Below are 72,089 nucleotides of genomic sequence, written 5' to 3'. Positions count from 1 at the left end.
GGGATACGACTTGGGGACATTTGTTCACAATTATACTATCATCTCTCTAGTGTTAGACAAGTCTACGCTAGAATCATATTAATTTGACAGCAAAACGACGGCTATCAAATTTGGCGCCGTTGCCGGGGATTCCAATTTGATTTTGGTTATCAGGTTTTTCTTTCTTATCTGCATAATTTTTTTTTTCCTAATTTTTTTTTCCGCATATTTAACCTGTGTTTTCTTTCTATTAGTTTTTATTTATTTAATATAGTAATAAAAAAAACGAAAATAAAAAATAAAAAATCTAATATTTAGGATATCTGTTATTTTATTTTATTTTGATTTGTTTTTATTTTCTTTCTTTATATCTTTTATCTTTATTTTGTTTTTATTTTATTTTATCTCATATATCTTTTATCTTTATTTTTGTTTTGTTTTTTATTTTATTCCTTTATATCTTTTATCTTTATCTTATTTTGCCTTTATTTTATATATTTTCTGTTTTTAGTTATTTCTTTTGTTTTGTTTTTAGACGATCTATCATCCATCAGACAGTCTTGTGACACGAGAGTCTATATATTTTGATGATAACAAACACTATAAGGTGTTAAGATGTGTAATGACACTACTAAGTGTGCAAATTTAGTTGAATACTCATCAAACAATTCTAAGTAGCTTAAGCTTATAAAACGATCAAGCTTTGTAGCAAGTGTTTGACGATACTATTAAATGAGATACGGTCTGTCAAGACTCATCAAATAGGTCAACATTGAAAAGCCTCAATAAAACGATCTTAATAAAAGATGAGCAAAAGTAGACGATCTAATGAGGTACATGCTCACTGTAAAGACCATAACGATCTAATCTTGATCTCAATATTAGACAAATCTCTAAGAGCTTACAAAGAAGAAACATTTTCCAAACAAGACAAAACTCATAAGAAGCTCACAACGGGTGATAGGTTAGAGGATACAACTAAAACAATTATATTAGATGATCCTAGTGCTCACAAACTCATCAAATGATCTCGCCAGACGAACCACTGTGTCAGGGAAGTGTCCATACTGAATTTTTACATTCTTGAGATTATTTATGACATTGAGTTTATGTTTTCAAATCTTATTTGACATTTCTAATCATAGAAAACATGAGTAGGCTAGAAAAATGTAACACTTTTGTACTTTGCTATTTATAAATGCATGTTTCTTTAAGTTCCTTGATTTGAATTTGCACTTAAAGCTTGATAGACGAGGAATCATTATTATTGATCTCAGAAGTTGAATGATATTAAGAAATACTTTCATACTTTGAACTAAATCAATCATCCATGTAGCTTAATATCTGGGAACAAAATTGAGTGTTTGACTTGAACTACTTTAGTTAGAATGTAGAAACAAACTATTGTAAGTCAATGAATTGATTATGGTAATTTGATTAAGGAGTAGTGAACTTGAAATTTATGTTATTTATAGCTAGTTGAGTATAATAGATTTACAAAGTTTGTTCAATCCCAACACTTTCATAAATCTAAAAATAACTTTTTACTCTACACCAAGCTTTAACCTCATTAGCTTTAGCTTTCTACTTGAATTACCATTAGTTAAACAACTTATCATGAATACTTGCACCCTTGTGAAGGATACACCTATTGCATACTACTAGTATCTATGGATACGACAACCACTTATCAATTATACTATAGTTGATTCGGTTCACTAGTCGAGCTTTAAAACAAAACAACCATCAAATTTTTTGGTGCCATTGTCAGGAACTAGTTTGAGAAATCAGGAGTTGTGTCAATCATTTTAAAGGAGTATATATTGTAATTGAGTGAATATTAATATACTAACTATAGAATATGTTTTTTTCGAATTATTTAGTCTTATTAGTTTAATATTTCTATTGTAATTTTGATTTATGCTAACTAAAGGTAAAACCTCCACAAAAGATTTGTTTTTTAAGCAGGACATACAAAGGATTTTAAGAAAAGATAGGAACAAGCTCAAGCAAAACAAGAAAGAAGAAGAGCAACGGGAATAAAGTTCATCATCTTCATAAGTTCAAACTGTTGGGTTTAATAGTGCCAAAGTTCAAGAGGGGGGGTGAATTGACCTTTTAAAACTTCTTCGCAGAAACAATGTTTAACCCAGTTTTATAGAAAATAAATCGATTTATGTGAAAATGAACAGATTTATTTCAGCACTGTTTTTCTGTTTGAAACGCTTTTAATACAGCAAAGCTAATCACAAGACTATGCAGTGAGGATTTCCAGCAGCACACACAAATATCAGATTTGAAAAACAGTGAAACACAAAAACAGCAAGCCTCAATTTCAAGCAAGTGATTAAGGTTCAATTGATAGCATACTAGTTAATTGAGTGACCTTTGCAAACAAGCTGTTCCTGTGACTTTTAACAGACTATGAGTGTTCTTCTTGATGTCAAGAAATTTTCCAGAAATTAAGAACAATGAATCACAACACAGCAAGCTTCAACTTTAAGCAATTTGTTTAAGGTTCAATTAATAGCATTGACAGTTTCTTGAACAGCCTATCACAGTCAATCTGTTCCAATGGTTTTAGCAGATTATGTATGTTCTTATCAGATTCAAACACCTTTTTCAGAAATCAAGAACAGTATGCACAGTGCCCAGAAAGAACAGATTTATTTTCAATTGAACAGATTTATTTCTTTGCTGTTTTATCAATTATGCAGAAACGAAATTGCAGAGTGAGGGAGAGAATGAACACAAACAATTATACTGGTTCACTCAACCTGAGCTACATCCAGTCTTCACCAACAACAGGTGGAATTCACTAACACACTGTACAACCCAGTACAATTCCCACTGTTCTTGAAACCTACAAGAACTTAGGTACTCTTGCTGAAAAAACCTATTTCAGCATACACACACCCACTCTTCAAGAACACCTATCAAGAAGAGTGTTCAACCAAACTTTTACAAGATAGAGATGTGAAACGACTACACCTGATTGAGGGTACACAGATCTGCCTTAAACCAGTAGGCAAGATTGCTAGAACAGTAGCTGCACCTCACACCAAGCTATTGGAACCAAACCAAGAACAAGCACTTTGTGATTTTTGAAATCTTTGAAGAACAAATGCTAATCCTTGAAAACACTTAACTCTCTGCTGTCAAAACTTGTTTTTTGCAAATGTATGAACTGTTTGAATTGTTATTTAACTCAGAAACAAGTTTGCATTTTATAGAAAGTCAGCTTATAACAGAATTTTGAAAAACAGTTAAGGCTGTTATAAAATGAACAGATTGAAAATAAAATGAACTGATTTATTTTCAAAAGCAGTTAGAGAATCTGTTAAGTGAGGAGACTTAGTCAACCATTCTGGTGCTGAGATAAAACTGAAAAACGTTTAAGTATGATATGGCACCAGAGGCAAAAAAGAATCTATTCATTTACAGATGAACAGATTTATTTTTCAAAACGAAAACAGAGGAAGTTTAACTATTTGAAACTCAGTCGTTTTGAAAAGAAGAAGACTTAGTCAAAATACCTGATGCACAAAATCTAGTTTTTGCAAGACTTTAGCCAAGGCATCAGTGAAAAAATGAATCTGTTTATTTAGAAAAAAACAGATTTATTTTTATGCAGTAAACGTGTTTTTGTGTAAAGCATGTGAAAAACAGTTTAAGAAAACTTATGCTTGTTCTTATCACATGGCCAGTGGTTATGAGGTGAGTTACCCTACAAAAAGCCACTCTTAGACAACCTCTAAGCACTAACTAAGACACACTTAAAGCAAAGCAAAAATACATGAAAAGAACATACAAGTCTTCATCAAACACTACATATAAGTCTTCATCAAACACAATCTTGAAGGGGGCAGCAACCATCTTCAACAATCTCCCCCTGTTTGATGGAGACAAAACTCCATAGCTAACCTCATAGCATTGTTGCTTTAAGTACCTGCACTGCACCAGACCAGAAAATAGCAATATTGCATAACATGCAGAATTTGTTTAAAGGTGCAGAATCAACTCCCTGTTTCAGCTAGCATCACCTAGCATGGTGAGCTATTTTTCTCCCCCTTTGGATTCATCAAACAGCATATAAGCATAGGGAATACAGGGGTATAAAGCAGAAATTATAACCATAATAGTTCAGAACTAGAAAACCAAATTGTTCAACATTACATAAACTTGAAAACTGATAAGGAAAGCATTAAAAACAGAAAACTACTGATCCTTGTAGTAAAGCTCTGCAAGCTGTGCCTGAACTCCTTCAATCTGATGATCAAGGTGTTGGAACCTTGCATGAGTAGTCTCAAAGTGTGCCCTTTGTTCTGCAGACATGACATCAAGACGATACAGCACTTGCCTCTCAAACATAGACATTGGTTCTCCACGGTATTCTGGACTTTGATAGGCAACTATGGCATTTGCAGCAACTTCCTCATGTTCAGATTGGGCAGCAGGTGAGTCATCATCCATAGGAACAGCTTCATCCTCATCCTCATGTTCTGCTTGAGTGTCCTTCTCCTTGAGGACCACCCACTTGTTTTCAATTTTGTGAAAACCCATTTTGGTGAGAGTTGAAGTATCAATCTCACTTACAGCTTTGATAGGGTCATTTCTCTCATTTGTAACATCAATACCAAAGTAATCAATTAATTTGGAAACAAGAATAGCATAGGGAAATCTGTAATCAGCCAACCTTTTTGACTTGAGCATGTGTTCATTGACAATGAACACCCAGTTTACCTTAATCTGGTTCATGATGCAATATAGGAGAATGAGATCCTCTTCATGTAGGACAGCATGGTTTGTCCCTCTAGGAATCAGTTGCCAAGCTATGATGTATGCAACTAGACGTGGAGTGAGGTTCAAATGCCCTGCATGGAACCTGTTTATGCTTTCTGTAGGATTTCTCATGCAACTTTTGTAATATTGCAGCTTGTTGAATTCTGAAATTCCACTGGTATTTCCTTTCCCTACTTTCAGTCCAGCATATTTTATTCCAGCCACAGAATTCCACACCTCACTTGTGATCTTCATCTTTGTCCCTTTCACATAAGAGACAATATTCTTCCCATCCAATGTGAGGTTAGTATAAAACACCTTAACCAAGTCAGGATAAACATTACCCGTTAATTCCAGCATCTTTTTCAGTTTCTGGTGCTTCAACACAGTCCTTGTTTCTACCAGTTTTTCAGATTTCAGCCAGTTGAAATCCAGCACCTTGGGTATGTTGATCTGCTTCCTGCTTGTTTCATGAATGTAGGCATTGATGCCTTCTTCATTTCCAGTGAACCATCCTTCTAACACACCTTGAGAAGTGGTTTGTTTTCCCTTGCCTTTCTGTTTTTGTCTTGAAGACGAAGCCATGGTAACCTGAATTCTTTTCTTGATTTCAAATGGTGAGAATAGAAAGAGAATGGCCAATGTGGGTAGCAAGTATTCACACAGATTTATAGCAGAATAAATGGATTGATATGGCAGTTATGAGTGGATATGCATGAAGATTTTATGCTTCTGAATTTGTGCAGAGAATCTTTGAAAATATGCACCAAATCTTTAGGGTCACGATGCATACACTCAAATTCTTATTGAGCACCCAAACCATCAAATCGGTTACATAACCATGACCAAAACCGTCAAAGGTACAGAGGTTAATGCCCACTAAGTCAGTCAAGCAGTCAAAGATCAGAATTTCTCTTTCCTAGTCATCAATGCATATCAGTGCAGAAAATAAACACATTTAATTGCGAATAAACAGATTTAATTTTTCACTGCTAGGTACAATTGACATTTATAATACCCAATTCATTAAGCAGAAAATTAAACCTATCTTTGGCTAATGGTTTTGTGAACAAATCAGCAAGTTGTAAATCAGTACCAATGAACTTAATATCACATGCTCCATTAGATATGTGTTCCCTTAGAAAATGATGCCTTATTTCAATGTGTTTGGTTCTTGAATGCATGACAGGATTTTTGGTTAAGTTGATTGCACTTGTATTATCACACAGCAGAGGTATATGGTTAAGTAAGATACCAAAATCATTCAATTGTTGTCTTAGCCATATAGTTTGAGCACAGCAACTCCCTGCTGCAATGTATTCTGCTTCAGCAGTGGAAAGAGCTACACAAGCCTGCTTTTTGCATTGCCATGAGATCAAGCTTGATCCAAGCAAATGACAGGTTCCACTTGTGCTCTTCCTATCAATTTTGCAACCTGCAAAATCTGAATCAGAATACCCAGTTAAGCTTAATGAAATGTTACCTGGATACCACAAGCCAACTTCTTTAGTTCCTTGCAAATACTTCAAAATCCTTTTGACAGCATTGTAGTGTGATTCTTTAGGAGCAACCTGAAACCTTGCACACATGCACACTGCAAACATTATATCTGGCCTGCTGGCAGTAAGATACAGCAGTGATCCTATGAGTCCTCTGTATTTGGTTTCATCAACAGAAATTCCAGCTTCATCATGATCCAAATGACAGCTTGTTGAGAAGGGTGTGCTGATTGGTTTACACTTGTCCATTTCAAATTTCTTCAGCAAATCCTTGCAATACTTTGCTTGACTCAAGAAAATGCCATCCTTGAGTTGTTTGACCTGCAAGCCTAGAAAATAGTTCAACTCACCCATCATTGACATTTCAAACTCACTCTTCATGACTTTCACGAAAGCTTCACACAATTCTCCATTGTTTGATCCAAAAATGATGTCATCCACATATACTTGGACTAGAATTGAGTCATCTCCTTTCTTCTTTATGAACAAGGTCTTATCTGATGTGCCTCTGTCATAGCCTTGTGAGGTGAGAAAGTCACTTAGCCTCTCATACCATTGCCTAGGAGCTTGCTTGAGTCCATAGAGAGCCTTTTGGAGTTTGAACACATATTCTGGATGTTGATGGTCTTCAAAACCTGGTGGTTGTGAGACAAATACCTCTTCATTTATATAGCCATTTAGAAAGGCACTCTTAACGTCCATTTGAAATAGCTTGAACCCTTTGATGCATGAAAAGGCAAGCAGCAGTCTAACAGCTTCTAACCGAGCCACTGGTGCATATGTCTCATCATAGTCTATTCCTTCTTCTTGATTGTACCCCTTAGCTACAAGCCTAGCCTTGTTTTTGGTGATCACTCCATGCTCATCCATCTTGTTTCTAAATACCCATTTTGTTCCAATTACATTGATCTCTGGTATTCTAGGAACAAGAGTCCAGACCTCATTGAGAGCAAACTGATTCAGTTCCTCTTGCATAGCTGAAATCCAATTGCTGTCCTTGAGAGCTTCCTTCAAATTCTTGGGTTCAACTTGAGATACAAAGGCCATTGCTTCACAGAAATTGTTCAAGGATTTTCTAGTTGACACTCCTTTCTCAATGTTCCCAATGACATTATCAAGGGTTAAGTCTCTTGGGGTTTTCCACTCTTTTGGCAAACCTGCAGCTGCAGTAGATTCTTGTATAGCATGTGTATCAGCAATATCAAAATGAATCGATTCATTTTGATTTAAAACAGATTTAAATTCATTACTGTCAGGTTCATCAGCAGTTTTAGATAGGCTATGATCAGTTTCATCAAAAACAACATGCATTGATTCTTCTACTATAAGCAGCCTTTTATTGAAGACTCTATATGCATGACCATTCAAAGCATAACCAATGTGCACACCTTCATCAGATTTAGCATCAAACTTACCAAGATTTTCTTTGCCATTATTCAATACAAAACATTTACACCCAAATACTCTAAGGTGACTTACACTAGGTTTTCTGCCCTTATACAATTCATATGGGGTTTTCTTAAGAATTGGTCTTATTAAGGTCCTATTTAAGACATAACCTGCAGTATAAACAGCATCAGCCCAAAAATACTTAGGAAGCTTAGATTCATTTAACATTGTTCTAGCAAGTTCCTCTAGTGATCTATTTTTCCTTTCAACTACACCATTTTGTTGGGGTGTCCTAGGAGCTGAAAAGGTATGAGCTATCCCATGCTTCTCACAGAACCTCTCAAACTTAGCATTTTGAAACTCTCCCCCATGATCACTTCGAATTGATTTAATGCAGCAACCATTTTCATTTTGCAGAATTTTTGCTAGTCTCTTAAAGGCAGAATAAGCATCATGTTTATGTGCAAGAAATAAAGTCCATGTAAATCTAGAGTAATCATCCACAACAACTAAAGCATACAAATTTCCAGCCAAGCTAGCAACTCTAGATGGACCAAATAAGTCCATATGTAACACATCCAATGGATTTTTTGTAGAGACAATATCCTTTAACTTGAAAGAGGATTTGATTTGTTTACCTTTCACACAAGCATCACAAAGCCTGTTATCCTGAAATTTAATGTTAGGTAAACCAGAAACTAAATCTTTAGATTTCAATTTATTCAAGTGATTTGTGTGTATGTGAGCTAACCTCCTGTGCCACAACCAAGACTCATCACTTCTGGACAGCAAACACTCATTTGAAGAGTTAGTTTCCATGATATTCAACAAGTAAATGTTATTCACTCTCTTACCAGTAAACAGTGCCTTACTAGATGAATTACTTGAGATTGTGCAGCCACTTGACTCAAAATTCACTTTGTATCCTTTGTCACAAAGCTGACTTATGCTGAGAGACTATGCTTAAGTCCTTCTACATACAACACATTCTCAATGGTTGTTGAATTCCCTGTTCCAACAGTTCCTCTGCCCAAAATTCTCCCTCGGTTATTGTCACCATAGGTCACATGTCCTTCTGCTTTGAGCTTTAAGCTGGTGAACTTTGTAAGATCTCCAGTCATATGCTTGGAATAGCCACTGTCCAAGTACCACTGGTTTTTCTTGCTTCCAATCTGCAAAACAGAATAAAAAAATTTACAAATGGTACCCTTTTCAGTATAGGGTCCAGCACAGATTAACACCTTCTCTTTGGTAGCCATTTAGCTAAGTTCTTAGGCACAAGATGTCTTCTAGCAATGCAAGACCTAGATGTATGACCATATTTCATGCAGTAAAAACAAGTTACATGAGATGCCTTTTTGCCACTGTTAAAAGCTGAAAAAACTGATTTTGCTGGAACAAAAAAACTTGAAAGCTTTTTGACATTGGTTGTATTTCCAGGGGTATAACCAAGTCCATTCTTATTGAAAACAGCATTCTGTGATCCAAGGAGAGACTCAAGGTTTTCTCTTCCCTTGGTGAAATTGGAAAGGGTTTTCAGCAAATATTCCACTTGTTTTTCCAATCTTTTGCAGTTTTCACAGTTTTTAATAGAGGCATGCAAGCAAGTCAGTTCAAGGCTTACCAAATCTGTTTTGGCCTTATGCAATTCTTCCTCAAGTGTTTTTACTTTAGGTGCAAGCACATTATTTACCTTTTGCAGCTTATTGCATATTACAGCTAGCCTATTGGCTTCCTCATGTGTTTCCTTGAAGGCAGCAAGCAAATCATCATAGTTATCAGAATCAGCAGAAAAATTACTTACTGATTCAGAGCTTGACTCCTCATCCTTCATCATGAAGCACAAATTATTCTCCTCATCTTCTGTTGAAGAACTGCTAGTTGAGGATACTTCATTTTCCTCCCATGAGATGTAGGCTCTTCTTCCTTTATTCCTTTCAAATTTCTTGCTGGCAGATTTGTCCCTTGTTTGATTGTCTGGACAATCTGTTTTGATATGCCCTGTTTTGCCACATCCAAAGCAAGTATATTTAGAGGAATTTGAATCATTGGGTTTAGGATACCTTCTTTTCTGCTGGTTCCTGTTTTTGCTTTTCTTCCTCAGGAATTTGCTGAATCTTTTTGTAAGAAGGCTGATTGTATCATCATCTTCAACATCTTCTTTTTCTTCCTTGATCTCATCCAATTCAGTTGCTTTCAGTGCAAGCCCTTTGGGTTTTCTCTCTGTTGTTTCCTGCTCTTTAAGTCTTTTAAGCTCTAGCTCATGCTCCATCAGCTTTCCAAACAGTGCAGCAGTTTCCAATTTTGACAGATCACGGCTTTCAGAGATAGCTGTCACCTTTGGTTGCCAGCTTCTGTCGAGGCACTTCAATATCTTTGTGTTGAGCTCCTCTCTGTCAAATTCTTTTCCCAAGCCGGTGAGGTGATTCACAATGTGGGTGAATCTCTTCTGCACATCAGCAATGCTCTCCTCGGGTTGCATTCTGAACAGCTCATATTCTTGGATGAGTGCATGTTTCCTTGACCTTTTCACATCTTCAGTACCTTCATGAGTCACTTCTAAGACTTCCCACATCTCCTTAGCTGACTTACATTGAGATATCCTGAAGAACTCATCCATTGTCAATGCAGAGGTTATGATGTTCTTGGCCACAAGATCATGTTGAGCCTTCCTCCTTTCGGTCTCATTCCATTCTGATCTTGGCTTTTCCACTTGTTCATCCTTGACAACCTGCATTGGCACATAAGGTCCATTGACCACAGCTTCCCAAATTAATGCATCAATGGATTCCATAAAAATTCTCATTCTAACTTTCCAAAATGCATAATTCATTCCATTAAACATAGGTGGTCTATTAACAGCAGAACCTTCAGCAAAAAGCACATTGAACTCAGACATTATTACAAACAAACTTGAGTAAAATACAAGTCCTAGCTCTTGATACCAATTGTTGGGTTTAATAGTGCCAAAGTTCAAGAGGGGGGGTGAATTGACCTTTTAAAACTTCTTCGCAGAAACAATGTTTAACCCAGTTTTATAGAAAATAAATCGATTTATGTGAAAATGAACAGATTTATTTCAGCACTGTTTTTCTGTTTGAAACGCTTTTAATACAGCAAAGCTAATCACAAGACTATGCAGTGAGGATTTCCAGCAGCACACACAAATATCAGATTTGAAAAACAGTGAAACACAAAAACAGCAAGCCTCAATTTCAAGCAAGTGATTAAGGTTCAATTGATAGCATACTAGTTAATTGAGTGACCTTTGCAAACAAGCTGTTCCTGTGACTTTTAACAGACTATGAGTGTTCTTCTTGATGTCAAGAAATTTTCCAGAAATTAAGAACAATGAATCACAACACAGCAAGCTTCAACTTTAAGCAATTTGTTTAAGGTTCAATTAATAGCATTGACAGTTTCTTGAACAGCCTATCACAGTCAATCTGTTCCAATGGTTTTAGCAGATTATGTATGTTCTTATCAGATTCAAACACCTTTTTCAGAAATCAAGAACAGTATGCACAGTGCCCAGAAAGAACAGATTTATTTTCAATTGAACAGATTTATTTCTTTGCTGTTTTATCAATTATGCAGAAACGAAATTGCAGAGTGAGGGAGAGAATGAACACAAACAATTATACTGGTTCACTCAACCTGAGCTACATCCAGTCTTCACCAACAACAGGTGGAATTCACTAACACACTGTACAACCCAGTACAATTCCCACTGTTCTTGAAACCTACAAGAACTTAGGTACTCTTGCTGAAAAAACCTATTTCAGCATACACACACACCCACTCTTCAAGAACACCTATCAAGAAGAGTGTTCAACCAAACTTTTACAAGATAGAGATGTGAAACGACTACACCTGATTGAGGGTACACAGATCTGCCTTAAACCAGTAGGCAAGATTGCTAGAACAGTAGCTGCACCTCACACCAAGCTATTGGAACCAAACCAAGAACAAGCACTTTGTGATTTTTGAAATCTTTGAAGAACAAATGCTAATCCTTGAAAACACTTAACTCTCTGCTGTCAAAACTTGTTTTTTGCAAATGTATGAACTGTTTGAATTGTTATTTAACTCAGAAACAAGTTTGCATTTTATAGAAAGCCAGCTTATAACAGAATTTTGAAAAACAGTTAAGGCTGTTATAAAATGAACAGATTGAAAATAAAATGAACTGATTTATTTTCAAAAGCAGTTAGAGAATCTGTTAAGTGAGGAGACTTAGTCAACCATTCTGGTGCTGAGATAAAACTGAAAAACGTTTAAGTATGATATGGCACCAGAGGCAAAAAAGAATCTATTCATTTACAGATGAACAGATTTATTTTTCAAAACGAAAACAGAGGAAGTTTAACTATTTGAAACTCAGTCGTTTTGAAAAGAAGAAGACTTAGTCAAAATACCTGATGCACAAAATCTAGTTTTTGCAAGACTTTAGCCAAGGCATCAGTGAAAAAATGAATCTGTTTATTTAAAAAAAAACAGATTTATTTTTATGCAGTAAACGTGTTTTTGTGTAAAGCATGTGAAAAACAGTTTAAGAAAACTTATGCTTGTTCTTATCACATGGGCAGTGGTTATGAGGTGAGTTACCCAGCAAAAAGCCACTCTTAGACAACCTCTAAGCACTAACTAAGACACACTTAAAGCAAAGCAAAAATACATGAAAAGAACATACAAGTCTTCATCAAACACTACATATAAGTCTTCATCAAACACAATCTTGAAGGGGGCAGCAACCATCTTCAACACAAACGACTTAAATTAACCAAGTCTCAGAACAAATGGCTGAGCAGGTGGAAGATAGGAACAATGCTGAGGGAAGAATGAAAAATCATCAAAAAAGAACACTTGGAGATTATGCTATGCAGCAAGGTTTAAGATATATTATTAGAGATGAAGCAAACATATGCCTAGTTAGTAACCACCAATTCACATGAATGGATAATGAGGATCCATATACTCATTTATTTACTTTCTATGAATTGATAGGAACTATGGGATTTGAAGAGGGTGATATAAAGTCATATGTTTATTCCCATTTTCATTTGTAGGAAAAGCAAAAGAGTGATCGAAATCACATCCAAATCGAAGTTTAAACAACTGAAGTGATGTGCAAGAAAATTTTCTCAATAGATTCTTCCCACACTCTTTTTATTAAAGCTAGGTCAAACATCTCCACATTTAGACAATTGCCAAATGAACCATTTTGTGAAACTGATTCAAGATGATGCTTAGAAGGTGTCCAAATCAACTTATCATCTTTCATAATTGTTTAAAGCTTGATACAAAGATGATCTTAGATGCAGTAGCCGGAGGCACCATGATGGTTGTAAAAACAAACTACAAGGATTATTGATACCTTAACAAATTATCAAATACAATATGATAGCCAAGTTGTTAAGAAAAAATAAGTGTTTGATCACTACTAATGCAATTTTAGTTCAAAATAAAATTTCGACATAATAGATTGAAGAACTGACAAAACAAATGTCTAAATTGTCTCAACAACTCCATACTACCAATTTTGGTAAAGGACGAAGTTAGACCATGAAGTGTGATTTATGTGATGGTGAAAATAAGTACTATATTCATATATTAATATATATTAAAACTTGATATAAATATATTTATGTTTATATATTATATTATAAACACTTTATCCAAATAATTTTCAGATATTTTCTCTAAGTGAAACTCTAACCAAAAGAAATCTCCATTTTATTTACCATTATTATCTTAGACGATATTAATTATTTTTTTAGTTTTTTTAAACCCATGTAAATATGGATTATATAATACATATATTTTAATATATATAATTTAATATATTTTAATATTTCCCTCTATATATTCAATTGTTTTCATTACAGTAGAATGCAAATGGTCTAATTATCATATTATAAATAAAGTCACACAAATAAAAAAATAACATAGAAATACTATTTAAAAGTTGTATAAATTAAAATCAATAGCAGAATAAAAACACGAATATGTAAATGCAATAACATATGAGTTTTCATAACAAATATAAAATTTAATTATAATTCAAAACAATTTTTTTTTACTGACCAGTTTATCGAAAAGTTATTTTAAGATAATTAATGTCATTTCTAAGCAATTAAATTTAGCTTTTACATTAAAAAAATTCAAAACTAGAAGGAAAAATACTACTAAAAGATAAAGATTTATAAAAATATTTTAAAAAAAAATGTTTCTTGATAGATTTCAGATGTGACATGATCCGAGGTATAAAACTTGAAATGCTTAATGTTTAATGTTTAGAAACATGCTTTGAAATGCCAAATTCTGAACTCTTTCTTCCAATGTAACAACTCATCAGAACTGCATAGAGATGAATTGGCTTAGCCGCAGCCTTTCTAGGAGTTCAAGGAATAGCAAAACCCCAAGTACCCAAACACAGTCCAATTCCAAAGTTCAGCATCAACAACAAGAAGAAGAAAGCGTATATGGGATCACCGAGGAACTCATCAACCACGTCAAATCCTTCACCCTTGACAACTTTAAGAATTTCCCTGTCAAAGGTTTCCCTCCAATGTTTGTCCCTTAATTGAAAGAAAAATTGTGTGATTACGAATTTTTGATTTTCAATTTTCGAATTTTCATTGCCTGTTTTTCCATTCACCCCAGTTGATAGAAATTGGAATTGGAAGCTGTAGATTCTTATTCTTCGCAGGGAAACCCAATATTGTTGCAGGGTTATTCTTTACTTATCTGTTATTTTTTATTTGAAAAAAGTTTTCTTTTATTCAATTTTGTTTTTTTGGTTGCAGATGAAGATGAAGGCAGTTATTGGGAGGAAACTGAATCCTCTTCAAGCAAAGTTCGAAAGGATCTCTCCGAGTGGCAAGAGAGACATGCAATCCTCGTTCTCTCAAGAGTCAAGGTTCGTCTTCAACTATTCTTGTTTTTTGTGATGTTGAACACTTGAAGTATTAAACTGTAAAACTACTTGTGTTCGTTTATAGAAATACATGATTTTACCTTCATTTGTATCCCAAATATTGCAAGGTTGATGACACTCCTTAATCTAATGTATAAAATCATGTATTTTATTATGGGTTGCTTGCATGACATTTCTTAGTACCCATCCTGGTGATTAGCTGGTAGTCTTTTTTTTTTTTTTTTTTCTGATGATTGACCAATCAGGTTGGTATCGAACCTGTTTATTCTAACTGGAGTCAAGTGGCCCCACTTAATCTAATCATATTTATTCTTTTCACAAAGGGAAACTATATAGACAATGACAACAAAAGTTGCATTCCACGGGATGATGTAAGTGGTGGTGAGCAATCCATGTTAAGGATTTCAAGTAGTTTACATTGAGTTTCTAGCAAAACCTTCCTTTCCCTGGCTTGGAACCATCATCTATGAGACCATAGTCTTTGTACAAACATACAATTTGCCTATGTTGGCTTTAAATGATTATAGCAGTCTTAGATCCTGCCAATCACCTTAAGGCCTTTTGGTGAAATGCAAGATGTTTGTAGAGATCCTGTGTGATACCATGTTGGATTGGTTTAGAAGTTTTCCCCACAGGTGCATATCCTTGTTCTTGGAATTATCTAGTTTGTTCTTTGCTCAGTTTTCTGTGAATAAAGTAACCTCCCAAAATAGGAGACTTAATGAGAAGGTCTGTAGCAACCTCCTGGATGTGTTGCTCAGGGGGAGTTGTCTGATAAGGTATATTGCTTTTGTAGGTTCCTTTATGGCCTTAAGCAATCACCTCATGGATGGTTTGATCATATTTGGATTGTCATTAAACAACTTGGAATAATATGAAGTGAAGTTGATCATTCATTATTTTACTGTTTTGCTCTCAAAGTGACCATTTTTGGATTGTCAAGCTAAATTATTTCACTGTGATTTGTGCTAACATTGCCTTTGCAGTAAGCGTAGTCAACTTTTGAATTCTTCTCTGTCAAGACCATTGAGATGTAGTTGTACAAATACTAATATATATTACGAATGCTCTTGGCAAAGACTTTAATTATGAAGATAAGGGGAATAGTCAAATCATTGGGTATTTTGTTGTTGATTGTGCATACTCAAATAGTGATAAATGCTCTACTTTAGGGTACTTTCTTCTTATTTAGGGGGTAATTTAATATCTTGGAAAAGCAAGAAAAGAATGTTGTGGCATGATCAAGAGCAAAATACAGGGGAGTGACTTTAGTCACTTGTGAGATCATGGCTAAAGGAACTTCTCAGAGTGTAAATTTGAATATTCTCAAATGCCTCTTACATGTGACAAGTAGGCCACATTACACATCGCTTTTAATCTTATCTTTCGTGAACGAACCAATCATTTTGAGGTTTTGTTGTTGATTGTGCATACTCAAATAGTGATAAATGCTCTACTTTAGGGTACTTTCTTCTTATTTAGGGGGTAATTTAATATCTTGGAAAAGCAAGAAAAGAATGTTGTGGCATGATCAAGAGCAAAATACAGGGGAGTGACTTTAGTCACTTGTGAGATCATGGCTAAAGGAACTTCTCAGAGTGTAAATTTGAATATTCTCAAATGCCTCTTACATGTGACAAGTAGGCCACATTACACATCGCTTTTAATCTTATCTTTCGTGAACGAACCAACCATTTTGAGGTAGATTGTCATTTCATAAGGGAAAAACTAGACTCTAGAGGTATCACTACTAGATTAGTCAATTCTAGCGAACAATGGATAGATGAATTCACCAAATATCTGAGAGACCCAAGGATCAACCACATTTCTAGCAAGCTGAGCACATATGACTTATATGCACTAGCTTGAGGGGCATTGTTGTGATTACAAAAGTAAGAATCATATCTTTATAAGAAGAAATATCAAGATTGAATCTATATATTGTAGGATCATATTCTTATTATTAAAGGATATCAAATTTTCTTTATTTATTGTATTTATTTAGTTTTTTCAATTTAAATAAATCATCCATGTTGTCACAAAAAGAGACGGTTTCAGCTCAATGCTTCTCTTTATCTTTATATTTTAACAATTTGTTCTTTTTTCTCATTCTTTCGAATGTGTGGACAACTAACATGGTGGTGCTAAGTAATTTTATTTGGGTAACAACTATCAAGGAAAAAACTTCCCATGACTTTCCATTTGAAAAGTTCATGATGTATTAGATAATGGAGGACATAAAAAGCATGGAACATGAGAAAATGTTAGGAATTTGTCATGCCAATAATGATTTTTTCTTAAGGATACATGACTGTAAATATAACAAGAATGAAGATTAGGAAGAAGGAAGCAATCTTGTGCCCAAAAATAATATCATAATATGTTGTGTGGTTTGTTTTTTAATGTTCCTATTATTTCTTCCTCCTGTGTTTCTATTTTTCTTCTATTATTGAAAATATTAAGCAGCAACAAACAACAAGAAAACAAGTGAATCTTTTCCTTGTAGATCTATGTTGACTGGTGAATGCACAGAGTAAATTTCCAATTTCTAATTTCTAAGACCAAAGACTTAAGTTCAATATTCAACCAAAAGTTTTAACAGGATATGATATGGCAGCACCCAGTTGCATATCTGAATGAAGAAAACTGGGTTATTCATCAATAAATCCTCTGTCTGGTAATCTCCTGTGTTTGTTGCTGCTCATCTCTTCAAGGGGGTTGCTGTTTATCTGATGTGAAGGGGGACTGGGAATGTTTTTTTAACCTTGTACTCTTTTATCTCTTACGGAACTCATATTTCCTTTTACACCTGTAATTTTTTAATTTTGATACTATTTATTATTACCAAATCGATTTTATTGAACGTTAAAGCTGATAAATAAGATTTAGCCTATCGATATCACTTTGTTGACATAACAAAGTGATTGTTTTCCTGCTACCTGGCAATATTTGTTCATTATTATGAATGATGCAGTTTCAATAATTAAACTAGAACCAGGGAAAAGAGAATAAAATTTGAACAAATTTCTTTTACTCATGGTTGTTGATTGATTGTTAATGCTGTAGTCAATTAAGATGATTGGGTGTAAAATTAACCCATTTAGATTCAGCAGCTGTAAGCATGATAAATTATTAATGCAATTGTTATACAGGATGTGCATGAGTCATAAGTTAGTGAAACTAAGCAATGAGAAGCACCTTGGTGAAGACTTTTACTAGTTGGAGTCTCATAAGAACATCTGTAGTAGCTAAAAGACCACCACTGTCTAACTTTTCTTGAATAAAGTTTGTCAATCTCTCTGTATTTTGTTCTGTTCTGTTGAATTGGATTATGGACAATTCTAATTGTTGAACTGTTTTCGAAAACACCCTCATCGTCTGCTTCTCATACTTTTCTTTGCAGTCATCAAGAATAATCTTCATCCATAATCCTCCACACATGTTGTGTTGCATAGCTCAAAATTTTGCTTGTGCTCAAGATTGAACATCTATATTTGCTTCTTTTCCATGTAACTCGATTTCCTTCTAATAATATGCAATATCCATAAGTGGATTTCATATCCAAGACTGACTTGAAATAGTCTGCATTTGTATATATCTCCATGGAGGACAATGTACTTGCTATCCTGAATAATAATGATTTCCTTAGACTTGCCTTCAAATATTGGAGGATCCTATGGACTGCCTATAGGTGCCTTTCTTGGGGTCATGCATAACATTACTGACTACACTTCCAACATTAGCAGGTAGAAGATCAGTTTGCACAACTTGATAAATAGGATACCTTATAGAAGATCTTCTTCCTTTCCTCAAGGGAATAGGCATGACTTCTATAACTTTTTCAATTTTATTTTCACGGGTACCTCTCTCATTAACCCCCTAACTAACTACTTAATATCCTAATTGTACTAACCATCTCCCCCATTCTTTTACATACATGTGACTATATGAGTATTTGAATGCTCAATTTTTATCTACTTTCCTTGTTTAGAAAATATTTTATATAAAAATTAAACGAAAAAGGGAATTGTCTATCTTTATGCTTGATATGATACAGTTGAGTCACTGTTACCAAGAGTTATCGAGGGTATCAATTGGAATTTATATGGGCATTTCAGAGTCTCTAGCTATACTGTCATCTCTGATTAGGTTACTGGATTTACATTGATGTTCCAAAGTCATAAAGTTTTTTTTTTTTATGTTATTATTTGTCGATAGTTATTACTTGTAGGCATCAACAAAAGCATGAACTTATTCTCACAAATTATATGCTTTGGATAAACTTCTCATAGGTGTGTGTATATGTATATGTATATGTATATATATATATATATATATATATATATATATATATATATATATGGATATATATATATATGTGTGTGTGTATATATGTATGTATATGTGTATATATATGTATGTATGTACACTGGCTAAAATAGTTTTTTGAAGGCTAAATGTTACTTTTAGTCATTTATGTTAGTATTTTTACATTTTGGTACATCAAGTTTTAAAAGTCCCGATTTAGTATTTAATGTTTTTGAAAACGTTATTTATTAATAGAATTAGCTAATGTGTCCATTATCAGAGTTTTAAAAGTCTCAATTTGGTACTATATGTTTTTAAAGAAGTTCAGTTAGGTAACATTTTGTTGTTTTTTTTATAATCAGTGGTGGTAGTGTGACATATATTAATAAATTTTGATTTGACTTTATTCAAAACAATATTAATATATATAATTTTATAGTTGGATGACGAGGAAAAACAAAGCCATTCAATTAGTACAATAAATAATTATGATTTTTGTTATATTCCAGGAAATATCTCAACTGAGATATGTACTGTGTCCACGCCATTTGAAGGAAAATCAATTCTGGAAAATTTACTTTAAGCTTGCCAGGAGCCATGTTCTTGAGTAAGTCGTACAAATTCTTGTATGATTATTTGCAAATTTGTAAAACTGAATTACTCTGAAGTTTTGGCTACTTATTTTGTAGATAGTAGCTGCTTTGAGAATTTTGCTATCTTTGTTTCAACACTTCACCCCATATTTTGTGCTTGCACACATTCACAATGCCTATCACGTATGCATGGATACCAAATTAACAAAAAAAGGGGAGAATTGGTCCAATTCATGCTTGATGAAATATGACTCCCTTCATTGCTGCTAATCAGATACGAGCTTCGCCACATAAAACAAGAGAAACTGAAGCGGATGGCAATGGAAGATGAGAAATCTTCAGTTAACAACTCATATGAAGTTGAAATGTCAGAGGCAAAGGATTTCAACTTTATTGAGCCTCTACCACCCTCAGAATGAAAGCTCTGATATTTGTTGATGAGATGAATAGAACAGGTATTAAACTCTTAATATGTTTAGCATTAAAGGATCCGTACTAAATAGTGTTGCAAGTATGAAACTGCATTTCTTCAGCTGATATCACCATATTGTTCTGAAGTTAGTCTCAAGTATTTGGTGTTAGTTTCTATCTTTTAACATTGTTCCTTGATTCTTGACATAATTTTACTGACAGATAGTGCGAAATCCTTGGAAACTTCTGATGATGGTTCTTCGTTATGCAAGCAAGCTATTTCTTTAGCTTCAAGTTTCAGATACCCGAAAATCAAATCAAGGATCTAAAAAGTTTACAAATGAATCACGGATGATGTGGAATTTGAGTAAGATAGTCTGTGTTATTGATACTTTCTCACTCTTGTCCAGAATAATATAAACTACAAAATCTATTTGGATGGATGAAGTTAGAACCATTTTGGACATGACATTGGAGTTTAATAATTAGCGTAAATGTTGAGAATTTTCTTTTTACAAGGTTTATCTAATAGCTGCTTCTACTGTCTAGTGTTGTGGCGTTAAGATCATAAAACTATTCTAGGAAATAGTTTCTTCAAACCGTTCTTAATAATATATTATTGATGAACCAATATTAGAGGTTCTTATTGGATATTCTGATATGGAATTTTTCTTTTCTAATGTAAAGGGTTTGCATTTAGAGTATTGGCAAAACTTGTTGGGAGTCGGCCACTTTGATTTGGTGGGTTGGGTGGCATGTATAAACCCATCATCTTACCCATCATCAAGTCAATCTGCAACAAATTTGTTGTTCAATGGGTAATAATAGAGGAGTTTAATTTGTGGACTATGAGAAGTTGAGAATAAACCCAATTTGGGAATTTGGGAATATTGTAGGACTGAGGGTATGTTTTTATTCATGCATGATGGTTCATGTATGTAAGGTACAAAATATATATCAAGAACGTGAAAGTTTGATTAAGTAAAAATTTATGTTTAAAGGTTCCTAAACCAGGCAGTAGACCGTCTTCTGGGGGTTAGAGTATTTGGCGGTACAAGACCGTCTATCTTGACTAGAGCTTCTGATTGGATGTGTGTTGCACAATTTAACTTCTATCATCATTTGGTGTTTTTATCACCTAATTAAATCATTATGCACATGACTTTGCAATAGTTTGACAAGTCCTTTGAAAGTTAGTGATTCCTCGTTTACTTTTCATGTTTACCTTATGTTTGTTCTTGCATTTTCTTTCATTATCGTCTAGCGTTTGTGTGTGGTAGATAGTCTAGTGAACTTGTATATATTTCATTACAAACTAGTGTGGTGAGCGTGGATAGAAGGAAATTCAATCATCATGACTTCTGCAAAGTATGAAGTTGAGAAATTTATTGGTTTGAATGATTTTGGGTTATGGCAGTTGAAGATGCATGCTCTTCTGATTCTACAGGGCCTTCTTGAAGCTTTGGAAGGTGAATCCAAGCTTGATAGAACCATGATTGAGAAGGACAAAACTACGTTGTTGGACCACAACATAATTGTTTCGAGTCTTGGTGACAAGGTGTTAAGGCAAGTTTTGAATGAGCAACAAGGTTATGGATGCAGTCCCTAGTGAATCGTTTGTACCTTAAGCAAGTGTTGAACTCGTAAAAGATGAGTAGTGATAAGGCAATCAATGAACAATTCGACAAATTTAATAACTTGATTCTTGATCTTGAAATATTGATGTCCAGATTAATGATGAAGATCAAGCTTTGCTATTGTCGTGCTCCCTGCCTAAGAATCATGATCATTTCAAGGAGACCTTGTTGTATGGAAGAGAACCTCTCTCTTTTAAGGAGATTTAGGTTTCCTTGAAATCGAAAGAGTTGAATGAGAAGTTTGACATTAAGGCGTCCAATGCTAGAGATGGCCTGGTAGCAAGGGGGAGATCATTTAACCATAATAATGAAGGAGTTAGATGGAGGTCAAAGTCCAAGACTCATGATGGAAAGGTAGTAAACATCTACTACAAGTGTTACCACTGTTAAAAGGAAGGTTACACAAGAAAGTTTTGTCCTCAAAAGCAAAAGAAGGCTGAAAATCCTGATAGATCGTTTGGGTTCTACATTTGGTGAAACATCTCTGGTGGAAAACAATTATGAATCATCAAAGGTCATCATGGTGTCGAGTAGTGTTGATGATTGTAAATGGATCATAGATTTTGGTTATTTGTTTAACGTGAAACCTAATTGTCTGTGGTTCTAGCAGTTTGCACAACATGAAGGAGGATTTGTTTTCTTTGGTGATAACAAGTCTTTGTTGACATTGGAATGATTAAATTTTGTCTGCATGATGGAACTCAGAGGATACTTAAGAAGTTAGGTATATATTAGCTTGAAATGAAACTTAATATCACTAGGTTGATAAGTTAATATCTAGCTTATGTCTTTACATTCATTAGTTTACTTTGATTTTGAGGTTACAAAATTAGGAACTAGGTAAGTATTTATGTTTTCAGAATTTCTTTAAATTTGTGTTTGAGTCTTGAGAAATTAAAAGCACAAATTAAATTACTTAATGGTGGATGAATGCCTAATTAGCTTTCGTTCATATAAAGTGTGATAAGAAAAATAAAGAAAAAAAAGATATTGTGCATGTTTTATAATTCTTTTGAGACTTTGATTTATTTTTAATCAAGTTCTTTATTGGATGTTCAAATTAATTCCATTACTCATTAGTTTTGATTTATTTCTCATTACTCATTAGTTTTGATTTATTTCTTAATATTTTTAAGTCAGAGTAAAAAATATTTTTAGTCCTTGAATTTGTTTTCTGGTATGCACAATATCATTGACATGGACATTATTATAAACTCCAAACTAAAAATTCTTTTGGTATTGCCATTGTTTACTTATGATAACTTATTCCAAAGAGTTTCTATATTACAAGAAATAAAGTAGTCTAGAATTTCGATTAGGAACTAAAACAAATTTTTATGTAAAAACGAAAAATATATTTAATCTATTAATTAATTATATTATAAATATTGATAATAAAAAGATATTTTTAAACTAAATTTCAAATCTTGATTAAAATAATTTAATTCTAATTGTCTAAGGAAATTTATTTAATTTATATATAAACAAATTAATTAAATTCATATCGAAAATCAAATATTAAACCAGTTACATTACAATTTAGTAATTATAAATTAAGTAATTAATTTACATTGAAGTTTAAGGTGTTTACAACAATCAACATAATTAGTTGACTAGAGACCTCATTGCAACCAAAAATATTTACAGACTTATATGAGATTATTAAAAGTATTTTAGTTGATAGAATATCCTCAATTTCTTATACAAATAAAAGTTACTTAGTTTCACAATTAACATATACTTTCTATAGTCCTATTATGATAATTTATTCAAATAATTATACCCAAAATATAGGATATTACATTTAGACTAGAGCATTATCTTTATTTTTGGTAATGTTTCTAAAGTATTCTAGGTAAGGAATCAACATCAATATATTGATATTTGCCATTATCTCATTGGTTGAGTTTGATGCTTTCAATGTAGGAAATGTGACTGAACTATTTTAAGGACATATCACATGTACTTTAGTAAAAAATTGAAGGGTAGTCATAATAATTACTCTGTCCATGACAAAAAACTTTATACTTTTCTTAGGATTTTGTAAAATTAATATTATCTTGAATTAAAGATGATTGAATTGTATTTTGAAAACTTTTAGGCATTTACAAATATGGCATATGAAATGTTTAAAAGATAGTTTTATATATTCAATGATCATTTACTATAGTTTTGTCTATTGAAGCATGTTAAATGAAGTTTTTCAATCTAACTTATTTACTTATGTATATTCAAGTAATTAAATGATAATAATTTCTTATGACCAAGCATTATAGAACAACTTTAACACTTAATTGGTTTTCTTGTTTAAATTTGTTTTAATTGCACATGATCACTTAACAACTTTCCTCATTCGTTAGTGTAAATAAAGATAAAATAAATATAGAGAGATAGAATAGCGAGAACAAACATTCATTATATTTTTGCATGTTCGTCTGTCGTAATATACTACATCTAATTCTCAATCAATAGATTGAGTTTCATTAAGTAGACTAATGTTGCAAAGTACAATGTGAGTATTCTTTGTGTTCGTAGCCACTTCTAGTTATTCCCTTTAGTATTTTAACACAATTCACTCCTAGCTTAACGAGTATTTTTTCAAAAAATACACTCGTGCCTTATGGAATGAGTATACCTCTTTATTTGTGTCTGCCATCAGACACGTGGGTTGACATGTTCATTTACTTCTAAGTCTGATTCAGAGTTTGTATTCCTATGTAGTCATTATCCCATTTTTCTTAAGCTTTGATATCTTTTGCAACTTGGGACCTTCAAACCTCTTGTGACTAGGTTTGTTGCATTGATAATAGACATTTTGAGATGTTTCATCCTCTTTTTTTTGTACAACCCTTCTTTCCTTCAAAGAGGAAACTTTTTGTATCAATGTCCCTTTTGTTTAAGCAGATGCTTAAACTTTATAGACATGAGAGATATATTTTCATCAATTGAGTTTTATGATTCATACTCATGTTTCTCTCTTTTAGCTTCTTCTAGTGTTTTTAGGACTCTAGTTTTCTTTATTATGATAAGGATTGACTTTAACTTATCCTTCAATCCTTGATCCAATGAGGTTGAAGCTTCTTTCTAACTGTTGTCTAAAGATGTGTTTCATGTACTCTTAGGATTCTTAGTAGTTCGTCTCATGTAAGCTTCTTTAGTTCTCGAGCCTCTCTTATGGTTGTTGTCTTTAACTCTAAATCTTGGGCATGTTTTTCAACAACTTTAGATTTATTTATGCTTTGTAGAAGATTTGTCCAAGGGCTTCTAATTTGTTGAGAAGAACCTTCATTCTTCTAAACATGTTGTCAATGCTTTCTCTATCCTTCATGGTGAAGGATTCATATTGACGAGTGAGGGTGACAACTTTTCAAAGTTGAACATTTTTATTCCCTTCGTAGTTAAGCACTAAGGAATCTCATATCTTCTTTGTAGTCTTTATTATGCACACTTTCTTATATTAATTTTTTAAAAGTGTAGAAATAAATGTGTACCTCACATTTTTGTTAAGTTGTATTTGACTATATCTTCTTCATCCCAACCCTCCTCTAGGGAAGTGATTTTTATGTCTCTTTTTGTGATGATTTTCCATAGCTGATAATGTGTGTACTTTATGTACATTTCCATTCTATCTTTCTAGTATGGAAAGTCTTCTCCCAAGAATTCAGGAATTTGGAGAGTGAAGCTCCTTCAACAATCAGTTATGGTTCCATACTTATCATTATTGGATTTTTTCTTCTAAAGTTGTCAGATGCACAACCCTTTAGAGGTTGAACTCTGATACCAACTGCAAAAAATAAGAAATAACAAAGAAGAGAGAATTGAATTGTATTTTAAATTTTTACAGTTTTTCGTTTGTATCATCTGAGTACGCATGGTCAGACAATACGTAGATACATATACTATGATATAACAAATAGTTTCGTAAGTTCAATTTTAACTTTCCTTCCTTTAGTTAGATAAACAACTATCACATGTAATGTAAAAAATTAAGAAATAAACAGATACTCAATATTTTTATACTGATTCAACTAATTCCATAGACTATATCCAGTTCTAACCAACCAACCAAGTTCAACTAGAAAATTATCGCTCGGAAGTACAATACGTTATTCTTTTCCAAACCACTCCTCGGATGCCTTTTGTTTGATGCTAGCAATGTTGTGGGGTGGAAGAAGGAACAAGGTGGTAATATTTCATGATGAGATGGTTGGGATGAGGAGTTGCATGAAGATAGTGGAAGCAAGGACAATGAGAAGGTATAATGCTTTGTAATAAAGATTGTCTTAAGGAGCAAAGAGTAAGACAAAAGCAATTATAAGAGCAAAACGGAAAAAAGTAAAAACAACTCTCAAATATGAAAACACAACAAATGTGAAGTGTTCACACTCTAAACATAAAGAGACACTCTTTATTTTTTTTAAAGTAAAAAATAATAAAATTGAGTAGTGTAAACATCATTTGAGTCATTAATACTTTGTTAACTAATTAGTGTTTATTTCAACATTTTGTTTTCTTATTAAAAATATATAATATTGATAATAGTTGTGAAATTTTTTATTTTATCATATGTATATATAATTTTTTTTATGCATTCTAAAAAATGAAGACCCTAAAATGTTTCTTGAGCACTTTGACTTGAAACCAAAACTTTGTTTTGTTTTGTTGTACAGGAAAGCAATGAATGTGAATATAGTGGAAGATATGATATGATATGTTATGGAAAGCATTATGTGATGTGGGAACATTTGAGACCCTACTTCATTAACTCTACTAGTGTCCTACAAAGTAGGTGGTGGGCAATCATTAATTTTAATTTATGAAACTTCCCATACCCATCTCTATCCAAATTTTGAGTCTTCTTTCTCTCTTTTTCACCTTTATTTCTTGCTTTCTTTAACGTGGAAAGGGAAATCATTTGCAGATGCCAAACCAATTACCTTTTCTTATTCCATTACAACACCCTTTTCTAAATCTTAAGCAATCTAAAATGTAAAATATTTTCCCTAGATCATCACCTTTTCTTGCTTTTCCTTGTTCTAGTTATCTAGTGTTGGAACTAGGCGATCCTTCACTTTTGTTTTATGAAAATTATCCTTAAAAGATGTATCAATGGGTTAAAGAAAAAAAGGTATATTTAAACTCTCATTAATCTCAACTCTTAAACAATGTAGGACTATATTCACAATACAACAACATAAAAAATATATAGAAGTCTATTCACACTACAGAAAAATTATTATATAAAAATTAGTTTTAGAGATCAAAACTAATTAATTACTATATTAATTAAACTAGATACTATTTTATAAACTAAAAATTTATTAGTATCTAAAATAGTTTATAATATTAATAAATATTTATAAATTAGTTTTTATATTGATATCTAACATTAATTACTAGGGTTTTAACTAGTAATTATCTTCAATTATAAATTAATTTTTGTACTGACTAATTTAGAATTTAAAGTAGTTAATAGTTATAATTTGGGTAGCTAATGATAGATACCAATCTAAAAACTGATTTATAATTTTTTATTAATAAAAAGTATTTTAAATATAAAAAAAATAGTTTGCAAAACAGTATATAATTTTGTCAATATAGTAAGTAATTATTTTTCTCTAAAATTAATTTCTCTTTAATTATTTTTTATTTAATGATTTTCTTGTAGTGTAAGCTACTCATAGAGTTGTCCTAATTAAAATATAAAACAATTTTTTTTCTTAGAAAAATATAACTCTAAATAATAGTTAATACCAAGCTTGTTTTTTTACATGGTTTCAAACATGAGTTTCCTTACATGAAATATTCTTGCAAACGTAAACATGGATTCCTTACATGAATAGTTCATAACGCATGAGCGCAATGCGGATCCACTATTACACCATTCTCATCAAAGTACTTTTAAGCACTTTTTCTTTCATTTTAATTTTAAATAAAATTGAAATTTTTTAGAAGAAATGATCAATAGTTTTAAAATAATTTTAGCTAACAATAAAAATGTTATCATATAACCTAAATAAAAGTTTACAAATGTAAAAATATTTATTTCTTAAGAATGTTAATTGTAAACATTTTTTTTATTATAGTAAATTTTACAGAATAAACATGTGGAATATACTAAAATACTAATTACAAAGAGCTTTTTAACAAAGCTTGTGCTGCCAAATTAAAAAAAAAATAAAAATCTGTCAAATAAATGCATTGTTCCAAAGATTATTGTGGGTGGTGACACTGAAGTCGTGAGGTAACACATGGCAATGAAAACAATGGTAATCTAGGATGTTTATGGTGGAACCGATTCATGATCATGCTTACTAGTGACCGACAATTATTATAACTCAGAATATGCACATGACAAATATAAAGTATTAATTTTAATAACAAAGTCATGTTCTTGGAGACTCTTGAACGGTAGACGCGAAGTACAGAAAAGAGCCATGGATAGGATGTTAAATGTCAATATCCTTTGGTCGAAGTGTGGGTCCTGGAAAAACTTGAATGTCAATGTGAGAGAAAAAAGGAGAGTCTTGGTAGGTGAGAGTTTTTTCTGAAGTATACGAAGTGAATACGGATGGAGCTTTATGGGGTTTTCTAGGTCGAGTTTTTTGTGTAGGTATCTTTAGAGGTAGTAAAGTGAATATATGGACAATTTTTTTTGTTTATTTTGGTGTACAGTCTTCTTTGTTTACTGAATTTATGGGACTAGTTAGAGGTTATAATCTTATCTGTTTTGGAAAGTGATTCTGCTTTGATTTGATTCGTGATGTTTTTAAAAATAATCTTTTGGTCTTGGATCCTTAGGAATAGGTGGAATAAATTTCTTGGTTTTTGTCGGAGTATTGTTTTTAAAGTCTCTCATCTTTAGAGAAGGGAATCATTGTGTGGATAAGTTAGCTAAACTGGGTTTCCTTCATCAGCTTGATTGGGTTTGGTATTGTACTTTGTCTCCAGTGTTTATATGGAGTTCTTTCATAATAGGTGTGAAACTCCTATGCTTCGTTTTTCTTAGGTTTCTTGTGTTTTTTTTTTTGTATGGGTCTTGACCTAGTCCCCCCATATCGGTTTGTATTCTTTTTTTTATAATATTTTTTCTTGTAATGGAAGATGATTATTGAAATCTAGGGTGTTAGCCTAATTGAGATGTCAGGTTTCATAGTAATGCCTAACATGGAGTTTAAAGAAAAAAGAAAACAAAAGAGAGTCATGGTGGTTGAGAGTTTTATGTTTTATATGAGGTATACGAAAGTGGATAGTGTAGGATGGAGAGTTGGGGAAAGGAGTATGATAGTATTATGCGAGGACAGATGGTTAGGTAAGGAGCCACTCAAGTAAAAATATTTAAGAATGTATGCTAATGCAACATGAAGGAAGCAACATTAGGGTAGCTAGGGAGATGGAATGGTAACTTGTGGGAGTGGAGTATAAATTGGAGGAGAGATTAGTTTGAACAGGAAAAAATTCAAGCATATTTTTTAAGCTCACAAGTCCAGGTGAAGAGGGATAGTGGAACTCGTGGGCGTGGATGGATGAAAATGATGACACATACATGGTAAAAATGACATATACGAAACTGAATGCCAACACTATTGGAGAGTAAGACTATTTTACTTCATTATGGAGTTTGAAGGTTATCCCATTTGCATAACACCTTACATGGAGAGTAATGATAAATAAGGTAGCCACAAAAGATAACCTAAGTAGGAGGAGTGTAATAGTTTGGGTGAACCAAGATAAATTCTTATGTGTTGATCTCTCGTTACTTTTGTTATTGTTCATACTTTGTTATTTACTCAACAGTAAGCACAACCTTTACACAACATTTCTGATGGAGTTCTCCTTGGCTCCTTGAAAATTTCTTCGACTGAAAGTGATTTTTGGATGGAAAAGATGATTGCAGTGAAATGAAAGGATAAAAAATGGGTAAAACTTTGGAAAATGGGTAGGAGAATAATGCTAGGAAGGAGGTTAGACCAACCTTCTAGCAAGTTTCTAAGCTTCGCAAACTAAGAGTGTGAGAGCAAGAGATAAGACAGACTAAGAGAGGAATGCAAAATCAATCTTGGCAGCAATTCAATACTCAATTCATAGTCTAAATTATTTACAAGACAAGCACATTTATTTATAGTTCTTGTGACTCATAAAGTGACTAGTGAATCTTCTAAAATCCTCTCCATTAGTAGGTTGCCATGTGGCAATCCTAGTCTTTAAGAAGTTCTCCATTCATATGAAGCCAAGTGGAAAAAGGATGTTGAAGAGTCATGACAAGTGGCGCCCAAGGAGAAGCATGTGACATGCAGGAACTTCATTAGTCATTTTTGAAGAAGGGAAGGACTAGGTGCTTACTTGGCATCTTAGATGGCGTCGTGTGAGTTCCATGTAAGCGTCTCCTCTTGGCCTTTTAAGGCACAAAATCCTAGATTAATTTGACCTAGAATACAAGGCCCAAAATCCTATTCTAATCAGAATCCAAAATATAAAGACTGAAAATAAATTCTAACTACTCTATACAATTTTACAAGACTAAAGAAGAAGAAATCTTTAGAAAATATCTTCTGAAACGTTGTTTTCTCTCTTCTTAACATGGATGTTCTAGTGGCTTGGATTGACCTCCATCAATTCCTCACCCAACACCCATCAGGTCTAAGGTAATCAAAGCCTTGACTTGATAATTTCTTCTCTTGAAGTGCCTACCTCCCCACCATCTATGGACTTTAACACCTTTCCAACATAATCAACACCTTCCACCTTAATCACTTAGCCTCTTTTAGACCTTCCATAGAACAAAGATTATAAACCTAAACTTGAACTTCATAATTCATAGAAACCTAACTCACATACCTTCTCATCCTACGAAACCATAACTTGCAACACATGGGCACTTCAACCTTCCTCAACCTTCCAATCTTCACCAAAATACCTTAGTCTTCCAAATGATGCCATTGTCATGTTAGACCCTCCAACATAGTCGCAACCAATTTATCCGTAAAACCTTCCTAGGCTCCCTAGCCTAACCAAACCCTACCTAGCCACCTCTAGGTTGGTCAAAACAAGTAAGCCAAATGGTTATCTAAAACTATGCCCTATGAATCAAAAGTTGAGTCATCTCTCTCCATCATTTAACAAGTAAAATGCAGTTATAGACAATCTATTACAAATTGGAAACATTATGATTCAACCGTTTTTAAAGAATCATATGTTCTTCATCCCACCTTCCTAGAAAATATCTAAGGACATTAAGTTCAAAGTCCAAAGTACACAGATTCAAAACTCCTTCCTCAAAATCCTCAATCAACTCAAAATACCTTTTACCCCTCCTCAACCATCTCTACAACCACCTTCACCCCCCGCAGTAGTCATGATTCATCTTTTCTAGGATCTCTTTTTTATGGTGTCAAAAAAAGGGGGAAATAAGTGTTTTTAGTTCTTTGTTCTTCACTTTATTTATTTTTTTATTGAATCTTAGTCTAAGAACAACTAGCTCCAGAAAGGTTTGAATGGAGCCTTAGAATCTTTTAACAATGGGTAAAAATAAATTCTCTAGCAGACCATCTAACATATTGTGTAGTGGAATCATCTAGCGAGCATAAAGTAAAACAGTAAACATATTTTATACTGATTTACCCCAAATCCTAAGCTACATACAATTCTCTCTTAAGCAACCACTTAGGAGGTTCCACTAATAAAATCACTTGATTACAACGAGTTGACAAATCTTTCCAAGTTATATTGAGTTAACAAAGCTCTGCAGGTTACGTGAGTTGACAAACCTCTCCAGGTAACATCTTCTTAATCTCCCATTGAGATTAACAACTCACAAAGGTTTAGAACACTTGATGGAGGTATATCTAAACACCACCAATTCAAGCTAAAAAGAATGAAGTAGAGGATGCAGGAAAGAATAAATTTCGTTCTTTTAAGCCTTGTACACACATGTATATAGTAGTATAGGATATTCCTGAGTTTTTATAATTATGGGATGATTAGAGTAGGGTTTTGTGTCAAAGTCACAGAGGAGGGGCTTGTTTCAAACCATGACATAGGATGAGAAGCAACACACTTAACCCTAATCATATGATAAGTTTGTACTCCAAGCTAGGGTTATGAGACTTGGGCATCAAGTTAGGGTTTCTAACCCTAGCTTCTCTTACATTTTAGGGTTAGAAGCTTGGCTTGCAAGCTTTCTTACTATATAAATAGGCAGCATGTCTACATAAAATGCAAACTTGACGAGTATTGGATTTCTATCAAAATTGTTTAAGCTTTTCTTTCCAAAAGTCTCAATCCTTTGCTAACACTTTGAGAGTGAATTAGTCTAGGGAATTTGCATAAGTTTGGCCTAACCTCTTCAACATTATTTCAATATTCTTCCAAAACATTCCAATTCCACTACATTTTCTCATTCATTCCTACATTTCTATCGGAGAACAAGCATGGAGCAAAGGAGTTATCCATCAATTGGTCATCAGAGCCATGATTCAACACCAAAGCTAAGTGTTCTTTGGTCAAAAATTTAAAATCCTTGTGTTCTAATTGTATCTGTTTGTTTTTTGAAATTCTTACATGTTTTGAATTTAATCTACTAAATAAAATAGGATTTCAATGCATTTAATCAATTTAGACCACTCAAATTCCTTGAACCGAGTCAGTTAGGTTCTCCATTGCATGCATGTTGAATTTGTTTTGTTCAAGTCTTTCTTTAAGTTTTAATCAATTAAAAGTTGATATTAGATGTTGATTTTCATTTTATGATCAGTTCATGTCATGTTCAACGTCATGTTAATTCATAATTATCTTCATGAGTTTTACTTAGCTTATAAGTTGTTTCATAAAATGTCTAGCTGAAAACATAGAAGTTGTTTGATAAAATGTTTCAATGAAATTTTTGTGTTTAGCTTTTCTACGTTTTTCTTATTTTTTAAGTGAGTTCATGACTTACTAATAGTTCAGTAGTAAGTTTCTTAATACATCAATACTCTTTTTGTATGGAAGTCTTGTTCAATTTTTGGAATCTTTAGGTTTGGATGAAAACCATCCAACCTCAAAACTTTCGGTTAAGAAGATAGACAAATATTAAGCCTTATTGAAGAGATTGTAAAGTCTTTTTTCTTCTTTTTAGTCTTGTAAAAACTGTATAGAGTAGTTAGGAAGTATTGAACCTTGTATTTTGGGCCCAAGTAGAGTAGGGTGTAAATAGAAAATAAGGTAGGGTGTAAAATAGTAAAACCGTGTCCACATGTCCTCTCCGAATGGAGAGGATTTTACTCCAATGAAGGCATGCCACTTTTCACTCTCACTACAAAAAAAAGTGTATATTGTGGCGGTTATTTTTGTATAAACTGGCGTTTATAACCGTCACAATATACGGTTGTGGCGGTTTCCCAAACCGCCATAGAACTGGCCGCCACAAAGTTTAATGTGGCGGTTTTACGCTACCCGCCGCAACACCCGTCACTTTAAACATAGTGTAAATAGTGGCGGTTTTTATATGTAAGTAGTGTGAGTTATAACTGTCGCAATTTACATTCATTGAAGAAGATTTTGGCGCCATAATATACGTAAGTAGTGACATTTTTAACTGACGTAATTTTAATTCTGAATAAATAAAATTTAACCACCAATTTTTTATAATATTTTTTATAATCTAATTTATACAATTATAATATTTAACCACCAATTTTACATAATAAAATAAAATAATGTATAAAGTTATAATCATTCAATTCATTTCATTGAAAATTAAAGCATACATGTTCAAAATTTTATATATAATTGAAAATTAAAACAGAAAAAGTTCATACATTCCTAATCAAATTTAAAATTACAACACATAATTGTTCAAAAGTTCATACATTTCTAATCAAGTTAAAAATTAAAACACACATCCCTAATCAATTTTGCTTCCAACACTTGATCATATTACTTGATTAGGTGATGGAACACCACTTCCATAATTTGATGCCTGAAATAAATAATTTCAACATTAGTTCATCAATAAATATTTATAATATAAATATAGACTTTTATTTTTTATTCATTTAAAATTTATTTTTAAATAAAACTCATGCCATACCATTTATATAATTTAAAGAGATAAAGTAGGTTGTGACCTTCGTAGTACGTGTTAGAGTACCAATATTTGTGGTATTAATACAGACCATTTTTTTTTGCCCAGGAGTTTGAATTAATCAAAAGTTAATGCAAATTCAATGCAAGGTAGGATATTCCTATATGGGAAAAGTGGTTCTTGTTAAGTCACTTGTTCAATCCATGATCCATAATGAACTCACATCATGCTTATTTGCCAAAATTAAATCACCCTATCATACGTTCAATCAATTCAATTATAATATTTTCATATATTGTTGAATGATTTGATAGCTTTATGTTGAGGAGAAAAAAAATATAGTTTATTAAATGAAAAGTCATTAAGTATTAATTCACTAACTAAATTTAATAAAGAAATAAACTTTTTTTTTTTTTTGATATTACCATATCACATCACATGATTTAATAATTTAAGAGGATCTACATCTAAATCCAAATAAATTAGTTTGATGTAGTACTGGATTTCTTTAAATTTAATCTCAGATTTCTAGGTGTTAATCTAAGTTGTTCTTTTTATATTTGTCTGCAATCTGTAAATTTTCTTCAAATCCTACTGCTTATGCAACAACTTTGTTATCAACTAAGAACCTTAACTCTTAATTAAAAATGAATAAACCTTAATAAATTTTGGAAGACATACAAATTTAACATATCCAAAACTGACAAAGGTGAAAAGGACACCTGCAATTTCCATCGTACCATGGAGCAGGCTTGCTTGCCAAACTTACCAACCAATGACCTGCTCCACTCACTATTCACTATGCTTTTAGAGACAAGAACCAAATACTTGTTAGTCTAAAGCAAAAATCACAGTTTATGTCTATTTGTTCTTCTCATCCTCATACCCAGATGCTCTTCCTCTTCTTGCAATGAGGTATGGCTCTGGGGAGGCGTTATCACTGGGCATATATTAGCCCCTGATAAGATCTATTTGCTAAAAAACTCTGCTTCTGATCTAGCATTTCCTTTCATTAGAGCATTAGAGTGTGCTGACAATAAAGTTTCGTGAAATGGAATAAAATATGTACTAACTAATGTCTGAATATAAAGAGAAAATAGTGTTTAAAGATTTACTTAATGGGATTGTTTAACTATAAATTGAATACTGTTGACATGTCTTCAATAACCAGCTACTAACTGATACTTCTCTCTTGTATTTAAAGAATAAATCCTTTTTCACTACCAAAACAATGGATACAAATAAAAAGACCAGTGATTCTCTTCTTGATGAACTTTTAGCTTGGTTTTGACCTAGATGAAAACAAATTAAACAAGAAAAAAGGTAAATGCCATTTTTTAAAAAATACTAACAATGCATGAAACCAAAACTGATATCTTTATGCAAAGTGAGTGGGAGGGGGGAGGAGAGGCTAATATCAATTTTTAAAATTCACTAATTTATGAAACTTAACCGACAGCTATAATCTTTATTATGAATTGAATACTACCTCATCCACTCGAACATTATAGATTTGTATGGAAGAGTCATCCATGCCAATGGCAATAATATTGTTGTCTTGAGGATGAAATACAAGAAATGTAGTGCTGGTGGAGGCGGCATGAAAGTTGTCATTGTTTGCAGTTAATATTCACAAAAATTAATACGCCCGCAATATACAATTGCAACAAAAAGTGAAAGAAAGGGGTCATGGAGTGCTAAAATAAACCATCAAAGGGATGCTTAGCAAAATAATTTGTATAGATTATAGTCTGTCCATTTTGGCAGTACTGCTAAAAGGTAAAAAATGATAGGGGGTATCATAAGCACCATATGTTGTCTCTCAAAACAACGATATTAGGACAAACTTATGATATCAACAAAATTAACCACTTTCCTTGATTATGATGAATTAGGTAATTAAATCTTACAAATAAGAGTGAAATCCAGTATTGTTGATGAAGTCACATGATATTGACCATTTAATTGTCCATTTTACCTTTTTTAGCATTGAGCGTGTAGGGATCCACCCTCAATTATCTAAATCAAGCATCTCAACATCTGAAAAGCAATCAACTCCATTGCCGCCACCGACAACAAATTTTTTTCAATCTAAAGCATTACCAGACAAGCTTCCTTTCTTCTGGTTCAAAGAAGGGTGCATGGTCCAGTTATCATGAACAGGGTTGTATGATTCAACTGCACAGATAGAAGATAAAAGGGTTGTCAAAACTTCATCTCATTCCAAAATATAACTAATTGAAAAGCACAGCTACTCATACTTGTGTCATACCAAATATAACCATTTCCACCACCAAAAACATAAATTCCACCATTCAACCGCACAACTGAAGCATATGAACGAACTAAGTTCATAGGCTTACAAGGTTTGATCACACTCTGAGAAGTACAATACAAATCCATAGTTGCTAACCATAATTTTCCATCTAAATCTCCAATTAAAGCCAGAACAAATGTGTTCACAAGAGGCAAAGGTGACAGAGAACAGAGAATCTACCTCTGGTTTGACCCTACAACTCAATACCACATATATTCAGTGCTATGGAACATGTACCAGATTATGTATATTAAAGCCAGAACTAAATCTATGCAAAGCCAGAACTTCACCTGGTTGTAATTCTCCTAAGCAGAGAATTCCTGTGAGCTTGACCTCTGCATCTATTTTTCCATCCTGCAAGAAAATAAAGAATTAAAGGGACAACCTCCATTCTTTATCTGTTGTTGAATACCAAGGATTCTTCAATACCTTAGTTACTTAATCTTCCACACAGTTTGTGCTATCTGCATTGTCTTCTATGTAATGCGTTTGTTATGATTATTTCGATTGAAGCACATACTTGTTATCAATTACATGGTGTGCTTTGAGATGGTGAATTACCAGATAGTTCTGGTTCTTTTGATGGGTGGTGGCAGCTAAACAAAACCTCAATCATAATAGAAGCGTCAGAGTATATCCAAGAGTTAAAGCAAAAGGTGGAAGAATTGAATCAAGACATAGCTAATGCAAAGACTTCAAGTGACCAAAATTTTTTGCCTATGGTATTTTCTCAATCACTGTAAAAATTAACAGCTTCCACATATGTATGTGTTCATTTAAAAGTTGATATCTTATATAAATGGATTTGATTGATATCGTTGAATGCAAGGAAAAAATCTAAGATACCTTGAGATAGGTCTGAATCTCCTCTCGCTCGTGGTCGTTAGCAATTCGCACGACATCTTCGATCCTCTTTTTGACGGAAGAAGTGCCTGATTGGAATAAGAACAAACGAAATGAAATTGAATTGTACAAAAATAGAATCGTGTAATTCAATTGGGAATAAAGGGAGAGAACAAAGACCTGGTTGAGCATTGATGTGGCGCGTGAGAAGAGGTTGACGAAAAACGGGTTATGGTGAAGCAGGTAAGGACTTAGTTAAACGAAGAAAGAAATTTAGAGATTTGGAATGAGGAAGAAGCAAAAGATTTTGGGAAGAGGATATCAACGGGTTTTGAAAAATTGAAACTCTGAACAAGCGTGGGAAATGAATTTTTTTAGGGGGAAAATTAAAGTAAATCTGATGGAGGGAGAAAAACGTGAAAGTAAAAATAAGGCACGTTGTATAAAATGACAGTTGAAAATGTCATATTTTAAATATGAAATGTGACGGTTATTTAAATGTCATATTATACTGTTAATTATGACGGTTTTTAATAACTGACATATTAAAACTGTCATTATTTACATAATTTTTTGTAGTGTCTCCCAATGGAAAGGATTTGCATAAATAAGGTGGTGACATTTGTCATAGTCTCATTTGAAAGATTTTGAGAGACTTTCTCCTATAAATAGGAATCTCTTGTACATGACTTTTAACTTTTATTTGATTAATGAAATGTTGTCCAAATTTTGAGACACTTATACTTGTTCAAAGTTCTCTCTAGAGTTGTCTTCTTGCTAGACAATTTTATAGACTCCTCCTAGTAGTGTTGGCACAACCTCACTCTAGAAATTAACTGTTAGTCGAATATCACTTAGATTCACCATGATAATTTTCATCTCTTTCAAAATTTCTACAATATCATTTATCATCCATAGAAGATATTCAAAATAGAACAATGAAGAGGAAGATTTACATTTGAATGCAAATCCGGATTGCATAAGTTTTTTCTTGCTGCCAGAATTTTGCAAGTTTGTGTGCTAGGTTAAAAATATTATTATGAGTTGAATACGCGTTGAAATTGCATGAAATTTTGGATTTGAGAATTTCAATATGTTAATAAACATGTGTTAAAAAGGCGCGTCCATAATCAAAATAGAAAAAAAAATGAGAAATCGCAAAAGTCTGGATGTTAAGTGCAGAAAAATCTTGAGCGAAACTTTGTGTTTCCTTTCGTTGTTTAAATTGTTTCAATTAATTCAACATGCAATTTGTTCCAAAGTTTTTACGATTGTATTACATATCATGTTAGCAAGTTGTGGAAAAAAATTTGGGAACATAATTTGCCTAGAAAGTTTTGCATAAAATTTGGAAGAAGCACTTGTCACTTACATGTTATGCATTGCCCCAAAACCAATTGTTCATCTCATAGTTCTAGAAATTTCTTAGGGCAAGAAACTTTACCCATCCTACTAGACCAAACACTTTATCTAGAGGATAGACACCACATTCCAGATTTTCAAAGTTGAGATGTTTTCCTGGAATGAGTTGTGGTTCTGAAAATATCAACGTCGCCTCACCAGAGTTGGAGATTGATAGATTTAACTGAGCGATCTCTTGGGAGCCATTTGTCTTCTTTCATTAGGGTTTCAGAGAGGGATTAAAGGAAAAACATATTTCAAAGTTTCAAAGTTTTCTTTCAAGAGAGTGAATGTGTAAAGAAAAGTTTGAGCGTCATGTTAGGTATTTCTTTGAGAAAGTTTGAAACCAAGGTAACAATTTCACTTTTGATAACAATGTGGACGAAAAAGTAGTAACATGGATCACTTAATGTGTATATGTCAGATGCTATCTGTCGAGTCATTTTGAGAAACCTGTATGTGTATTAATGGGCTTGTGGTTTCGTCATTAATACCTTTAATATGTCTTCTATTTAGTAATGATTACTCATTAATAAGTTGTTTCTAATTCAGATGATTCTTACCTTGTGTGTTGCAATTTATTAATGTCAAAATAACATGATAAGTTTAAAAAACATTGCTAGGATAAAATATAATGTCATAAAAAAAACTTTATACTTAATTCAATCTTACAAAATTAATTTATAAAATGACTTTACACTTACTTTTTTTTATATATATATATATATATATATATATATATATTAACGACTTTTATGCAAACCAACTCAAAATCTTGACATTTCCATTTTCAAATTCTTGAGAAACTAAAACTTTTTTCTTATATAAATGTCTCCCGAAAGGATGGAAATAAACTTTAACGTTGCAAAGTTAGTCCAAAAGTTTGTCTTCTCTTTTATATACGTAGATGCTAAAGATTTTATTAATATTTACTTTAAAGAAAATAAAGACTGTGCTTTGTAAATTTACAAAATTAAGTGAGAAAAGGAAAGAACAAAGAAATAAACATTGATACTACTGAAGCTTCCATGAAAACTGTATCTTACCATGTATTTGTACAATAATTGAAGGGTTTCTGAACATTATCTTAAAGGAAAACTTGTATGAAGTGAATACAAGATATTATATTCACGTAAACAATAAATATTATAGTATGCCTTGAAAAGAAAATAAGACAAAGTTTTGTATGAGACTAACCATCATCAAAGGAGTCCATAAAATCTGCGCAAAAGCAATGTGCATTATTTAGTTACATGGCACTACCATAAGATTCAAATAAAGAAATATTCAAAAGCTTGGTGTGAAGCATAATTTGCTGAGGGAAAGAAATGATGAAATTTGGAGTAAAGGGGACAAAAAGAGTGACATGACAAAATTGTCAAAACCTGTTTAACAACTTTTGTTCCCACTTTCGTTCCTGTTTCTCTGATCAACACTTTTTACTTTTCTCACAAAACCTCTTTCTTAAAGGAACAACTACTACCACCCCTCTTACCCTTTTGCACCACTTTAACAGCCTCAAAAAAGACCAAGAAAAATGATAAAGCACCGAACAATAAAAAATACTTGTGTCTCTCACGCACAATCATTGACTTTCTCTTCCACCTAACTTCAAAATTTTGTAACTAATTGAGGGTCATATCAACAGGGAAGAAAATGGTAATTTTTTTGTAGTGATGATTTAATTGATTTAACTGAAATGTTTTACCATGATTAACATATATAACATGTATGTTTTCATTTTTGTTCATTTATATATATATATATATATATATATATAAATGAAGTAAAGAGAAATGAGTCACGTAAAGCAAGCTGTGACCCACAACACAGGCCCATTACTTTGGACAATTGCAATCTATGCAATGAGCACCACCTGTTCAACGAAAATGGCCAAAGAACTCCCCCAACAGCAACAACTCCAACTGGGTCTCTGTCTCTTTCCACACTTCACTGCTACTACTACCTTAAACCCACTACTACTATACTTTTATCTTTCCTTTCACATTCCGTTCTGTTTTACTATCTTGTTTTTTCTCACTTCCTATGGATCGTACTGACAAGCAGCAGCTATCCTTGGTCAAGGGTACAAGGCAAAGATACAATGAATGGTTCGTTTCATGTTTTCTCATACTTCTTTCTATGCTTTTAATTTCCCATGCTTGGCTTTTGTTTTCCTCCTAGACAAGTTGTTGCTTGAAGGGTGAGTTTCTGATTATCCATGTTCTGGCATTCTTATTAGTATCATATGCACTCGGTAGTTTATTTCCTATGTTCAAACTTTTCTTGTATTATCAGTTGGTGATCTGTTGAAAAAGTGGTCTGTGTTTTGTCATGTATTCTTGTAATTATGTTTATTAACTTGGATTCTGCTAGAGACTGTTGCAACCGAACTTGATTTTCTATGGTTCTTCTGAACTTGCTGCTGGAAAGAAATAATCAAAGATCTGTTCTAATATTGTTTATTAGATGATGATGATGATGTAATGTATCTCATGTTCAGCAGATTATCTTCTAAGTGATCAATGAAATATCATGCCTTGTGCTTTTTGCATGGTATGACTTCTTGGTTACTTGGATGATCTGAATTATTTTTGTAAACTGCCTTTTCTGTTTAAATTGATCTTGTTTTGGCTAACATAATTTTTTTCTTTAGCAATTGCTATTGTTCTATACCTAGTAATACAAGTTGAGTTTTTACAATATTTTGCTTTCCTTATTCCTGAATTACAGACATTTGAACGATCACCTTCTTTTCTAAGATTTCTTAGCAAGGCAGGGCTCTTGACAATGTTCATATAAACAAAGACTGTTGAGAATTTAACCAACCAAATTTTGTTGGGGGATGCTTTTATCTTAATTGAGCAAAAAGGTTCACGGGGTTCTCATTTTAAAAAGATTTTTCTTTTCATCTTTTGGGTCGGTCCTCTGGGAGTTAACGCAATTTACTGAAAAAAAATCATATGATGTCACCTTAAAACTGTTACAATATTTGTTCTAGAATGATGGTCGCAAAAGTCGGTTTTGCTAAATCCAGTATCATTTTTCCTTATTCTATCTCCCACTTCCTGTAATTTTAAGAAAACAATGCGATTCATTCTTGTTAGAAGGGAAATGCATATGTAAGTCAAGGAATAAGGGTGATGTTATATGTTTTTTATGTATCTAATTTCGAAAAAAATTCTGTTTTTTCATTCTAAATGCTTTTGAGTGTTTACATCCTTCCAAGCAAAGGAAGGATCAATTATCTTCCTTGCTTTTTGAAATCATTATGATGAGTGAATGGGGGTGTATGAGTTGTTATGATACAAAGTCAACCAAGAGAATTTATCATTTTTATGTTTTGATTGAATGATTCACCCAATGACCTTTTGTAGGATTTTTCGTGATGTACCAAGTGATATAACAATAGAAGTGAATGGAGGAGCATTTTCATTGCACAAGGTTAGTAATTTCTCATATATTTTGGTTTTGTGAGGATTTTAATATGATATGGCAAGGAATATGCAGAATTTCCTCAATGATTGTTCTAATTTTGATTATATTTGCATGAAGTTTCCTCTTGTCTCCAGAAGTGGAAGAATAAGGAGGATAGTTGCAGAAAACAGGGATGATGATATCTCAAGAGTTGTGCTTAATAATCTACCAGGAGGTGCTGAATGCTTTGAGCTGGCAGCAAAATTTTGTTATGGTATTAACTTCGAGATTACATCCACAAATGTTGCTCAGCTATGTTGTGTCTCTGATTACCTTGAAATGACTGAAGACTTTTCAAAAGACAACCTCGGCTCGCGTGCTGAGGAATACCTCGAGAGTGTAGTTTGCAAGAATCTTGAAATGTGTGTTGAAGTCTTGCAACAATGTGAGAGCCTGCTTCCTCTTGCTGATGAGCTAAAAGTAGTTATCCGCTGCATTGATGCAATAGCTTCAAAAGCATGTGCAGAACAAATAGCCTCTAGTTTCTCAAGATTAGAGTATAGCAGCTCTGGCAGGTTACACATGAGTAGGCAAGCCAAATGCGATAGTGACTGGTGGATAGAAGATCTTTCTGTTCTCAGAATTGATATGTATCAAAGAGTCATATCAGCCATGAAATGCCGTGGCGTTCGGCCAGAGAGTATTGGTGCTTCCCTTGTGAATTATGCACAGAAAGAACTGACAAAGAAATCCAGCTTGTGGAATCCATCCAGCCAGACCAAGATTGATTCAGAATCCTCTCTGCATGAAAAGCTTGTGGTTGAGACCATTGTCAGCCTTTTGCCTGTGGAGAAACTTGCTGTTCCAATCAATTTCCTTTTCGGGCTTCTGCGAAGTGCAGTGATGCTTGATTGCACAGTTGCTTCTAGACTTGACTTGGAAAGAAGGATTGGATCACAGCTAGATGTTGCCACCCTTGATGATATTTTGATTCCCTCTTTCAGGCATGCAGGTGATACCTTGTTTGATGTTGACACAGTTCATAGAATTTTGGTAAATTTCTTTCAGCAGGATGATAGTGACGAAGACCCAGAAGATGCATCTTTCTTTGAATCTGACAGCCCTCGTTCACCCTCCCAAACTGCACTAGTTAAAGTGTCAAAACTAGTGGACAACTACCTCGCTGAAATTGCCCCAGATGCAAACCTCAAACTTTCCAAGTTTTTGGTCATTGCAGAAACCTTGCCTGCACATGCCCGCACGGTTCATGATGCTCTATATCGGGCAATTGATATTTACTTAAAAGTATGTTTCATTGTCTTTGCTTTGCTACTTGCAGTGAACAAAACAACAACCTTCATTGTCTCTTATTCTTAAGTTTTGGAAATTTCAGGCCCACCAAGGTTTGTCAGATTTGGACAAGAAAAAGCTATGCAGATTGATTGATTTTCAAAAGCTTTCTCAAGAAGCTGGAGCACACGCTGCGCAAAACGAGCGTCTTCCTCTACAATCAATAGTGCAAGTTCTGTATTTTGAACAGCTAAGACTCAGAAATTCTTTGTCCTGCTCCTTTGGGGAAGATGATCCGAAGCCAATACACCAGTCATGGCGCATAAGTAGTGGTGCACTGAGTGCAGCAATGTCTCCCAGAGACAACTATGCATCACTGAGACGCGAAAACCGTGAGCTTAAACTTGAATTGGCTCGACTAAGAATGAGACTGAATGATCTTGAGAGGGAGCATGCTTGCATGAAGAGGGACATGGCTAAGTCTGGATCGCGTAAATTCATGAGTTCTTTCTCCAAAAAAATTGGTAAGCTTAGTCTTTTTGGGCATAGTTCTTCTAGAGGATCAACTTCCCCATCCAAGAATTCTCATAGAACAGATTCAAAGGTGATTGAGAGAACCTGTGCTAGCACAGAGTAGGCAAAAATGTGTACCTATTATTTTCTTACTCATGGGGCAATTGTAAGTTATACTCATGCTCACACATTCACCACTTTTTGTTTACTTTTCTTCCTTTTTTTTCCCACCTTTATGTCACTACAACTAGATGTTCCTCTTGCTTGCACGTTCAGTTTTAGGAGTTTTAGGGGTATTATAGCGGTTTTTTCCTCGGACGATACATTAACATCCCACCATTTCTATACAATTACATTACTAACTCCTAATACTATTATTTTAATATATTTTCATATTATTTAATTCTAAACTTCCCCTTTATTATATATATTTATTTCTAAACTCATTATATCAAAACTCTGGTTGGAAATCTCACATCAACTAGAGATTAGAGCCTTTCATTGTATATAAGTGGGTGCAAACCTCACCCCATGAGCCGGTTCTGTGGGGTTCAATTAGGCTTAAAGTTCATTTTGTAATATGGTATCATAGTCATTCCGAGCCTATCCTAGCGAGTGTTTGTTGGGCTTATTAGGCCACCCGCTATCGGGTCGTTATCGGACTACCCATAATATATAGTCTCACGCACAAATTGGCAGTCTCGGCGTGGGAGGTGTGTTGAAGATCTCACATCGACTAGAGATGACAACATTTCATTGTATTTAAGTTCACTTCGTAATAACTCTAAAGGCTGTTAAATTATTATTTTCTTTTTTCCTCAAATGGTATAATTCAATTTGTATTTTTTGAAATGGACAATTTTTTTATTTTGTGTATATAAAGTACAACTTTAATGAAATTTGATATAACCGAACTTAACAAGTACAACTTAATAAAAAAATATTATCTATTTGATAGTAACAACTTTGTTCCCGTATGCCAATACAGTCCCACATCGTTCAGGAATCGAGGCCAATGGCAGTTTATTGGCATACGGGAACAAAAATATTATCTATTTCATAAAATATCAAATGAAATTACACAATTTACAAAAAAAAGGGATTACGGCACTAGCTTTGTTTGACTTTTATATATATATATATATATATATATATATATATATATATATATATATATATATATATATATATATATATCGGGTTAAAAGAAAAATAAACTAGGTTAAAAGAAGAGACTCATTAAATATGTAATGCTTCCACCTATAATTTTTTAGCTAATGGTAAGTAAAATAGACTTTATTTACTTAATTTGCCAATAACTTCAATATCATTATTGTCTAACTATTTATATTCTAGCAAAGTGGATATAATTGTGTTATCTTTTCTCCCTGCATCTCACTGCTACACAAACTAGTATGTTTTTAACTGAAGGCTTTTTTAAAAGTTAATTTAAAGGTGGTTTAAGAAAATAATTTTTGTTTTTAACAAATTCAAAGGAAGTCTAGTAAAATACGTTCTCTCATAGCACATAACTGTTGGTGTCTTTGTTGTTGTCATTATCGTTCTTGTGTCATCATCGTTGTTCCATTTGTTATTATAAAAAAAAACAAGAAAAAGAAGTTATTCTAAAAAAAATTGTTTTGAAAAGTTTGTTATGTAAATTATGTTTTGATTCTTGTTTACAACGTATTTCATGTGTTTTTGGAAAAATTACATTCTAAAAAGATTGTTTCGAAAGTAGCATTATCATTTCAAAAAGTTGTTTCAAAAATTATTTTTGAAGAATTGTTCTAAGATGATTTTTTATGTGTTTCAGAAAATTTACTTGAAAATTGTTTTTGAAAAATTCTGCTCGAGAAAGCATGATTCAAAAATCATATTCTACAAATTTTGAAAAACTTATTTTAAAATATTTTTAAAACAAGTAATTCAAAATCACTTTTATCATGTGTTTCAAGATAAAGTAGATTCGTTAGTTCTTTCTCTCATTCAAATAGATTTCTTATTCATGACAAACTTCCACTCTCACTTTCCGTTATTCTAATCCCCGAATTTTGTCACCGCAGAAGTTTTTGACGGACTCAAGGAAAACAACCTCGGGAAGGCATTCTTCAAAGCCCTCTCCTCACTCAATTATCTTCCCAGAACAAAACATCCTTCCCAGTACCCACCTTCCAATTGATGGCTTCTTCGAAATTCTGACCCCAACCTTCCAAGCTCCAGACCTCCCTCAAGTCTTTCCACCAAAGAGAATCTTTGTTATCTTTCCCTCCCTCTCTCAGACTTCTCCATCCCCCGTACTTGGAGTTAATAACCTTCTTTCACAAACCACCCTTATCCGACCCTAGACATCATATCCACTTACCTAGTAACGCCAAATTAAAGGTCCTTAAGTTCATAATCCCAAGACCACCATCCTCACGAGCTTTGCATACCTTTTTCCAAGAAGCCCAATCAACCTTTCTTCCATCGGAACCCCACCTATTACAAAGTGAACTTTAAGCCTAACTCAACTCCATAAAATCGGCTAATGAGGTTAAGGTTTGCACCCACTTATATACAATGAAATCTCCATTTTTTTTATTTTTTTTTAAACTGAAAACAAAGGATATGAGAATGAATATCTCTTATTTCTTATTATTCAAATCAAAACAAATGGTCTGAATATATACAAGTAGTATACTCATTCTAGGGTTTAACTAAAGAAGGAAATAATATAATTAGAAAAGACACCCAATTTTTTTTCTCTATAAAGAGAAACAACTGATAGTTAGACAAGACTCTCAATTAATATTAGGATCCTTCTGTAACTCTGGTATCCGTATCCTTTAATACCCCGCCACAAGCTGGAGAGCAAATATTGATGACACCCAGTTTGGAACAAATATTCTTAAAAGATTGAGAACTTAAAGCTTTGGTATAAATATCAGCCAATTGCTCTGTGGTGGAAATAGGAAACAAATGGATGAGGCCATTCTTTAATTTTTCCCTGACCACGTGACAATCTATATGTTTTGTATGTTCGTGAAATACTAGATTTGCTGCAATGTATCTTGTTGAGTCATTGTCACAGTATAAAAGAGATGGTTGCTCAAAAGGAACTTTGAAATCTTGAAGAAGATAAGTTAGCCATTAAATTTCACATGTAACAGTGGCCATTGCCCTGTATTCAGCTTCACAAGAACTCTTTGATATTGTTCCTTGCTTCTTTGATTTCCAAGATATGAGAGAATTCCCAAGATACACACTAAAACCAGTCACTGATTGTCTTGAATCACTGCAGGTGCCCCAATCAGTATCACAAAAGGCTTTGAGATGAACAGAAGTAGTGGAAGAGAAAAATAGACCACTTGGAGCCCCTTTGATATATCTAAGAATTCTAATCGCTGCATTATAGTGAACAATTGTAGGCTTAGCAAGAAATTGAGAAAGTTGTTGCACAGAAAATGTTATGTCAGGTCGGGTATTAATGAGATACATAAGTCTTCCATTCAATCTTTTGTAGGCTTGAATATCTGTGAAAGGAATACTTCCAGTAGAAGAGAATTTCTCATGATTATCAATAGGAGTGGGTGCAGTTTTGCAGGCTAAAAGACCTGCATCGGTTAATAATTCCAATGCATATTTCCTTTGATTTACCATTATTTCTGTCTTACTTCTTGCTACTTCTAGACCAAGAAAGTATCTTAAATTCCCAAGATCTTTAATTTTGAATGTCTGATTTAAGGCTTGTTTGATTCGAACAATCTCTTCTTTATCATTTCCTACCAATATTATATCATCCACATATACCAATAATGTTGTAAAAGATCCTTCAGAAGAATCAATGAACAAGGAATGATCATTCATAGATTGAGTATATCCCATAGAAAGCAAAAATGATGACAATTTGGCAAACCATTCTCTGTTGGCTTGTTTAAGGCCATACAAAACCTTTTTTAGTTTACAAACTTTTCCTGGTGGAATAGAAGTAAATCCAGGAGGAGCAACCATGTATACTTCTTCTTTCAAATCTCCATGTAAAAAGGCATTGCTTATGTCTAATTGTTTCATAATTCCTTTGGATACTCATGATCTTGTTTGCCAATGCAACATGCATTTTAAATAGAGATAGATAGAATAATGGGATAGAAGACTATACTGACTTAATAAAGTAAATCCTCCCCGCCAAAGACAAGAATCTACCTTTCCACTACTCAATCTTCTCTTCAGTCTATCAATCACTCAAACTCAAAACCCCTTTCTCTTATGACACCCACCTACCGGCATATCCAAGTATATAAAAGGAGTTGTCATCACTTTGCTGGTAATCTTTGGATCAAGTGTTAATCTCTAATAGGACTTACTTAATATGAGTCTTCCGGAAGGCATCGAATGTTATTATGTTTGTTGAATATCCTGGATGTGTAGATCCTTGTGAGATCTATGTGGTTGCTTTATGTTAGGATTTGAAGAAGATTGAAAATTTCTAAAATTGATTCATGTAATTTGGTTTTCCCTTTTGATTTAATTGCGCATATTATAAAATTTCATTTTCACTAGCTTACCCTTACTTTTCTTGCTGTGTTGTGTACTGCGATGATTGTTCTATGTACACGAGCAAATGATCATACAGGTGTAGGAGGTCCTAAAAAGCTTTAGGATGTTTTAAACTTTATATTGTAGATGTTTGTATTTTTATAAGTCGTAATCTTGTAATATGAATATTTTGAAATACTCCAAATTTATATAGAAATCAGTAAAACCTTCCTTATAAAGCCTTACTTATTAAGGCACGAACACACCTTTACCACAATTTATTCAAAGCCACCACTAACAACTAAGCAACCGCAATAAAAGATTTGAAGTTCAATCTTTGAAGATGGAAAGAGAAACAATATTGAAACATAATGGGTTATTTATTCGGATTACAGGTTTATGTTGGGTTAACTCTTAAAAATAACTTCTATTTTACTTTGGAATAAATGAAATAAATATGGAAAATTATTATTTTTATAATAAACTACAGCTTTATATAGTTTACTATTAAATTTTAATAAAAAATATCATACCAAAAATAAAATTTAAAATATATACATACAAAATTATAAATATTAAAACTCTAATTTTAAATTGGCTTAGATATCCATAAAATTATAATTCACTACCCGAACTATTATTATCCATTTTACCAACTTTATTTGTCTAATATTATCCACACTCACTATTTACTTGAAATTTCTGTGAATATGATAAGGTCTAAAAGTATATATATATATATATATATATATATATATATATATATATATATATATATATATATATAATATCTAAAATGTAGAACACATAGAGAGATCTATATATTATATAATTATAAATTATATAAATTGATAATAAAGATTTATGTGTATAAATATAATTAAGTTTTTTTAGAAGAAAAATATTTTTTATGACTGGTTCAAAAGAATTTTTTCTTATTTTTATAATCATAATAAAAATTTATACAATAAATTTAAATTTTTGGAAAATTAATATATTTTTTCTTTTTAAAATTGTGTTATAATCGTACTAGAATTGTCAAAAATCCAATCAATATTTTTTGAATTGGACATTTTTTCAATACGTGTTTTATGAATGTCATTGTCCGATACATGTTTTACGAGTGTCATTGTCCGATACGTGTGTCCGACACAGACACACTATTTAAGAAGCATATGATGAGGCCTGATTTAAATGATTAAAAATAAATTCATAAAAGACATTTATTATTTTCTTTAAAAAATCATTGCGAAAATAGAAAATAAGATTCAAATGTAAAATTCACAATTATATAAGGAAATTTGACCTAAATAAATTTATGAGTCAATAAAGTTCAACTAAATTGTTTCGACAAGCGTATTGAAAAGTTTGTATGGGTGGGTTGGTAAGGAAAAACCTTCACTTACCAACCGATTATAGCCGTGGCCAACCAACCAAAGTTTCCTATTAATTTCTCACCAACCACGTTGTGCAATTCATTCTCACCAACTACCTCCATTCTCCTCTTATTCAAATCCTCTCAACTCTCCTCTCATCAGTATTGCTGCAATTTCTGCTCAACAATGGCTGGTCAGCGCAGCAAGGTCTTCACTTTGGCTGAGGTTTCTCAGCACAATAATGTCCAAGATTGTTGGCTTGTCATTCATGGCAAGGTATTTTGCCTTCTGCTTTCTGGGTTTCCATTTTTTCTTTGATTCTTTGCGAATTATGGTGTTTTCAGTTTAACGGAACCATGTTCATTCTGTTGGGTTGGCTGATGCCGTTTCAAAATTTTACTTTGCGAACTTAATTTTCTTTGTCCAAACTAACTGGATGATTGGACTTGTTAGATCTGTCAAAGAGCTGAGATTTGTTTCGATTTGAAGCATATAAAGTGTTTCTTGTAATGTTTTTTTCTTTTTCTTTTTTCGTTTCTAAGATGTAAGAAACCTATAAATTGTATTGTACCTGACTCTGGTAGTGATTGATGACATTAATTGTCTGAATGGTATACTTGTTTTTTTGAAGTTCGGTTTCTCAATTGTTAATCTGGACTTGTGTAGGTATTTCACTATATATTCAGGTTGCACGCACATGTCTTGTTCTGGATCATGATTGGGATGATGAAATGTTGGTGGTTTTTTGTTAGGATTCATGGTGCTTTTAGCCCAATCTCTAAATTTTGGTTTTATTTCCCAAATTTTTATAACAATGGTATACTTGTAGCCTTGATATTTTTGTGAAATATCCCAACTTTAGTTTCTGTACAGGGAAAAACTGTTAGTTTTGGTGACTACCTTTTGGGCTTTTAAAAAAAAATACAGGAACAACAACTATTGGTTTCAAAAGTAAGGGAGTAAATGTAAAACCAAGATTTGGTATTTTTCGAGTAACTAAAATCACCATTAACCGCTAGTTATTATGATTATATTATACTGAAAATGAACTGAGTTTGGATGGAATATCTGGCGAATAGAGTGTTATTCATAATTAGGTTGTGTAGGTTTCTTAAAATGCTTTTATGCCATGTTGTGTTATTCATTGTCTTTAAGGCAATGTTTGTGAGTAAACAGTTGTTTTGAAATGAAGTATGAAACTTGTAAACTCTGGAAATAGGAAAATTCTTTCACTATTTCCCCATAAACATTACTTGTAATTTACCTCTTTTTAGTTGTGCATTCTGTCCATCGTACATCAAGAAAAAGCTTTGGATTTTTTTTGGGGATTTACTGACTCTTGACATTGTCTTTGTGCATGACTCTCTCTTTCCATTTGTAGTGTCTTTGTCCATTGAAGTACACAGGAATAATATGTCGGAATGGTTGGGATTCAATTCCACATTCTCGTAGATCATAATAATTTCTGACAATTTTGTGATGCTACGGAGTACTGAGTCATGTGCCAGTTAGGTTTAAGAAATTAGGCAGAATAAAATTGTGCCATTTGTAGACTTCTCAGGGCAGAGATTTAGGTTCAGATTTGATAAACTTCTCTACAAGTACTTGTAAGAAGAAAAGAGAGGTCAAATAAATCACACACTTTCTAACATTGTAAGACTCTTTTTAAGGGCTGACATCCAAGGCACTTTTAACTCTATTGCCACTTATCCGGTAGTAGCCCTTTCCTTAGCCACTCTCAACAGAAAACATCAATTGTTAGCACTTAAGTACAAAAGGAGAACCTAACCCACTAATCCATTAGGTGGGAGAAGTTCTAAGTTAAAGTGTCACATCAAGTAGTTTATCCTACTCAAAATGGAATTACTAACTAGCTTTTGAAAAAGTTAAGGTGTATATCAAGTGATTGTAACTTATGAGAGGAATTTGATTCATTTTATCTGACCCGGGGGTAGCCCTTTCCATAGCCAACTCTCAAAAAAAGCATCAATTGTTAGTACTTAGCACAAAATGAGATCTAATGCCTAACCCACTGATCCATTAGGTGGGAGAACTTCAAAGTTTAAGTACCACATCACATCAAGTAGCTTATCCTACTCAAAATGGGATTCCTAACATTGCATTTGAAAGCTAAGGTGCATCAAATGATTGTAACTTGAGAGAAATTTTATTCATTTTATGATTTAATATACTTTTTTTCTTGTTCAAAATGTTTTTTAAAAAGTTTATCCAAACTGGCCACTGGTGGATGGAATTAAAACTAAAAGCTTTCCATGTAATATATGCTAGTTGATTAGGAATCTTGTGTTTAGGTGGCATCTCTTCCTCTCCCTCACCATATCTTTGTGGAACAGGTTTATAATGTGACAAAGTTCTTGGAGGACCACCCTGGTGGTGATGATGTTCTGTTGTCTTCCACAGGTATCAAACATTGTCTCTGAATGCATTTAAATTGTTCATCATTCCTCATGATCTCAGCTAAGTGGGACTTCTGCAAATGCCTTATAGTACTCCAAATGACACATGTTTGCAGGGAAGGATGCAACTAATGATTTTGAGGATATTGGTCACAGCACCAGTGCTGTAGCCATGATGGATGAGTTCTATGTTGGAGACATTGATACATCATCCATCCCCAGCAAGGTTAAGTACACTCCTCCCAAGCAACCTCACTATAACCAGGACAAGACACCAGAGTTCATCATCAGGATCCTCCAGTTTCTAGTTCCCTTGTTTATCTTGGGTTTGGCAGTCGGTATTCGTTTCTACACCAAATCAAAATGATCATCTAACTGCAAGAGGGCATGAATTGTGCTTCTTTCCAATAATGTATGCAATGATAGGCGGTTGTGGGATATGAATTGTGCTTCTTTCCCTTTTCAATGTAATTTGTTGTTAAATATCACACCATCTTTCTGTCATTAATTTTGCTAAAGGAGTATTGTATCTTCAGCGGTTCAAACTTCTAAATTTTTGGTGATTCTCATAAACTGCTTTTTGAAAAATGTTATGCTTAAGTTCCATTTTCATCATAAACTTGTGGCCGTAATGGAAGTTAGAAGAATCTTATGATCTATCTCATTTTAGTGAACAATTCCATTGGCAATTTGGCATGCTCTATGAATGCACTCTTTGTTAATACTGATACAGTCTAAATCTCAATACTCGCATAGTTATTGTTAAACCATCTTTTCGCGAGGTCTTTAGAATGACCAAAAAGGAAGCAAAATTAGGCAAAACATGCCTTTTATTGACCAAGAAAACACATTTTTGCAAGCATGTCTCTTATTTGCTTGGTTCCCAGCATGGCCTAGCTACTTAATATTCTTTTAGGTGTGTACATTTCACTCCTAAAAGTTAATTATACGTGATGAATGCAAATATCTTATAAACTTAGTTCACTTCATTTTAACTGTAAATGCACTCCTTTTTTAAATTTACTTATCTTGATTTTAAGACTTTAAATCCGTCTAGTTATATATCGTTTCAGAAATCCTAGGCCTATTCGGAAGGCCCATAAAGTATGCTATTTGCAACCCTCGTTTTCATAATGGCAACGCCGATACTAGAAACCTTGGGCCCATTCGGCATGCCCAGCAGTTTTGATATTTGCTACCCGCAGTTATATCCGCACCACCTTTTCCAAAAACTTGGGTCCAGTCTGCTTGCCCAGTAGTTTCAGTATTTACCATCAGTATTATAATATGGCTAATTCTCCCCGCACCATCATTTATTTTTAAACCCCAAATTGTCCTTGTCATCTTTTCTAGATTTTCGCATCTGGAATGAAAAAAAAAGCTTTCAATTTTCGCATTTGGAAAACATTATGTTGTGGATTGTCATATCCTGAAAGCACCTCTCAGTTATGAATTTATATATCTGAAACTGTCTTACTTGTGTTGCGGATATAAATATACAGAAAAATAAAGGTAAAACAAACGTTTTCTTTGCAGTGTTGGGTGTAGGTCATAATTGGTTTGATGCAGGGAGAACTAGCATAATATCCGTACAACCTTTTCTAAAACCTTGGACCCTTTTGGTGGCCTAGCATTTCTGCTATATGTCACACCTATTTTTTTTATACACCAATCAGTTTTGGTGCTCTCAAAAAGTGTGGGCTCGTTCGTTTGGCCCATTATTTTTGCTATTGGCCACTCATTTCTTTACACCATTTTTAATTTTTGAAAAGTAAAATAAACAAAATTATAAATACAAATATAATTTTGGCATTATGCCCAAATAAATTTTATACACTTCTATGACATACGAGTCATCTCCTATTTGATATTAAAACAAATAAATGAACATGCATTTTCTTAAAAAAATTGTTTTCTTTTAAATAAATGGATGTGTCTTATGTATGATCTGGGGAAGGGTATTATGTATAGTCGTATCTGTATCTTATTCTATAATTAGTGTGAATTTTTAATCCTAAAAGTTTCAAAAACTAAAAATATAAACACCAATCCATATCTTTTTTACCTTTAAAACTACTTAAACCTTGAATTTTTCTTACGAATGGGAACAAGTATGACCAGATTAATCTTTGTCATACCCAAATAAAAAAAATAAAATAAAAGATATTTTATTTTTGTTTAAATAGGCTTTGAATTCTTTGTTTTGAAAAAAAAATAAACATTTTAATTAAAGGTAGAAATTTCGTCATATTTTCTGCAATTTTATTCTGGGTCTATATTGTGTTGAAAAAATTCACATAAGTACTTTCATATGTTGTTTGCACCCAAGTAAGGAGGCAAGTCCATAAAAAAATCACAAAAAAGAAGATATGGGAAAGAAAAGACATGACGTTTTGTTTTCGGAAAACCAGTTTTGTTCACTCCGGTCTGGGATTTACTACGCCTTACTCCTTGGGTATTTTGGTTTGAAATTTTTACCAGACATTCGTCACTGTGTCTATAGAATTTTGGCTGACATTTGAGCGCCATATTCGTCCCACAAGAATGACAATAAATTTTGTATTCATCACTACCAGGGCTGAAAGAAAGGTTCGTTTCTTTGTGAAACTGTCTGATTTTTTTTCGTGGGTGAATACTCATTCGTTTGACCTGAAATTTGTTGCTTTTTGTCCCAAATTCAGTGGATATTCTTACGTGGAATTTCAAGGAAAAACTATTTTGGGAGAATTTTTCAGAAATTTTGTGCAAACCAAGGCTATCTCTACCAAAATTTGTGAATATTCGCCTTACTTTCTGCAATTTTATTCTAGGTCTGTATTGCGCTGAAAAAATTCACACAAGAACTTTCATATGTTGTTTGCACCAAGGTAATTAGACACGTCCATAAACAAATCACAAAAAGAAGATACGGGGAAGAAAAGGCAAGACGTTTTGTGTTTAGAAAACCAGTGTTGTTCACTCTCGGTCTTGGACTTACTACGCCTTACTCCTTGGGAATTTTGGTATGAAATTTTTACCAGATATTCGTCACTGTGTCTATTCAGTTTTGGCTGAGATTTGAGCCCCAAATTCCTCCCACAAGATTGACAATAAATTTTGTATTCATCACTGCTAGGGCTGAAAGGAATGTTTGTTTATGTGTGAAACTGTCTGATTTTTTTCGTTGGTGAATACTCATCTGTTTGACCTGAAATTTGTCGCGTTTTATCCCAAATTCAGTGGATATTTTTAAGTGAAATTTCAGGAAAAAACTATTTCTGGAGAATTTTTTCAGAAATTTTGTGCAAACCAATCCTCTACCAAAACTTGTGAAATTTCGCCCTACCTTCTACAATTTTATTCTGGGTCTGTATTGCGCTGAAAAAAATTCACACAAGTACTTTCATATGTTGTTTGCACCAAGGTAAGGAGGCACGTCCATAAATAAATCACAAAAAGAAGATATGGGGAAGAAAATCCAGGACGTTTTTTTTCCAGAAAACTAGTGTTGGTCACTCTCAGTTTGGGACTTACTACACCTTACTCCTTAGGTATTTTGGTATGAATTTTTTACCAGACATTCGTCACTGTTTCTATTCAGTTTTGGCTAAGATTTGAGCCTCAAATTCCTCCCAAAAGATTGACAATAAATTTTGTATTCATCATTGCCACGGTTGAAAGGAATGTTTGTTTGTGTGTGAAATTGTTTGATTTTTTCGTGGGTGAATACTCAACTTTTTGACCTGAAATTTATCGCATATTGTCCCAAATTCAGTGGAGATTCTTACGTGGAATTTCAGGAAAAAACTATTTTAGAAGAATTTTTCAGAAATTTTGTGCAAACTAAGGCAATCTCTAACAAAACTTGTGAAATTTCGCCCTACTTTCTACAATTTTATTCTTGAGCCATATTACGCTGAAAAAAAATTCACGCAAGTACTTTCATATGTTGTTTGCACCCAAGTAAGGAGGCTTTTCCATAAACAAATCACAAAAAAGAAGATACGTGGAAGAAAAGCCAATACATTTTGTTTTCGGAAAACCAGTTTTGTTCACTCTCGGTCTGAGATTTAGTATGCCTTACTCCTAAAGTATTTTGGTATGAAATTTTTACCAGACATTCGTCTCTGTGTCTATTGAGTTTTGGCTGAGATATGAGCCACAGATTCTTCCTACAACATTGGAAATAAATTTTTTATATATCACTACCAGGGCTGAAAGGAAGGTTCGTTTGTGTGTGAAACTATCTGATTTTTTCGTGGGTGAATACTCATCTGTTTAACCTGAAATTTGTCGCGTTTGTTTCAAATTCAGTGGAGATTCTTACGTGGATCTTCAGAACAAAACTATTTTTGGAGAATTTTTCAGAATTTTTTTGCAAACCTAGGCTATCATCCTCTAGCAAAACTTGTAAAATTTCGCCCTACTTTCTGCAATTTTATTCTGGGTACGTATTACGTTTAAAAAATTCACACAAGTACTTTCATATGTTATTTGCACCCATGTAAGGAGGCACGTCCATAAATAAATCGCAAAAAGAAGATACAGAGAAGAAAAGTCTGGACGTTTTGCTTTTGGAAAATAAGTTTTGTTCACTCTCGGACTAGGACTTACTATGCCTTACTCCTTAGGTATTTTGGTCTGAATTTTTACCAGACATTTTTCACTATGTCTATTGATTTTTGGCTGAGATATGAGCCCCAGATTCTTCCCAGAAAATTGACAATAATTTTTTATTCATTAGTGCCAGGGCTGAAAGAAATGTTCGTTTGTCTGTGAAAATGTTTGATTTCTTTTTTCGTTGGTGAATACTCATCCGTTTAACCTGAAATTTGTCGCATTTTATCCCAAATTCAGTGGAGATTCTTGCGTGGAATTTAAGGGAAAAAACTATATTGGGAGAATTTTTCAGAAATTTTGTGCAAACAAAGGCTATCCTCCACCAAAACTTTTCAAATTTTGCCCTACTTTCTGCAATTATATTATGGGTCCGTATTGTGCTGAAAAAATTCACACAAGTACTTGCATATGTTGTTTGCACCCAAGTAAGGAGGCACGTCCATAAACATATCTCAAAAGAAGATACAGGGTAGAAAAGCCAGGACGTTTTGTTTTCGGAAAAAAAGTTTTGTTCACTCTCGGTCCGGGACTTACTACGCCATACACCTTGGGTATTTTGGTATGAAATTTTTACTAGACATTCGTCACTGTGTCTATTGAGTTTTGGCTAAGATTTGAGTCCCACATTTGTCCCACAAGATCGGAAATAAATTTTTTATTCATCAATGCCAGAGCTGAAAAAAAGGTTCGTTTATGTGTGAAACTGTTTGATTTTTATCGTGGGTGAATACTCAACCGTTTGACCTGAAATTTGTAGTATTTTGTCCCAAATTGAGTGGAAATTCTTCTGTGAAATTTGATGAAAAAACTATTTCGGGAGAATTTTTCAGAAATTTTGTGCAAACCAAGGCTATCATCTACCAAAACATGTGGAATTTCGCCCTACTTTCTGCAATTTTATTCAGGGTCCATATTGCGCTGAAAAAATTCACATAAGTACTTTCATATGTTGTTTGCACCAAGGTAAGGAGGCACGCCCATAAACAAATCGCAAAAATAAGATACGGGGAAGAAAAGCCAGGACGTTTTGTTTTCGGAAAACCAACTTTGTTGACTTTAGGACTGTGACTTACTACGCCTTACTCCTTGGATATTTTAGTATGAAAAATTTACCAAACATTCGTCACTGTATCTATTGAGTTTTGGCTGATATTTGAGCCCCAGTTCCATCCCACAAGATCGATAATAAATTTTTTATTCATCACTGCCAGGGCTGAAAGGAAGGTTCTTTTGTGTGTGAAATTGTTTGACTTTTTTCGTTGGTGAATACTCATCCGTTTGACCTGAAATTTGTCGCTTTTTGTCCCAAATTCAGTGGAGATTCTTTCTTAGAATTTCAAGAATAATCTATTTCGGGAGATTTTTTAAGAAATTTTGTGCAAACCATACCAAAACTTGTGGAATTTCGTCCTACTTTCTGCAATTTTATTCCGGGTTGGTATTGCACTGAAAAAATTCACTTAAGTACTTTCATGTGTGTTTGTACCTAGGTAAGGAGGCACGTCCATAAAGAAATCACAACAAAGAAGATACGGGGAAGAAAAGCCATTACGTTTTGTTTTCGGAAAACCAATTTTATTTACTCTCGGTCTGGATTTACTACGCCGTACTCCTTGGGTATTTTTGTGTGAAATTTATACCAGAGATTCTTCACTATGTTGATTGAGATTTGGGTTAGATTTGAGCCCCAGATTCGTCCCACAAGATCGACAATAATTTTTTTATTTATCATTGCCAGGGTTGAAAGGAAGGTTCTTTTGTATGTGAAACTGTTTGATTTTTTTCGTAGGTGAATACTCGTCCGTTTGACCTGAAATTTTCGCATTTTGTCCCAAATTCAATGGAGATTCTTACGTGGAATTTCATGATAAAACTATTTTGGGAGAACTTTTAAGAATTTTTGTGCAAACCAAGGCTATCATCTACCAAAACTTGTGGAATTTCGCCCTACTTTCTGCAATTTTATTAGGGGTCCGTATTGCGCTGAAAATATTCACACAAGTACTTTCATATATTGTTTGCTCCCAGGAAAGGAAGCACGTCCATAAAAAAAATCAGAAAAAGAAGATACGGGGAAGAAAATCCAGGACATTTTGTTTTCGGAAAACCAGTTTTGTTCACTCTCGGTCTGGGATTTACTACGCTCTACACCTTCACTATACCTATTGTGTTTTGGCTGAGATTTGATCCCCAGATTCGTCCCACAAGATCGGCAATAAATTTTTTATTCATCACAGTCAGGGTTGAAAGGAAGGTTCTTTTGTGTGTGAAACTGTTTATTTTTCTTGGGTGAATACTCATCCGTTTGACCTGAAATTTGTAGTGTTTTGTCCCAAATTCAGTAGAGATTCTTACATGAAATTTTAGGAAAAAACTATTTTGGGAGAATTTTTCAGAATTTTGTGCAAACCAAGGCTATCATCTACCAAAACTTGTGGAATTTCGCCCTACTTTCTGCAATTTTTTTCTGGGTCCGTATTGCGCTGAAAAAATTCACACAAGTACTTTCATATGTTGTTTGCACCTAGGTAAGGAGGCACGTCCATAATCAAATCACAAAAAGAAGATACAAGGAAGAAAAGCCAAATCGTTTTGTTTTTGGAAAACCAGTTTTGTTCACTCTCGGTCTGGGATTTACTACGCCGTACTCCTTGGATATTTTGGTGTGAAATTTATACCAGACAATTGTCGTTGTGTCTATTCATTTTTGGCTAAGATTTGAGCCCCAGATTCGTACCACAAGAATGACAATTAATTTTGTATTCATCACTACTAGGGCTGAAAGAAAGGTTCGTTTCTTTGTGAAATTGTCTGATTTTTTTCGTGGGTGAATACTCATTCGTTTGACCTGAAATTTGTTGCTTTTTGTCCCAAATTCAGTGGATATTCTTACGTGGAATTTCAAGAAAAAACTATTTTGAGAGAATTTTTCAGAAATTTTGTGCAAACCAAGGCTATCTCTACCAAAATTTGTGAATATTCGCCTTACTTTCTGCAATTTTATTCTAGGTCCGTATTGCGTTGAAAAAATTTACACAAGTACTTTCATGTGTTCTTTGCACCTAGGTAAGGAGGCACGTCCATAAACAAATCACAAAAAGAAGATATGGGAAAAAAAAGCCAGTACGTTTTGTTTTCGGAAAACCAGTTTTGTTCACTCTTAGTCTATTTCGGAAAGCAACTACGCCTCACTCCTTGGGTATTTTGGTGTAAAATTTATATCAGACATTCGTCGCTGTGTCTATTCATTTTTGGCTGAGATTTCAGCCCCATATTCGTCCCACAAGATCGACAATAATTTTTTTATTCATCACTGCCAGGGATGAAAAGAAGGTTCTTTTGTGTGTGAAACTGTTTGATTTTTTTCGTGGGTGAATACTCATCGGATTGACCTGAAATTTCTCGCGTTTGGTCCCAAATTCAGTGGAGATTCTTACGTGGAATTTCATGAAAAAACTATTTCGGGAGAATTTTTCAGAAATTTTGTGCAAACCAAGGCTATCCTCTACCAAAACTAGTGGAATTTCGCTCTATTTTCTTCAATTTTATTCTTGGTTCGTATTGTGCTGAAAAAACTCACACAAGTAGTTTCATATGTTGTTTTCACCCAGGTAAGGAAGCATGTCCGTAAACAAATCACAAAAAGAAGATACGAGGATGAAAAACCAGGACGTTTTGTTTTCCGAAAACCAGTTTTGTTCACTCTCGGTCTAGGACTTGCTACGCCTTACTCGTTGGGTATTTTTGTCTGAAGATTTTACCAGACATTCTTCACTGTCTCTATTGAGTTTTGGCTGAGATTTGAGCCCTAGATTCGTCCCACAAGATCAGAAATAAATTTTTTATTCAACACTGCCAGGGCTGAAAGGAAGGTTCTTTTGTGTGTGAAGTTGTTTAATTTTTTTAGTGAGTGAATACTCATCCGTTTAACCTGAAATTGGTCGCGTATTGTCCTAAATTCAGTTTAGATTCTTACGTGGAATTTATGGAAAAAACTATTTCGGGAGAATTTTTCTGAAATTTTGTGCAAACTAAGGCTATCATCTACTAAAACTTGTCGAATTTCACCTTACTTTCTGCAATTTTATTCTGGGTCCGTATTGTGCTGAAAAAAATTCACACAAGTACTTTCATGTGTTTTTTGCACCCAGGTAAGTAGTAACGTCCATAAAGAAATCACAAAAAGAAGATACGGGAAAGAAAAGCCAATGTTTTGTTTTCGGAAAACAAGTTTGTTCACTCCCGGTCTGGGATTTACTACGCCTTACTCCTTGGGTATTTTGGTCCGAAACATTAACCAGATATTCGTCACTGTGTCTATTGAGTTTTGGCTCACATTTTAGCCCCAGATTCGTCCCACAAGATCGGCAAGAAATTTTTTGTTCATCATTGCCAGGGTTGAAAGGAAGGTTCTTTTGTATGTGAAACTGTTTGATTTTTTTCGTGGGTGAATACTCATACGTTTGACCTGAAATTTGCCACGTTTTGTCCCTTATTCAGTGGAGATTCTTACGTTGAATTTCAGGAAAAAACTATTTTGGGAGAAGTTTTTAGAAATTTTGTGCAAACAAAGGCTATCCTCTACCAAAACTTGTTGAATTTCGCCCTACTTTTTGCATTTTATTCTGGGTCCGTATTGCGCTGAAACAATTCACACAACTACTTTCATATGTTGTTTGTACTCAAGTAAAGAAGCACGTCCATAAAAAATTCACAAAAAGAAAATACGGGGAAGAAAATCCAGGACTTTTTTTTTTCGGAACACCAGTTTTGTTCACTCTCGGTCTGAAACTTACTAAGACTTACTCCTTGAGTATTTCAGACTTAAATTTTTACAAGATATTCGTCACTGTGTCTATTAAGTTATGGCTGAGATTTAAGCCCTAGATTCATCCCACAAGATCGGCAATACATTTTTTATTCATCACTGCCAGGGCTGAAAGGAAGGTTCTTTTGTGTGAGAAACTGTATGATTTTTTTAGGAGTGAATATTCATCCGTTTGACCTGAAATATGTCGCATTTTGTCTGAAATTCAGTGCAGATTCTTACGTCAAATTTCAGGAAAAAACTATTTTGGGAGAATTTTTCAGAAATTTTGTGCAAAACTAGGCTATCCTCTACCAAAACTTGTGGAATTTCGCCTTACTTTCTGCAATTTTATTCTAGGTCGGTAGCACTGAAAAAATTCACACGAGTACTTTCATGTGTTTTTTGCACCCAGGTAAGAAGGCACATCCATAAACAATTCACAAAAAGAAGATACTGGGAAGAAAAACCAGGTCGTTTTGTTTTCGGAAAACCAGTTTTGTTCACTCTCGCTCTGGACTTACTACGCCTTACTCCTTGGGTATTTTGGTGTGAAATTTTTACCAAACAATCGTCATAGTGTGTATTGACTTTTGGCAGAGATTTGAGCCCTAGATTCGTCCCACAAGATCGACAATAAATTTTTTAATCATCACTGCCAAAACTGAGAGGAAGGTTCTTTTGTGTGTAAAACTGTTTGATTTGTTTCGTGTGTGAATACTCATCCGTTTGACCTGTAATTTGTCTCGTTTTGTGCCAAATTCAGTGGAGATTCTTACGTCGAATTTCAAGAAAAAACTATTTCGGGAGAATTTTTCAGAAATTTTGTGCAAACCAAGGCTATCATCTACCAAAACTTATGGAATTTCGCCCTACTTTCTGCAATTTTATTATGGGTTCGTATTGCGCTGAAAAAATTCACACGAGTACCTTGATGTGCTATTTGCACCCAGGTGAGAAGGCACGACCATAAACAAATCACAAAAAGAAGATACTGGGAAGAAAAACTAGGTCGTTTTGTTTTCGGAAAACCAGTTTTGTTCACTCTCGCTCTAGGACATACTACGCCTTACTCCTTGGGTATTTTGGTGTGAAATTTTTACCAAACAATCGTCACTGTGTGTATTGACTTTTGGCTGAGATTTGACCCCCAGATTCGTCCCACAAGATCGACAATAAATTTTTTAATCATCACTGCCAAAACTGCGAGGAAGGTTCTTTTGTGTGTGAAACTGTTTGATTTGTTTCGTGTGTCAATACTCATCCGTTTGACCTGTAATTTGTCTTGTTTTGTGCGAAATTCAGTGGAGATTCTTACGTCGAATTTCAGAAAAAAAACTATTTCGGGAGAATTTTTCAGAAAGTTTGTGCAAACCAAGGCTATTCTCTACGAAAACTTGTGGAATTTCGCCCTACTTTCTGCAATTTTATTCTGGGTCCGTATTGCGCTAAAAAAATTCACACGAGTACTTTCATGTGCTATTTGCACCCAGGTAAGGAGGTACGTGCATAAACAAATCAAAAAAAGAAGATACGGGAAAGAAAAGGCAAGACGTTTTGTTTTCGGAAATCCAGTTTGTTCACTCTCGGTCTGGGATTTTATACACCTCATTCTTTGGTTATTTTGGTATGAAAATTTTACAAGACATTCGTCACTGTGTCTATTGAGTTTTGGATGAGATTTAGGCCCCAGGTAGGTCCCACAAGATCGGCAATAAATTTTTTATTCTTCACTGCCAGGGTTGAAAGTAAAGTTCTTTTGTGTGAGAAACTGTTTGATTTTTTTTCTTGGGTGAATACTTATCCGTTTGACCTGAAAGTTGTCGCGTTTTATTCCAAATTTAGTAGAGATTCTTACGTGGAATTTCAGGAAAAACTTATTTCGGGAGAATTTTTCAGAAATTTTGTGCAAACCAAGGTTATCCGCTACCAAAACTTGTGGAATTTCGCCCTATTTTCTGCAATTTTATTCTGGAATCGTATTGCGCTTAAAAAATTCACACGAGTACTTTCATTTGCTATTTAAACCCAGGAAAGGAGGCACGTCCATAACAAATCACAAAAAGAAGATATGGGGAAAAAAGCGAGGTCGTTTTGTTTTCGGAAAAGCAATTTTGTTTACTCTCGGTCATTAATTTACTACGCCTTACTCCTTGGGTATTTTGGTGTGAAATTTTTAACAAACATTCGTCATTGTGTTTATTGAGTTTTGGCTAATATTTGAACCCCAAATTTGTCCCAAAAGATCGACAATAAATTTTTTATTCATCACTGTCAGGGTTGAAAGAAAGGTTCTTTAGTGTGTGAAACTGTTTGATTTTTTTCGTGGGTGAATACTTATCCGTTTGACCTGAAATTTGTCGCTTTGTCCGAAATTAAGTGGAGATTCTTACGTGGAATTTCAGGAAAAAACTATTTTGGGAGAAGAAATTTTGTGCAAACCAAGGCTATTATTCTTTACCAAAACTTGTGAAATTTCGCCCTACTTTCTGCAATTTTATTTAGGGTCTTTATTGCGCTGAAAAAAATTCACACAAGTACTTTCATGTGCTATTTCAACCCAGGTAAGGAGACACGTCCATAAACAAATCACAAAAAGAAGATACGAAGAAGAAAAGCCATGTCGTTTTGTTTTCAAAAAACCAATTTTGTTTACTCTCGGTCTTTGATTTACTACGCCTTACTCCTTGGGTATTTTGGTGTGAAATTTTTACCAAACATTTGTCATTGTGTCTATTGAGTTTTGGCTAAGAATTGAGCCCCAGATTCGTCCCACAAGATCAGCAATAATTTTTTTATTCATCACTGCTAGGGTTGAAAGTAGGGTTCTTTTGTGTGTGAAAATGTTTGATTTTTTTTTCGTGGGTGAATACTTATCCGTTTGACCTGAAATTTGTCGCGTTTTGTCCCAAATTCAATGGAGATTCTTAAGTGGAATTTCAGGAAAAAACCATTTCGGGAGAATTTTTCAGAAATTTTGTGCACACCAAGGCTATCCTCTACCAAAACTTATGGAATTTCGCCCTACTTTCTGCAATTTTATTCTGGGTCCCTATTGCGCTGAAAATATTCACACGAGTACTTTCATGTGCTATTTGCACCCAGGTAAGGAGGCACGTCCATAAATAAATCACAAAAAGAAGATACGGGGAAGAAAAGCTAGGTCGTTTTATTTTCGGAAAACCAATTTTGTTCATTCTCGGTTTTGGATTTACTACGCCTTATGTTCAACCAAGTAGTGTTCAAGGTTTGAAGAATGCAAACCCTTTGAAGGATGTTGAAGGCTAGGCTGTGTTTGTTGTTGCTGAGTTGTCTTATAGATAGGATCTGGGGTAGATTGTGCATGTAATCCACTCTTTGATTGAATCCAAAGCATAGGCATTCTCAATCTTTTAATATTTTTAAAAGAAAAGTGTTTTTCAAACTAAGTGAAAAACAACTGATTGTTTTGTCGAAACAACCGATTGTTTTATACTTAGGTGTTTTTAGAAAAGATTGAAAATTGTTTTTAAAATGGTTGAGCTGTTAAAACCAAAACAACTGATTGATTTCGAGGAAACAACCGATTGTTTGTTTTGGTACCATAACAAAAAAACTGTTTTATGCTTTGACTGAGCATTAAATGATTTTTTAACTGTTTACGCTCCAGTTTTTAATACTTTGACCAATCTTTAAATGCAATTAATAGTTTTTAATACTCCTTGGGTATTTTGGTATGAAATTTTTATCACATATTTATCACTGTGTCTATTGAGTTTTGGCTGAGATTTGAGTCCCAGATTCGTCTCACAAGATCGACAATAAATTTTTTATACATCACTGCCAGGTCTGAAAGGAAGGTTCTTTTGTGTGTGAAACTGTTTGATTTTTTTTAGGGGTGAATACTCATCCATTTGACCAGAAATTTGTCGATATTTGTCCCAAATTCAGTGGAGATTCTTACGTGGAATTTCGGGAAAAAACTATTTCAGGAAAATTTTTCAGAAATTTTGTGCAAACAAATACTATCCTCTACCAAAACTTGTGGAATTTGGCCTACTTTCTGCAATTTTATTCTAGGTCCGTATTGAGCTGAAAAAATCACACGAGTACTTTCATGTGCTATTTGCACCCAGGTAAGGAGGCACGTCCATAAACAAATCACAAAAAGAAGATACGGGAAAGAAAAGCCAGAACGTTTTGTTTTCGGTAAACCAGTTTGTTCACTCTCGGTCTGGGATTTAATACGCCTTACTCCTTTGGTATTTTGGTATTAAATTTTTACCAGACATTCGTCACTGTGACTATTGAGTTTTGGCTGAGATTTGAGTCCCAGATTCGTCCCACAAGATCGGCAATAAATTTTTTATTCATCACTGCCACGGCTGAAAGGAAGGTTCTTTTGTGTGTGAAACTGATTGATTTTTTTTCATGGGTGAATACTCATCTGTTTGACCTGAAACTTGTCGTGTTTTGTCCCAAATTCAGTGGAGATTCTTACCTGGAATTTCAGGAAAAAACTATTTCAGGAGAATTTTTCAGAAATTTTGTGCAAACTAAGGCTATCCTCTACCAAAACTTGTGAATTTCGCCCTACTTTCTGCAATTTTATTCTGGGTCTGTATTGCGCTGAAAAAATTCACACGAGTACTTTCATGTGCTATTTGCACCCAAGTAAGAAGGCACGTTCATAAGCTAATCACAAAAAGAAGATACGGGGAAGAAAAGTCAGGACATTTTGTTTTCGGAAAACCAATTTTTTCAATCTCGGTCTGGGATTTAATAAGCCTTACTCCTTGGGTATTTTGATCTGAAATTTTTACCAGACATTCCTCACTGTGTCTATTGAGTTTTGAGCCCCAGATTCGACCCACAAGATCGGAAATAAATATTTTATTCATCACTACCAGGGCTGAAAGGAAGGTTCTTTTGTGTCTGACACTGTTTGATTTTTTTCAGGGGTGAATACTTATGCGTTTATCCTAAAATTTGACGCGTTTTGTCCCAAATTCAGTGAAGATTCTTCCCTGGAATTTCAGAAAAAACTATTTCGGCAGAATTTTTCAGAAATTTAGTGCAAACCAAAGCTATCCTTTACTAAAACTTGTGGATTTTGCCCTACTTTCTCATATTTTATTCTGGGTCCGTATTGCGTTGTAAAAATTCACACGAGTACTTTCATGTGCTATTTGCACGCAGGTAAGGAAGCACGTCCATAAACAAATCACAAAAAGAATATACGGGGAAGAAAAGCCAAGACGTTTTGTTTTCGGAAAACCAGTTTGTTCACTTTCGATCTGGGATTTTATACGCCTTACTCCTTGGGTATTTTGGTATGAAATTTTTACCAGATATTCGTCACTGTGTCTATTGAGTTTCTGGTAAGATTTGACCCCAGATTCGTCCCATAAGATTGGCAATAAATTTTTTATTCATCACTGCCAGGGCTAAAAGGAAGGTTCTTTTCTGTGTGAAACTCTTTGATTTTTTTCATGCGTGAATACTTATCCGTTTAACCTAAAATTTGTCGCATTTTGTCCCAAATTCAGTGGAGATTCTTACCTGGAATTTCAGGAAAAAAACTATTTCCGGAGAAATTTTCAAAAATTTTGTACAAACCAAGGCTATCCTCTACCAAAAGTTGTGGATTTGGCCATACTTTCTGCAATTTTATTCTAGGTTCGTATTGCGCTGAAAAAATTCACACGAGTACTTTCATGTGCTATTTCCACCCAGGTAAGGAAACACGTCCATAAATAAATCACAAAAAGAAGATACGGGAAAGAAATGCCCGGACGTTTTTTTTTTCGGAAAACCAGTTTGTTCACTCTCGGTCTGGGATTTAATACGCCTTACTCCTTGGGTATTTTATTTTGAAATTTTTACCAGACATTTGTCACTGTGTCTATTGAGTTTTGGCTGAGATTTGAGCCCCAAATTCATCCCACAAGATCGGCAATATATTTTTTATTCATCACTGCCACGGCTAAAAGGAAGGTTCTTTTGTGTGTGAAACTGTTTGATTTTTTTCATGGGTGAATACTCATCCGTTGGACCTGAAATTTGTCGCATTTTGTCCCAAATTCAGTGGAGATTCTTACCTAGAATTTCAAGAAAAACCTTTTTCGGGAGAATTTTGCAGAAATTTTGTGCAAACCAAGGCTATCCTCTACCAAAACTTGTGGTATTTCGGCCTACTTTCTCCAATTTTATTATGGGTCCGTATTGCGCTGAAAAAATTCACACGAGTACTTTCATGTGCTATTTGCACCCAAGTAAGGAGGCACGTTCATAAACAAATCACAAAAAGAAGATACGGGGAAGAAAAGCCAGGACATTTGGTTTTCGAAAACCAATTTTTTCACTCTCGGTCCTGGATTTAATAAGCCTTACTCCTTGGGTATTTTGGTCTGAAATTTTTACCAGACATTCCTCACTGTGTCTATTGAGTTTTGGTTGAGATTTGAACCCCAGATTCGTCCCACAAGATCGACAATATATTTTTATTCATCACTGCCACAGTTGAAAGGAAGGTTCTTTTGTGTGTGAAACTGTGTGATTTTTTTCAGGGGTGAATACTTATGCGTTTGACCTTAAATTTGTCGTGTTTTGTCCCAAATTCAGTAGAGATTTTTACCTGGAATTTCAGGAAAAAACTATTTCGGGATAATTTTTCAGAAATTTTTTCCAAACCAAGGCTATCCTCTACCAAAATTTGTAGAATTTCGCCTACTTTCTGCAATTTTATTTTGGGTCCGTTTTGCACTAAAAAAATTCACACGAGTACTTTCATGTGCTATTTGCCATTAGGTAAGGAGGCACGTCCATAAATAAATCACAAAAAGAAGATACGAGGAAGAAAAGTCAGATCGTTTTGTTTTCGGAAAACCAATTTTGTTCACTCTCGGTCTGCATTTACTACGCCTTACTCCTTGGGTATTTTTGTGTGAAATTTTTACAAAACATTTGAGCCTCATATTCGTCCCACAAGATCAGCAATAACTTTTATATTCATCATTGCCAGGTCTGAAAGGAAGGTTCTTTTGTATGTGAAACTTTTTCATTTTTTTTAGGGGTGAATAGTCATCCGTTTGACCAGAATTTGTCTCGTTTTGTCCCAAATAAAGTGGAGATTCTTTCCTAGAATTTTAGGAAAAAACTATTTCGGGAGAATTTTTCAGAAATTTTGTGCAAGACAAAGCTATCCTACCAACCCTTGGGGAATTTCGCCTACTCCCTGCAATTTTATTTTGGGTCCGTATTGCGCTGAAAAAATTCACACGAGTACTTTCATGTGCTATTTGCACCAAGTTAAGGAGGCATATCCATAAACAAATCACAAAAAGAAGGTACGGGGAGGAAAAGTCAGGACGTTTTGTTTTCGAAAAACCAGTTTGTTCACTCTCGGTCTGGGATTTAATACGCCTTACACCTTGGGTATTTTGGTGAGAAATTTTTACTAGACATTTGTCACTGTGTCTATTGTGTTTTGGCTGAGATTTGAGCCCCAGATTCGTCCCACAAGATCGGCAATAAATTTTTTATTCATCACTGCCAGGTCTGAAAGGAAGGTTCTTTTGTGTGTGAAACTGTTTTATTTTTTTCGTGGGTGAATACTTATCCGTTTCACCTGAAATTTGTCGCGTTTTGTCCCAAATTCAATGAAGATTCTTACCTGGAATTTCAGCAAAAGAACTATATCGGGATAATTTTTCATAAATTTTTTCCAAACCAAGGCTATCCTCTACCAAAATTTGTGGAATTTCGCATACTTTCTGCAATTTTATTTTGGGTCCGTTTTGCACTAAAAAAATTCACACGAGTACTTTCATGTGCTATTTGCACCCAGATAAGGAAGCACGTCCATAACAAATCACAAAAAGAAAATATGGGGAAGAAAAGCCAGGACGTTTTGTTTTCGGAAAACCAGTTTGTTCACTTTCGGTCTCGGATTTAATACGCCTTATTCCTTGGGTATTTTGGTCTAAAATTTTTACCAGATATTCGTCACTGTGTCTATTGAGTTTCTGGTGAGATTTGATCCCAGATTCGGCCCACAAGATCGGGAATAAATTTTTTATTCATCACTGCCAGGGCTAAAAGGAAGGTTCTTTTGTGTGTGGAACTCTTTGATTTTTTCGTGCGTGAATACTTATCCGTTTAACCTAAAATTTTTCGCACTTTGTCCCAAATTCAGTGGAGATTCTTACCTGGAATTTCAGGAAGAAACTATTTTCGGAGAATTTTTCAAAAGTTTGTGCAAACCAAGGCTATCCTCTACCAAAACTTGTGGATTTGGCCTTACTTTCTGCAATTTTATTATGGGTTCGTATTGCGCTGAAAAAATTCACACGAGTACTTTCATGTGCTATTTGCACCCAGGTAAGGAGACACGTCCATAAATAAATCATAAAAAGAAGATACGGGGAAGAAAAGCAAGGTCGTTTTGTTTTTGGAAAACCTGTTTTGTTCACTCTCGATCATGGAATTACTACACCTTACTCCTTGGGTATATTGGTCTGAAGTTTTTACCAGACATTCGTCACTGTGTCTATTGAGTTTTAGCTGAGATTTGAGCACCAAATTCGTCCCAGAAGATCGGCAATAATTTTTTTGATCATTACTGCCAGCGCTGAAAGGAAAGTTCTTTTGTGTGTGAAACAGTTTGATTTTTTTCGTGGGTGAATACTCATCCGTTTGACCTGAAAATTGTTGCGTTTTGTCCCAAATTTAGTGGAGATTCTTACGTGGAATTTTAGGAAAATCCATTTTGGGATAATTTTTCATAAATTTTGTGCAAACCAAGGATATCCTCTACCAAAACTTGTGGAATTTCGCCCTACTTTCTGCAATTTTATTTTGTATCCATATTGTGCTGAAAAAATTCACACAATTACTTTCATATGTTTTTTGCACCAAGGTAAGGAAGGACGTCCATAAACAAATCACAAAAAGAAGATACTGGGAAGAAAAGCCACGACGTTTTGTTTTCGGAGAACCAGTTTTGATTACTCTCGGTCTGGACTTACTACGCCTTACTCCTTGGGTATTTTAGTCTGAAATTTTTACCAGACATTCGTCCCACAAGATCGGCAATAAATTTTTTATTCATCACTGCCAGGGCTGAAAGGAATGTTCCTTTGTGTGTGAAACTGTTTGATTTTTTTCTTCGATGAATACTGATTCGTTTGACCTGAAATTTGTCGAATTTTGTGTCAAATTCAGTGGAGATTCTTATGTGGAATTTAACAAAAAAACTATTTCGGGATAACTTTTCAGAAATTTTGTGCAAACCAAGGCTATCCTCTACCAAAACTTGTGGAATTTCGCCCTACTTTCTGCAATTTTATTCTGGGTCCGTATTGCGCTGAAAAAATTCACACAAGTACTTTCATATGTTGTTTGCACCCAGATCAGGAGGCACGTCCATAAAAAATTCACAAAAGGAAGATACGGGAAAGAAAAACCGGGACGTTTTGTTTTTGGAAAACCAGTTTTGTTCACGCCCGGTCTGAGACTTACTACACCTTACTCCTTGGGTATTTTTTTTCTGAAATTTTTACGAGACATTCCTCACTGTGTGTATTGAATTTTGCCTCAGATTTGAGCCCCAGATTCGTCCCACATGATCGGCAATAAATTTTTATTCATCACCGCCAGAGGTGAAAGGAATGTTCTTTTGTGTGTGAAACTGTTTAATTTTTTTCTTGGGTGACTAGTCATCCGTTTGACCTGAAAATTGTCGCGTTTTGTCCCAAATTCCGTGGAGATTCTTACGTGGAATTTAAGGAAAAAACTATTTCGTGAGAATTTTCATAATTTTTTTGCAAACCAAGGCTATCCTCTACAAAAACTAGTGAAATTTTGCCCTACTTTCTGCAATTTTATTCTAAGTCCGTATTGCGCTGAAAAAATTCACATGAGTACTTTCATGTGTTGTTTGCACACAGGTAAGGAGGCACGTCCATAAACAAATCACAAAAGAAGATACGGGGAAGAAAAGTCAGGTCGTTTTGCTTTCGGAAGCCCAATTTTGTTCACTCTCGATCTGGGACTTACAACGCCTTACTCCTTGCGTATTTTGGTCTGAAACTTCTACCAGACATTCGTCATTCTGTCTATTTAGTTTTGGCTGAGATTTGAGCCCCAGATTTGTCCCACAAAATTGGCAATAAATTTTCTATTCATCACTGCCAGAGTTGAAAGGAAGCTTCCTTTATGTGTGAAACTGTTTGATTTTTTTCGTCGATGAATACTAATCCGTTTGACCTGAAATTTGTCGCGTTTTGTCCCAAATTCACTGGAGATTCTTACGTGTAATTTTAGGAAAAAACTATTTTGGGATAATTTTTCATAAATTTTGTGCAAACCAAGGCTATCCTTTACCAAAACTTGTGGAATTTCGCCCTACTTTCTGCAATTTTATTTTGGGTCCGTATTGCGCTAAAAAAAGTCACACAACTACTTTCATATGTTGTTTGCACCCAGATAAGGAGGCACATCCATAAAAAAAATCACAAAAGGAAGATATGGGGAAGAAAAGCCAGGACGTTTTGTTTTCGAAAAACCATCTTTGTTCACTCCTGGTCTGGGACTTACTACGCCTTACTCCTAGGGTATTTTTGTATGAAATTTTTAACAGACATTCCTCACTGTGTCTATTGAGTTTTCCTAGGATTTGAGCTTCAGATTCATCCCACAAGATCAGCAATAAATTTATTATTCATCACTTCCAAGGCTGAAAGGAAAGTTCTTTTGTGTGTGAAACTGTTTTATTTTTTTCGTGGGTGAATACTCATCCGTTTGACCTGAAATTTGTCAAGTTTTGTCCCAAATTCAGTGGAGATTCTTACGTGGAATTTCAGGAAAAAACTATTTCAGGAGAATTTTTCAGAAATTTTTTGCAAACCAAGGCTATCCTCTACCAAAACTTGTGGAATTTCGCCCTACTTTCTGCAATTTTATTCTCGGTCCGTATTGCGCTAAAAAAATTAACACGAGTATTTTCAT

The 72,089-nt window shown here is 33.9% G+C and overlaps 3 protein-coding genes and 2 long non-coding RNA genes across 12 annotated transcripts; 3 read left to right on the top strand and 2 right to left on the bottom strand.

The window, feature by feature from the left end:
• The first annotated feature begins 13,943 nt into the window (after nucleotides 1-13,943).
• LOC137819262 (BSD domain-containing protein) lies at nucleotides 13,944-20,413 on the top strand. 3 transcript variants are annotated; one of them, XR_016516448.1, is made up of 5 exons: nucleotides 13,944-14,209; nucleotides 14,459-14,571; nucleotides 19,407-19,504; nucleotides 19,587-19,945; nucleotides 20,124-20,413. XR_016516448.1 is itself a non-coding variant. In XM_068623057.2 (5 exons), exons 1-4 carry the CDS (start codon nucleotides 14,020-14,022, stop codon nucleotides 19,907-19,909), a joined length of 546 nt encoding a protein of 181 aa, XP_068479158.1. In that variant the 5' UTR covers nucleotides 13,944-14,019; the 3' UTR covers nucleotides 19,910-19,945; nucleotides 20,124-20,413. The 3 variants fall into 3 exon arrangements, 2 of the variants coding, with proteins under 2 accessions (XP_068479158.1, XP_068479159.1); XM_068623057.2 differs by having other exon boundaries at nucleotides 19,765-19,945; XM_068623058.2 differs by having other exon boundaries at nucleotides 13,976-14,222; nucleotides 19,765-19,945.
• A 12,895-nt stretch (nucleotides 20,414-33,308) lies between these two features.
• On the bottom strand, nucleotides 33,309-35,342 carry LOC137819682 (uncharacterized). The gene is made up of 3 exons (XR_011082373.2): nucleotides 35,092-35,342; nucleotides 34,325-34,894; nucleotides 33,309-33,497 (listed from the first exon to the last, which is right to left on the bottom strand). It is a non-coding gene; the product is annotated as an uncharacterized LOC137819682 (long non-coding RNA).
• Nucleotides 35,343-35,563: 221 nt separating this feature from the next.
• LOC137826641 (uncharacterized) lies at nucleotides 35,564-37,122 on the bottom strand. 5 transcript variants are annotated; one of them, XR_016516397.1, is made up of 6 exons: nucleotides 36,943-37,122; nucleotides 36,766-36,851; nucleotides 36,210-36,515; nucleotides 36,100-36,112; nucleotides 35,875-35,981; nucleotides 35,564-35,780 (listed from the first exon to the last, which is right to left on the bottom strand). It is a non-coding gene; the product is annotated as an uncharacterized LOC137826641 (long non-coding RNA). The 5 variants fall into 5 exon arrangements; XR_016516398.1 differs by having other exon boundaries at nucleotides 35,875-36,112; nucleotides 36,210-36,526; XR_016516399.1 differs by having other exon boundaries at nucleotides 35,966-36,112.
• A 2,828-nt stretch (nucleotides 37,123-39,950) lies between these two features.
• On the top strand, nucleotides 39,951-43,591 carry LOC137818929 (Phototropic-responsive NPH3 family protein). Of its 2 annotated transcripts, none has more exons than XM_068622593.2 (4): nucleotides 39,951-40,274; nucleotides 41,541-41,607; nucleotides 41,719-42,885; nucleotides 42,974-43,591. In XM_068622593.2, exons 1-4 carry the CDS (start codon nucleotides 40,210-40,212, stop codon nucleotides 43,505-43,507), a joined length of 1,833 nt encoding a protein of 610 aa, XP_068478694.1. In that variant the 5' UTR covers nucleotides 39,951-40,209; the 3' UTR covers nucleotides 43,508-43,591. The 2 variants fall into 2 exon arrangements, with proteins under 2 accessions (XP_068478694.1, XP_068478693.1); XM_068622592.1 differs by having other exon boundaries at nucleotides 40,248-40,366.
• Nucleotides 43,592-49,221: 5,630 nt separating this feature from the next.
• On the top strand, nucleotides 49,222-52,313 carry LOC137818254 (cytochrome b5). Its single transcript, XM_068621554.2, has 3 exons — nucleotides 49,222-49,553; nucleotides 51,632-51,698; nucleotides 51,811-52,313. The coding sequence occupies exons 1-3, from the start codon at nucleotides 49,464-49,466 to the stop codon at nucleotides 52,059-52,061; spliced, it is 408 nt and encodes a 135-aa protein (XP_068477655.2). The 5' UTR covers nucleotides 49,222-49,463; the 3' UTR covers nucleotides 52,062-52,313.
• Nucleotides 52,314-72,089: the final 19,776 nt, after the last annotated feature.

The sequence above is a fragment of the Phaseolus vulgaris genome, chromosome 10 (genome assembly GCF_051622355.1).
Source record: "Phaseolus vulgaris cultivar YP4 chromosome 10, ASM5162235v1, whole genome shotgun sequence".
NCBI classification, from domain to species: domain Eukaryota; kingdom Viridiplantae; phylum Streptophyta; class Magnoliopsida; order Fabales; family Fabaceae; genus Phaseolus; species Phaseolus vulgaris.
The sequence above is the reverse complement of the archived record's forward strand: the minus strand, read 5'-3'. Positions and strand labels throughout refer to the sequence as shown.

Bases quoted from the DNA above. Each gene is read 5' to 3' on its own strand.
- LOC137819262 (XM_068623057.2), top strand. From the start codon at position 14,020: ATGAATTGGCTTAGCCGCAGCCTTTCTAGGAGTTCAAGGAATAGCAAA. The intron at 14,210-14,458 runs GTTTCCCTCCAA...TTTTGGTTGCAG, and splicing joins TAAGAATTTCCCTGTCAAAG to ATGAAGATGAAGGCAGTTAT. The intron at 14,572-19,406 runs GTTCGTCTTCAA...GTTATATTCCAG, and splicing joins TCGTTCTCTCAAGAGTCAAG to GAAATATCTCAACTGAGATA.
- LOC137818254 (XM_068621554.2), top strand. From the start codon at position 49,464: ATGGCTGGTCAGCGCAGCAAGGTCTTCACTTTGGCTGAGGTTTCTCAG. The intron at 49,554-51,631 runs GTATTTTGCCTT...TTTGTGGAACAG, and splicing joins GGCTTGTCATTCATGGCAAG to GTTTATAATGTGACAAAGTT. The intron at 51,699-51,810 runs GTATCAAACATT...ACATGTTTGCAG, and splicing joins TGTTCTGTTGTCTTCCACAG to GGAAGGATGCAACTAATGAT.
- LOC137818929 (XM_068622592.1), top strand. From the start codon at position 40,272: ATGGTTCGTTTCATGTTTTCTCATACTTCTTTCTATGCTTTTAATTTC. The intron at 40,367-41,540 runs GTGAGTTTCTGA...GACCTTTTGTAG, and splicing joins GACAAGTTGTTGCTTGAAGG to GATTTTTCGTGATGTACCAA. The intron at 42,886-42,973 runs GTATGTTTCATT...TGGAAATTTCAG, and splicing joins CAATTGATATTTACTTAAAA to GCCCACCAAGGTTTGTCAGA.